At 42.3% G+C, this 72,089-nt stretch overlaps 3 protein-coding genes across 5 annotated transcripts; 1 reads left to right on the top strand and 2 right to left on the bottom strand.

The window, feature by feature from the left end:
- Window positions 1-16,940: 16,940 nt before the first annotated feature.
- Window positions 16,941-21,464, bottom strand: LOC123491685 (ATP synthase subunit d, mitochondrial-like). The gene is made up of 6 exons (XM_045223336.1): window positions 21,325-21,464; window positions 18,864-18,920; window positions 18,683-18,749; window positions 18,035-18,079; window positions 17,774-17,880; window positions 16,941-16,944 (listed from the first exon to the last, which is right to left on the bottom strand). Exons 1-6 carry the CDS (start codon window positions 21,462-21,464, stop codon window positions 16,941-16,943), a joined length of 420 nt encoding a protein of 139 aa, XP_045079271.1.
- Window positions 21,465-21,967: 503 nt separating this feature from the next.
- LOC121578132 lies at window positions 21,968-27,299 on the top strand. 3 transcript variants are annotated; one of them, XM_045223149.1, is made up of 6 exons: window positions 21,974-22,170; window positions 23,110-23,196; window positions 23,542-23,682; window positions 23,762-23,847; window positions 24,128-24,255; window positions 24,413-27,299. In XM_045223149.1, exon 6 carries the CDS (start codon window positions 25,508-25,510, stop codon window positions 26,699-26,701), a length of 1,194 nt encoding a protein of 397 aa, XP_045079084.1. In that variant the 5' UTR covers window positions 21,974-22,170; window positions 23,110-23,196; window positions 23,542-23,682; window positions 23,762-23,847; window positions 24,128-24,255; window positions 24,413-25,507; the 3' UTR covers window positions 26,702-27,299. The 3 variants fall into 3 exon arrangements, with proteins under 3 accessions (XP_045079086.1, XP_045079084.1, XP_045079085.1); XM_045223150.1 differs by lacking the exon at window positions 23,110-23,196 and having other exon boundaries at window positions 21,975-22,170; XM_045223151.1 differs by lacking the exons at window positions 23,110-23,196; window positions 23,542-23,682 and having other exon boundaries at window positions 21,968-22,170; window positions 23,740-23,847.
- Window positions 27,300-32,011: 4,712 nt separating this feature from the next.
- LOC121553981 (homeobox protein MSH-C) lies at window positions 32,012-35,345 on the bottom strand. Its single transcript, XM_041867399.2, has 2 exons — window positions 34,797-35,345; window positions 32,012-34,148 (listed from the first exon to the last, which is right to left on the bottom strand). The coding sequence occupies exons 1-2, from the start codon at window positions 35,230-35,232 to the stop codon at window positions 33,733-33,735; spliced, it is 852 nt and encodes a 283-aa protein (XP_041723333.1). The 5' UTR covers window positions 35,233-35,345; the 3' UTR covers window positions 32,012-33,732.
- Window positions 35,346-72,089: the final 36,744 nt, after the last annotated feature.

Here is a 72,089-nt window from a genome sequence, read left to right as displayed (position 1 = left end):
TTCTCCACAAATTTGTCCCTGACCTTCATGGTGCCGCTTGCTTGGTGGTGGTCCTTGCTTAGTGGTGTTGCAGACTCTGGGGCCTTTCAGAACAGGTGTATATATACTGAGATCATGTGACAGATCATGTGACACTTAGATTGCACACAGGTGACTTTATTTAACTAATTATGTGACTTCTGAAGGTAATTGGTTGCACCAGATCTTATTTAGGGGCTTCATAGCAAAAGGGGTGAATACATGTGCACGCACCACTTTTCCGTTATTTCTTTTTAATACTTTTTTGAAACAAGTTATTTTTTTCATTTCACTTCACCAATTTGGACTATTTTGTGTATGTCCATTACATGAAATCCAAATAAAAATCAATTTAAATTACAGGTTGTAATGCAACAAAATAGGAAAAACGCCAAGGGGGCTGAATACTTTTGCAAGGCACTGTAGCATTCTCCTGGCATCCGATCAGATTTGTCCGTCAGACTGCCAGATGGTGAAGCGTGATTTATCACTCCAGAGAACACGTTTCCACTGCTCCAGATTCCAATGGAGTCGAGATTTACACGACTCCAGCTGACGCTTGGTATTACACATGGTGATCTTAGGCTTGTGTGCAGCTGCTCGGCCATGGAAAACCATTTAATGAAGCTCCCGACGAACAGTTATTGTGCTGATGTTGCTTCCAGAGGCAGTTTGGAACTCGGTAGTGATTGTCGGAACAGAAGACAGACAATTTTTACGCGCTATGTGCTTCAGCACTCGGCGGTCCCGTTCTGTGAGCTTGTGTGGCCTACCACTTCACGGCTGAGCCGTTGTTGCTCCTATAAGTTTCCACTTCACAATAACACCACTTACAGTTGACCGGGGCAGCTGTAGCAGTGCAGAAATGTTACGAACGGACTTGTTGGAAAGTTGGCATCCTATGACGGTGCCACGTTCAAAGTCACTGAGCTCTTCAGTACGGGCCATTCTACTGCCAATGTTTGTCTACGGAGATTGCATGGCTGTGTGCTGGATTTTATACACCTGTCAGCAATGGGTGTGGCTGAAATAGCGGAATCCACTAATTTGAAGGGGTGTCCATATACCTTTGGCCATATAGTGTATATGGAAAAATACACAAATAACAGTTGACCTATCGACAACTCTTGGTCGACCAATTTGTTGTTGGGGACAGCCCTAGAAAGTGCATAGGTGTAAGTGAAGGGTAATCGCTAGTGAAACTGAAACTAGCATTTATTTCATTTTATAGTTATCGGAGAAAACTAATTGGAGAGAGAATGTGACACGTACTTCTGAGCTGGATCCTCCGCAGCATGAAGAAGATGAGGATGGCGATGAGGATGATGGCAATGCCCGCACCAATCACCATCCCCATCATCTAGACAGGAACAGAGAGACAGAGAGAGAGAGAGACGGACAGAGGGAGAGAGATGTGGAGAGAGACAGAAAGAGAGAGGGGTGCAGCCGGTTGTTAGAGCATAATTATAACGATTTCATGGAATGAAACACCGCACACCAGACCACAACAGCACAACATACAAACTAACCATGCTCGTCTGTAGCTCTTCTTCCACTAACGCCTTGATGTTGTTAAACCCTTCCTGTTGGTAGACAAAAAAAGAGAAGTGAACAACCATGTGAAATAGCCTATATACTACGTACACAGGGAGCTTTTTCCAGTCACTGAGTTAAGTAACTGATGTGTAAAGGAATTCAGGGCTTGGGATTTGCCATGCCTGGGGAAAGGAATGTCAGAGGAGGAGGAATGATGACGTAATCTGGGTTGAATCAGGCGTGGATGACAATTTCCAGAGAGGGGCTTTTAAAACACATCCAGTCACCCAATGTGTTGAGTTTGGCCTAACTATCATCAACAACAACATCCTCTTCTGTTAGCACCCCACCCTACTCATTTTATTTCTATTGTTCATCCCTCCTTCTGTCATTCCCTTCTTTACCCAGCTTAATGCAAAAAGCTCCATATAAATACATGGGACAACAGATCTCACTAACAATATTTTTGATGATGATCATTAGAATAAAGTAAGCCTAATTGCCTTCTGTCCATGTTGATTTAGTTGCCTTGTGCCCATGTCAGCCTGGCCCTGAGACCAATAATAGGAAGAGTGACTGCTGCTGCACCAAACAGCAGCACAGAGCCCATTGAGACATGACACAATCTGATTTGGCTGTGATCAGCTGTCTGTACTGTGTCCAGCTGTGTGTGTATGAGAGAGAGTGAGTGAGTGAGGGAGTGAGAGAAAGAGAGAACAGGAAACAGAGCAAACTAGAGAGGAAACAAGAGAGCGCGAAGGAACGAGTGAGAGAGAGCCAAGAGTTATCGTAGAACTTGAGTGATGTCCTGCCAAAAAGACCTTCCCTGTTCTAATCGCTTCGCTGATTAAGACTAGGCCCTATGTGACTCATTGAAGGAGTGGAGATAAGCTTATTTACAGTGTTGCTGCAATAGAAAGTGTGTGTGTGTGAGTGAAGGAAATGGCTGAGTTGACCACTGGTCACGTGACCAATCAGATAGTGTATAACTATGGGGCAAGACCAATGGGCTTTTAGTACTCTGGCTCTCAGCCAATCAGTGATTGAGCTGTAGGGGGAGGGCGGTCAGTGATTATTGATCAGGAGTAGAGACAAAAGAAAAAAGAACTCAGCTGCAGTTATTGATGAGAAGTAGGCTATGGTCTGACAGATGGTGGACACATACTGCTGAAGACACATTTCAGTTGAATTCATACAGTTGTGCAACTGACTGGGTAGCCTCTTTCCCCTCACTCGCTCTATGAGAGTGGTACAGTAGTAGTTGGTGAGGTCAATGGGGCCAGAGTAAATGCTAGAGGACCGGATTGTGCGTTCTCACCTCCAGAAGGACATCTGCATGTTCTTGGACCTCTTGTTCCGAGGTGCTCTGTCCCATTCTAACCCCGCCTCTTTACCAGGCTGGTCCATCAACGGCCTCTAAGGAGACAAAACAGGATGTTGGCATTAGACATGCAGGCTACTGTTGACATATCACACGCGCACACACACACACCGCACACAGACACACGTCAGTAGTAATGCTAATTGCTTTCAAGTAGCATGGAAGATAAAACCAAACCACAAGCGAAACCTGGATTTTACAAAGAGGAATGACTAACAGAATCATACTAAATACTATTTAGCATGCATTTATGACTCATTGCTCTTTGTAAAGAAACCTGGATAGGGTTGCAAAATTCTGGTTACTTTCCTAAAATGTCCAGGTTTTCCAGAAATCCCAGTTGGAAAATTCCCTGAATCAGGAAGCGATAAGCAGGAATTTCAGAATACTCCAACCAGGATTCCATGAAAACCTGGGAACTTTGGGAAAGTCACCAGAATTGTTCAACCCTATCCAGGTTTCTGAGAGGTACTGCTGTTTATAGATAAACACTACCAGTCAAAAGTTTTAGAACACCTACTCATTCAAGGGTTTTTCTTTATTTTTACTATTTTCTACATTGTAGAACAATAGTGAAGACATCAAAACTATGAAATGACACATATGGAATCATGTAGTAACCCCCAAAAAAGTGTTAAGCAAATCAAAATATATTTTATATTTGAGATTCTTCAAAGTAGCCACCATTTGCCTTGATGACATCTTTGCACACTCTTGGCATTCTCTCAACCAGCTTCACCTGGAATGCTTTTCCAACAGTCTTGAAGGAGTTCCCACATATGCTGAGCACTTGATGGCTGCTTTTCCTTCATTCTGCGGTCCGACTCATCCCAAACCATCTCAATTTGGTTGAGGTCGGGGGATTGTGGAGGCCTGGTCATCTGATGCAGCACTCCATCACTCTCCTTCTTTGTAAAATAGCCCTTACACAGCCTGGAGGTGTTTTGGGTCATTGTCTTGTTGAAAAACAAATGATAGTCCCACTAAGCCCAAACCAGATGGGATGGCTTATCGCTGCAGAATGCTGTGGTAGCCATGCTGGTTAAGTGTGCTTTGAATTCTAAATAAACCACATACAGTGTCACCAGCAAAGCACCCCCACACCATAACACCTCCTCCTCCTCCATGCTTTACGGTGGGAAATACACATGCGGAGATCATCCGTTCACCCACACCGCGTTCACAAAGAAAACCAAAAATCTCAAATTTGGACTCCAGACCAAAGGACAGATTTCCACCAGTCTAATGTCCATTGCTCGTGTTTCTTGGTCCAAGTAAGTCTCTTCTTCTTATTGGTGTCCTTTAGTAATGGTTTCTTTGCAGGAATTTGACCATTAAGGTCTGATTCACACAGTCTCCTCTGAACAGCTGATGTTGAGATGTGTCTGTTACTTGAACTCCGTGAAGCATTTATTTGGGCTGCAATTTCTGAGGCTGGTAACTCTGCTGCAGAGGATAAGTTCATTAGAGGTAAGTCTGGGTCTTCTATTCCTGTGGTGGTCCTCATGAGAGCCAGTTTCATCATAGCGCTTGATGGTTTTTGCGACTGCATTTGAAGAAACTTTCAAAGTTCTTGACATTTTCCGTATCGACTGACGTTCATGTCTTAAAGTAATGATGGACTGTCGTTTCTCTTTGCTTATTTGAGCTGTTCTTGGCAAAATATGGACTTGATCTTTTACCAAATAGGGCTATCTTCTGTATACCCCCCCCACACCTTGTCACGACACAACTGATTGGCACAAACGCATTAAGAAGAAAATAAATTCCACAAATTACCTTTTAAGAAGGCACACCTGTTAATTGAAATGCATTCCAGGTGACTACCTCATGAAGTTGGTTGAGAGAATGCCAAGAGTGTGCAAAGCTGTCATCAAGGCAAAGGGTGGCTATTTGAAGAATCTCAAATATAAAATATATTTTGATATGTTTAACACTTTTTTGGTTACTACATGATTCCATATGTGTTATTTCATAGTTTTGATGTCTTCACTATTATTCTACAATGTAGAAAATAGTAAAAATAAAGAAAAACCCTTGAATGAGTAGGTGTTCTAAAACTTTATGCATAAACAGCAGAGCATCTTAGCCAAGCATCCATTACAGTCAATGTAGGATGATGTCATCCCCAATCCACATCCATACCCCTCCCCCACTGAAACTGGCAACATTATAATCTCCCAGTCCAAAACCTAGTTAGAGATAATAACAATGCTCCAATGACACACAGGCTACGTCCCAAATGGCAGCCTATTCCCTAGACAGTGCACTACTTTCGACCAGAGCCCTATGAGCTTTGGTCAAAAGTAGTGCACTATATAGGGAATAGGGTGGCATTTGGAACAGCCACAGTGACTGACAGGTCATTCAGATGATGATCCAGAGACCGACACAATCCTACTGTGCCCAGATGGCATGGCATGATACTACCCCGCCATCCCTTTTCCCATGACCATCTCCCTGAAGGCTGGTCCTCGAAGAGGGTTTACTCCCCCAGCACTATTTGGGTTATTACTCCTGGGATTTAGGCCTAGCACTGACCAATGAAACTCCACCCCCATCTGTTCCCTTCATCATCTCTACTGGATCTCTCTCCTCTTTACTTTTCTTCCTCCCACTCCATACATGTATCACTACATCACAGCAGACATTCCAGCTAGCTTAGCATTCAAACCTCCATTAACTCTCACTGAAACTGAACAAACATACCCTAGCTAGGCTAACAAAAACATACTTAGCAATACAAGCTAATATGATATGGTTTAGGACTACTATGTACTTTCAACCCGGCTCAAGGGCTAATCCATGACATCATGGTCTAAGAGCCAGAGACAAAGTGCTGCATTGGGTGAAATCAAATCAGAGAGAGTGACAGACAGTGGAGTGTCATATTGCATAGCCCATCACAAACAGACCTGAAACAGGATGTGTAGTGTTAAGGTCTAGTCTCTCTACCACTCTCTCATCCTCCACCCTTCATTCGTGTCTGACTCATGAAACAAAACTGTAAGTACCCAAAGTACTGAACAACATCTATATTTTTCACAGCTGTCTATTTAAACACCACAAACCGATGCTGGCACTAAGACCACACTCATCAAGCTGTATAAGGCCATAAGCAAACAAGAAAATGCAGGTAGCCTGGTGGGTAGGAGCGTTGAGTCAGTAACCGAAAGGTTGTTGTAAAAAATGTAAAATGTAAAAATGTAAAAATGTTGTTGGATCGAGCTGACAAGGCAAATATCTGTCATTCTGCACCTGAGCAAGGCAGTTCACCCACTGTTCCCCGGGCACCGATGACGTGGATGTTGATTAAGGCAGTCCCCCGCACCTCTCTGATTCAGAGGGGTTGGTTAAATGAGGAAGACACATTCCAGTTGAATGCATTCAGTTGTCTGACTAGGTATCCCCCGGCACTCCTAGTGGCCGGGGACTTTAATGGAGGGAAACTTAAATCCGTTTTACCTAATTTCTACCAGCATGTCACATGTGCAACCAGAGGAAGAATTTTTTTTATAAAACAACCTTTACTCCACACACAGAGACACGTACAAAAGCTCTCCCTTGCCCTCTATTTGGCAAATCTGACCATAATTCTATCCTCCTGAATCTTGCTTACAGGTTTTTAGATTTAAAAAAAAATGTATTACAAATAATAAACTGAAATATCACATTTACATAAGTATTCAGACCCTTTACTTGGTACATTGTTGAAGAACCTTAGGCAGCGATTACAGCCTCGAGTCTTCTTCGGTATGACGATACAAGCTTGGCACACCTGTATTTGGGGAGTTTCTTCCATTCTTCTCTGCAGATCCTCTCAAGCTCTGTCAGTTTGGATGGGGAGCGTCTGTCCAGAGATGTTCGATCAGGTTCAAGTCCAGGCTCTGGCTGGGCCACTCAAGGACATTCAGAGACTTGTCCCGGAGCCACTCCTGCATTGTCTTGGCTGTGTGCTTAGGGTCGTAGGTGAATCTTCGTTACAGTCTGAGGTCCTGAGTGCTCTGGAGCAGATTTTCATCAAGGATCTCACTGTACCTTGCTCCGTTCATCTTTCCCTCGATCCTGACCTGTCTCCTTGTCCCTGCCGCTGAAAAACATCCCCACAGCATGATGCGGTTACCACCATGCTTCACCGTAGGGAAGCTGCCAGGTTTCCTCCAGACGTGACGCTTGGCATTCAGGCCAAAGAGTTCAATCTTGGTTTCATCAGACCAGAGAATCTTGTTTCTCATGGTCTGAGAGTCTTTAGGTGCCTTTTGGCAAACTCCAAGTGGGCTGTCATGTGCCTTTTACTGAAGAGTGGCTTCCATCTGGCTACTCTACCATAAAGGCCTGATTGGTGGAGTGCTGCAGAGATGGTTGTCCTTCTGGAAGGTTCTCCCATCTCCAGAGAGTAACTCTGGAGCTCTGTCAGAGTGACCATCGGGTTCATGGTCACCTCCCTGACCAAGGCCCTTCTCCCCCGATTGCTCAGTTTGGCCGGGCGGCCAGCTCTCGGAAGAGTCTTGGTGGTTCCAAACTTCTTCCATTTAAGAATGATGAGGCCACTGTGTTCTTGGGGACCTTCAATGCTGCAGAATTATTTTTTTGACTAACCTGTACCCCCGCACATTGACTCGGTACTGGCACCCCTGTATATAGCCTCGTAATTGTTCTTTTATTGATACTTTAGTTTATTTAGTAAGTATTTTCTTAACTCTTATTTTTCTTAAAACTGAATTGTTGGTTAAGGGGTTGTAAGTAAGCATTTCACTGTAAGGTCTACACCTGTTGTATTCGGCGCATGTGACAAATAAAATGTGATTTGATTCCTATGTTCACAAATTCCCAATTCAATGAAATACCATGGTAAACTAGGCCTAATCATGATTTTATCCAGCCAAGCAGTACTGTCTGGCTCTGGCAACATCACATGCTCTGTTGGTGTGTGCTGTATAGACAACAAGGAGGCCCAGGGTTATTATAATGAAAGGAAAACATTCACGTTTCTATTTGCTCATCGTGATATTTTCCCTGCCCCTCACTCACAGTTGAAGTGCTAGGCTTTGTGTAACTTATGGGTGGTGGTCGTGGAAAGAATTTGCTCTCGAAGGATAAAAGACAATTAAATCAATCAGGCAAACATACAGTACTGAGTGTCCAATGATCCCAAGAGCGAGTTGCCGTGTCCCTTCATGCCATTTCAGTGAACGTTAACAGTGTTTTCACAGTGTATTTCCTATACTAACTCTAATGCATTCATTGCACAGTACTAGTACAAGGCTTAGGCTAGCTGTTATGTGCCAGAATTATTACAGAATAATAAAGATGACGGTTAGTGAAAAGTGTAAAATGTTACCGAAATCTCCTCTAGCAGAAGCAGAGTAGGCCTGTCTCTCTCTCTCCCACCCTCCAGTAATGCCTCCATATAGGTTGTTGGCGATTCCCATTGTTCTCATAAAACAATGCTGCCAGTGTTGATGTTCCTAGGCCCAGGCATGCAATGGACAAACTCTCGCTTTCCCTCTCCCCCTCTATTCCTCTCTCCCTTCATTCCTCCTTATCTCCCTCTCACACCAGTAGCAATAATAACACAACCAGGCCTGTTTTATTTACGTACACTGCACATTCTGGGCCAAGGACTACCAACATCAACAACAGCCTATAGCACAGGGGTGTCAAACTCATTTTAGCTCAGGGGCCACATGGAGGAAAATCTATTCCCAAGTGGGCCGGACGGGAAAAATCATGGTATATATAACTTAAAAACAACAACTTCAGATTGTTTTCTTTGTTTTAATACGATCAACATACAACATAAAGCTGGAGCCTGAGGACAGTGTGTCCAAAATAGTACAAGCACAACATCACTATTAATCATAAAACACTTCAAGTTTATTTGAAAATTCTAAAGAAAAAGAACACACAAACACACAATGCCTCAGTGATTAACAGAACTGTTTCACAGATCACAGAACTATATCAGGGTGTCATTTCTCAGGCAGAAATGTAGATAAAAATAATGAAATCCTGTTCCCCAAACAAGTGCAAGAACCACAGAGTCAAGAATAGGTTAAATATACAAATAAAATAAAATCAATTAAAAACAATAGCACATCAACATAAAAACATATAAACATAAATCTGAAAGCGTTGCTCAAACTCCCGTAACAGACCCGTTATTTTATCTTTGAACCGCTTCATGTCTGCCACATGTTGGGTCGCGCACACATTTTTCAGACAGGGGAAGTGAGCTGCATCACCACCGGCAAGTTTCGTCTCCCTCAATGACAGCTTCAACTTGAAAGAACGTATGCTGTCATAATACTGCGTGACAACTTTGTTGCGCCCTTGCAGCTGTTTGTTCAAGTTATTCAGGTGCTCTGTAACATCCACCATAAATGCAAGGTCCGGCATCCATTCTGCGGAATGAAATTCTAACACTGGTTTGCCCTTTTCTTCCATGAGCTGTTCAATTTCTTCTCGTAAATCAAAGAAACGCCTCAGCACAGCACCTCGGCTTAACCATCTTACCTCAGTGTGGTATGGCAGGCCATAGATGTGGTCTTTCTCTCTGAGAAGGCTGTCAAACTGACGGTGATTCAGGCTTCTGGATCGGATGAAATTAACAGTTTGGATGACCACCTTCATGACGTTATCCATCTTTAATGACTTGCAACACAAAGCCTCCTGGTGCAAAATACAGTGAAAAGTCCAAAAATCACATCCTCCATTTGCAGATTGCACTTTCTCTCTGAACTTTGTCACAACGCCTGCTTTTTCCCGATCATTGAGGGCGCACCATCTGTAGCCAGGCTGACAGCGGGACCAGTCCACTCCGACCCTGTCCAGCGCGCCGACGAGTGCGGTAAAAATATCAGCTGCTGTCGTTGTATCTGTCATCGGCATCAACTCCACGAACTCCTCGGTGACGGTCAATGTGTCATCAACTCCGCGGATGAAAAAATGGCCAGTTGTGCAACATCTGTAATGTCCGTGCTTTCATCAATTGCAACCGAAAACGCAATAAATGACTTTACTTTTGCTTCAACTGGCTGTCCAAATCCACTGAAAGATCGGAAATCCTGTCTGCAACTGTGTTTCTTGTCAGGCTGATATTTGCAAAAGCCTGCCGCTTTTCAGGGCACACAATCTCCGCTGCCTTCATCATGCATGTTTTTACAAATTCACCCTCACTAAATGGTTTTGAAGCCACTGCGATTTCATTAGCAACGAGGTAGCTAGCTTTCACTGCAGCGTCACTGATGTCTCGGCTGTGAGTAAACACAGACTGCTGTTTCTTCAGACCCGCCAACAGTTCATTCACCTTCTCTCATCTCCGCTGTCCTTGAAAGTTGTCATATTTGTCGGCATGAAGACTCACATAGTGGCGACGAAGGTTATATTCTTTCAGCACTGCAACATGCTCTGAACACACCAAACATACAGCTTTCCCATTCAATTCCGTGATTAAATAGGATGACCATTTTTCTTGGAACACTCTGCGTCCACTTTTCTCTTTTTTGACAGAGACATATTGGGGCAATGAGGGTGCTAAAGCACATAATGTTAAAAGTAGAAGCCGTAATAAATATCGCGGGCAAAACAAAGTAGCTCATTGGCTGCACGTGCTTGACCTACTTGCTCTTCCCCGGTATAAACAGTTTGCTTGCTTAACACAATTGCTATTGCGCCATCCAGTGGACGCAATTGGAACAGCAGTTTATTTTATTGAAAAATTGCAGCGCATTTTTATACTTTACAAAAAAAAATTTTTTTTTTTTTTTTTTTATCATCTCGCGGGCCGGATTAAACCCGTTTGCGGGCCGTACGTTTGACACCCCTGCTATAGCATGTTGTTTATACTGTGTCAGCCTGTCAGACCCTAGAGAACAGACAAACTACTGTGGGGACTATGGACTGGAACATAGGCTAGGCCTACTAGCTTGCTCAAATGAATTGGTCTTGCCCTTTTGATTCGTTTCAGATAAGTGTACAACTAATTAATTTGGCTTGGAAATGTTTTATTGCAAATAAGGATGGCATCGTTACTATGGCATGGTAGTTGTGCAATACAGCAATGACAGAAAGGACATGAACTCTGTGACTTAGCCCACACTCTATGATGTGCAATAACTAGGGCCAGAGAGAACAGAAACCAGACATAAGCATATGGCCCAACTTGACCTTTGCTCCCTAAAAAGTCTAACCATTAGCACTTGGCTTGAACCATACTACCGTTTTCAAATGTGTAGGTTAAAAACACATTATAGCTTTTGTGACATGAATTAGTAGCTCATGAGTCGTGTGAAGTTGTGAACAGTAGCAGGACAGTGTGGCAATAGTAGGACAGCTCAGGTTTCTATGTCAAAATAGTTTTTGCATAATTCGCAACCCTGGCGTGTGGTGTTGCATTACTAGCCCTCATTAATCATCTGGTCGGCCCTTTAGTAGCCCTAGCTATAAAGAGCCATTTGTAAACAGAGAACGCGGGACATTTTTAAGGCCCTGTCCGATGAATTGATAGTGAAAGAGAGGGTTGTCTTTCTCCACATCGAATCGATCGTGCCTGACTCGTTCATTTGAATCTAATGTAGCCGCATTCTAGTTCGGACCTGCGGTACTGAAACTGGTGAAATGATGCTAATTTCGTGTATAGCCACTGTTATCTACCTAAGCAGTACAGGGCCAAACATGTTCTGGAAAGCCCATTAGAAATTTGAACTCAATGAAGTAATCTCAGTATTTTGTAGCTAGTTAGCTAGGTACATAGCTAACAGTTACAATGTGTGCCTCTAGTACACCACGACATTCAGTAGACTAGCTACAGTAGCTAGCTAAGTTCACGCGCTTTGAAACAGCAGGTAAGCATAATTCACCTCCCTAACTAGCCGTTAACTATGGCCCCCTCTAGTTAGCGTTGGCATATGACGACCGATGATGCCAACACAAAACAGCTAACGTTAGCTCGTTGTTTACGAAGAGACTAACCAGCCGTAGCAAATACCTCAAATGTAGAAATACAGTCGCTTTCGAATTTCACCAAGTCGGCTCATGCAGAAATCCCACCAGAATCTGGTTAATACAAAGATGCTGTCTTTTGACCTCAGCAGGGACAACGCATATTGATTGACATGCTCCGCACAGCTCGAGCGCTATCTGGACATTGGTGACACAATCGCTACCACAAAGACGCATGCATATGTCAATTTATGCAGCTAGACAGACCTCTCACTAGCAATTTCATGATATTTATCGACCTGTTAAGTGATTAAAATGTGAATAAAACGATAACCGCCCTTACCTGAACTGAGTGTTTCTCGTCAATCGTTACAGTACTGTCAAATAACACATATAGCGGAAATTATATGTAAAAATAACTCCTCCTATTTTTATTCCACATGAGCCGCAGGCCAATCAAAATCTGAAATTGTAGATCTCTAATCCAATCTGCATCCAGGGATGAAATGTTGCAACATAGCCCGCCTACTTTTATCTAGATATGAGAGAAGTAGCCAATCGCACTGCAAGGTGGAGAAGGAGACGCTACAAATAGACCTGTGATTGGCAAGGTGTATTCATGACTGACGATTACACTAACCAGTAACAAGAGACAACAAACCAAAACTGTATTGTACAAAGTTTATTATCGTGCATGATTTTAGTAAATTAATCTTGATAACTGAACACTCACTTTAGTTGATAATAAAATATTTATGTTGGATCCTTGAACCTGACTTGAAACTAAAGGCAATACATATTGATCAACTGGGTATGTAGTCCATGACATTGCCCACTTTCTACAGGTGCCATCATTATAAATTAAAAATAACATTATTTTGTGTAATTTTTTTAAATCTTCAGACATCTACCAATATGTATATTAGATAGGTATTATTAGGAAATATAAGGCAGCGCTTTATAAAATATAATGGTATCCTTCCATTATTAATTCCTCAGTGCACATCAGTATTTAGTATTGAATGAGGGATAGATTGATTCAATCACTATTGTGATGGTTTAAATACCCTATTATTAGGGTAACGCAACATCCATAACGCTAGGCCCTCTCCTCTTTTCTCTGTACACCAAGTCACTCGGCTCTGTCATATACTCACATCGTCTCTCCTATCATTGCTTTGCGGATAACACTCAACTTCTAGTCTCCTTCTCCCCTTCTGACACCCAGGTGGCGACACGCACCTCTGTGTGCCTGGCAGACATCTCAGCTTGGATGTCGGCCCACCAGCTCAAGCTCAACCTCGTCAAACCTGAGCTGCTCTTCCTCCCGGGAAAGGCCTGCCCGCTCCAAGACCTCTCCATCACCGTTGACAACTCCACGGTGTTCCCCTTCCAGAGTGCAAACATCAAAGCAGTTACTCGTTCCTGCAAGTTCATGCTCTACAACATCCGTAGAGTACGACCTTTCCTCACAGAGGAAGCGGCGCAGGTTTTACACTGCTGCTACTTGCTGTTTATTATCTATGCATAGTCCCTTACCCCTACCTACATGTACAAATTACCTCGACTAACCTGTACCCCCGCTCTTTGACTCGGTACCGGTACCCCCTGTATATAGCCTCGGTATTGTTATTTTATTGTGTTACTTTTTATTTTATTTTTTACTTTATTTTATATAGTAAATATTTTCCTAAATATTTCTTGAACTGCATTGTTGGTTTAGGCTTGTAAGTAAGCATTTCACGGTAAAGTCTACACCTGTTGTATTCGGCGCATGTGACAAATACAATGTTATTTTATTTTATTTTATTTGAGATCCTAATCCAGGCATTTGTCATCTCTCATCTAGACTACTGCAACTCTGTTTTGGCTGGGTTCCCCGATTGTGCCATCAAACCCCTGCAATTTATCCAGAATGCCGCAGTCCACCTGGTGTTCAACCTACCTAAATTCTGCCATGACACACAGCTCCTCCGCATACTCCACTGGCTTCCAGTCGAAGCTCACATCATCTTCAAGACCCTGGTGCTTGCCTACGGAGCAACAAGGGGAACTGCACCTCCTTACCTTCAGGCTATGCTCAAACCCTACACCCCAACCTGAGCCCTCCGTCCTGCCACCTCTGGTCTCTTGGCCCTCCTACCCCTACAGGAGGGCAGCTCCCGCTCAGCCCAGTCAAAGCTCTTCTCTGTCCTGGCACCCCAATGGTGGAACAAGCGTCCCCCTAAAGTCAGAACAGTGAAGTCTCTGCCCATCTTTCGAAAACGTCTGAAACTCCCCCACCCCTCCCCCAAAAGGAACGTATCTTTTCCCGCTAGCACTGACTTTGCTAATAAATACTTTGTTGAGGGAAAACGTACATCATACGATTGTGATGTGTTGTTGTCTCACCTACAGGGAGGGAAAAAAGTATTTGATCCCCTGCTGATTTTGTAAGTTTGCCCACTGACAAAGACATGATCAGTCTATAATTTTAATGGTAGGTTTATTTGAACAGTGAGAGACAGAATAACAACAAAAAAATCCAGAAAAACGCATGTCAAAAATGTTATAAATTGATTTGCATTTTAATGAGGGAAATAAGAATTTGACCCCTCTGCAAAACATGACTTAGTACTTGGTGGCAAAACCCTTGTTGGCAATCACAGAGGTCAGACGTTTCTTGTAGTTGGCCACCAGGTTTGCACACATCTCAGGAGGGATTTTGTTCCACTCCTCTTTGCAGATCTTCTCCAAGTCCTTAAGGTTTCGAGGCTGACGTTTGGCAACTCGAACCTTCAGCTCCCTCCACAGATTTTCTATGGGATTAAGGTCTGGAGACTGGCTAGGCCACTCCAGGACCTTAATGTGCTTCTTCTTGAGCCACTCCTTTGTTGCCTTGGCCGTGTGTTTTGGGTCATTGTCATGCTGGAATACCCATCCACGACCCATTTTCAATAATCTGGCTGAGGGAAGGAGGTTCTCACCCAAGATTTGACGGTACATGGCCCCGTCCATCGTCCCTTTGATGCGGTGAAGTTGTCCTGTCCCCTTAGCAGAAAAACACCCCCAAAGCATAATGTTTCCACCTCCATGTTTGACGGTGGGGATGGTGTTCTTGGGGTCATAGGCAGCATTCCTCCTCCTCCTAACACGCAGAGTTGAGTTGATGCCAAAGAGCTCGATTTTGGTCTCATCTGACCACAACACTTTCACCCAGTTCTCCTCTGAATCATTCAGATGTTCATTGGCAAACTTCAGACGGCCCTGTATATGTGCTTTCTTGAGCAGGGGGACCTTGCGGGCACTGCAGGATTTCAGTCCTTCACGGCGTAGTGTGTTACCAATTGTTTTCTTGGTGACTATGGTCCCAGCTGCCTTGAGATCATTGACAAGATCCTTCTGGGCTGATTCCTCACCGTTCTCATGATCATTGCAACTCCACGAGGTGAGATCTTGCATGGAGCCCCAGGCCGAGGGAGATTGACAGTTATTTTGTGTTTCTTCCATTTGCGAATAATCGCACCAACTGTTGTCACCTTCTCACCAAGCTGCTTGGCGATAGTCTTGTAGCCCATTCCAGCCTTGTGTAGGTCTACAATCTTGTCCCTGACATCCTTGGAGAGCTCTTTGGTCTTGGCCATGGTGGAGAGTTTGGAATCTGATTGATTGATTGCTTCTGTGGACAGGTGTCTTTTATACAGGTAACAAACTGAGATTAGGAGCACTCCCTTTAAGAGAGCCAGAAATCTTTCTGATTGAGAGGAGGTCAAATACTTATTTCCCTCATTAAAATGCAAATCAATTTATAACATTTTTGACATGCGTTTTTCTGGATTTTTTTGTTGTTATTCTGTCTCTCACTGTTCAAATAAACCTACCATTAAAATTATAGACTGATCATTTATTTGTCAGTGGGCAAACGTACAAAATCAGCAGGGGAGCAAATACTTTTTTCCCTCCCCGTAGGTGAGACAACAACACATCACAATCGTATGATGTACGTTTTCCCTCAACAAAGTATTTATTAGCAAAGTCAGTGCTAGCGGGAAAAGATACGTTCCTTTTGGGGGAGGGGTGGGGGAGTTTCAGACGTTTTCGAAAGATGGGCAGAGACTTCGCTGTTCTGACTTTAGGGGGACGCTTGTTCCACCATTGGGGTGCCAGGACAGAGAAGAGCTTTGACTGGGCTGAGCGGGAGCTGCCCTCCTGTAGGAGTAGGAGGGCCAAGAGACCAGAGGTGGCAGGGCGGAGGGTTCAGGTTGGGGTGTAGGGTTTGAGCATAGCCTGAAGGTAAGGAGGTGCAGTTCCCCTTGTTGCTCCGTAGGCAAGCACCAGGGTCTTGAAGATGATGTGAGCTTCGACTGGAAGCCAGTGGAGTATGCGGAGGAGCTGTGTGTCATGGCAGAATTTAGGTAGGTTGAACACCAGGTGGACTGCGGCATTCTGGATAAATTGCAGGGGTTTGATGGCACAATCGGGGAACCCAGCCAAAACAGAGTTGCAGTAGTCTAGATGGGAGATGACAAATGCCTGGATTAGGATCTCAAATAAAATAAAATAAAATAACATTGTATTTGTCACATGCGCCGAATACAACAGGTGTAGACTTTACCGTGAAATGCTTACTTACAAGCCTAAACCAACAATGCAGTTCAATAAATAGTTAGGAAAATATTTACTATATAAAATAAAGTAAAAAATAAAATAAAAAGTAACACAATAAAATAACAATACCGAGGCTATATACAGGGGGTACCGGTACCGAGTCAAAGAGCGGGGGTACAGGTTAGTCGAGGTAATTTGTACATGTAGGTAGGGGTAAGGGAATATGCATTGATAATAAACAGTGAGTAGCAGCAGTGTAAAACCTGCGCCAAATAAACCTACCATTTAAATTATAGACTGATCATGTCTTTGTCAGTGGGCAAACGTACAAAATCAGCAGGGGATCAAATACTTTTTTCCCTCACTGTATCTATCTTAAAATGAATGCACTAATTGTTAGTCGCTCTGGATAAGAGCGTCTGCTAAATGACTAAAATGTAATCCATACAGTAATACAGCATTGACATAAATAAGTTCAGCTAACGACAAACAACACCTAAATGATTCACACTACTAATTTCCAGAGGTGTGGACTCGAGTCATGTGACTTGGACTCGAGTCAGACTCGAGTCATGAATTTGATGACTTCAGACTCGACTCGACAAAATGTACAAAGACTTGCAACTCGACTTGGACTTTAACATCAATGACTCGTGACTTGACTTGGACTTGCGCCTTATGACTCGAGAAGACTTGCTACGAGGACTTGTAATGACTTGCAAAGGCTTGCTAAGAGGACTTGAAATGACTCGAAACTAAAATGTAGGACTTTGGACTCGACTTGAGACTTGATGGCTTTGACTTTTGACTCGACTTGGGACTTGCCTCATCTTTGACTCGACTTGACTCGGGACTCGAGGGCAAAGACTTGAGACTTACTTGTGACTTGCATAACAATGACTTTGTCCCACCTCTGCTAATTTCATACATTAGCGCTAGTATGAAACGTGTGAGGTGAGCTGAGGTAATTAAGTAGGTGAGTCTAGGTGCCACATTCAATCTGGAGCCAAAGACATGCATATACTGCCCTCCAGTGGTACTAACCTGTCAGTACACCATAGCGTTTATTAAATGGGATATCCTACCAGGAACATATCATTTACAGGTGTATCGCATTAGTGGAAACTCACACTGTTCTCAAAGCAGGCTGCCGCTTTTCACTAGCAGAAGTGACGTTTCGTAACAGGTTAGGCAAATTTACGCAGCAGGTTAGGAGAATAAACGTGGCAGGTTAGGACAGGGTTTCCCAAACTCGGTCTTGGGGCCCCCCCTGGGTGCATGTTTTGGTTTTTGGGGGGGGGGCAGTACGGGTGCTTCTCCTTGTCCAGCTTGGTCTCGGGGAACGTGTCGTTGAGGTTGTCGAACGTCATCTGGTCGAACAGGATCATGTTGTGGAACTTCTCCAGCTGAGAAGACTGGGAGAGGGAGAACAGTGAGGAGGAGAACAATGTGTTGACTCTCACTCCATACTCCAGTTTGCAGTGTGTGTGTGTCAGAGAGAGTGAGAAAGTGCGTGAGTGAGAGTGTTCTACTCTATGCATGTATTGGATGCTCACCTCCGCTGAATACTAGGCGGGCCTTGGACACCTCCAAGTAGGCAACTGCATTTTTATTCTGAGGGAGAAAAAAATACCATTACCTCAGAGCAACATGACTGGACAGAGACACATTTCAGAGATAAACAGAGTCAAATTAAGTCAAATATGCCTAACATTTAGGGCCATGAGTTTTTCCTGACCATGCACCGCCCATAGAGATAGATAGAGGACTCCAGTGCCCAAAACCCTGTTTTAGCATGGGTAGCGCCATTGAGGACTTTCACCATTTTGAAGTAGTCAACTGGGTGGAAATTCCTATGGGTTAAGTAAGGATCACACAATTCCATCCGGGTCATCAGGAGGAATCAGCCCATTAATTATACTCATGAGCAAACATTCCATAACTGCAGGTTGCAGTAAATCGCCAACCATGGCTTTTTCCTGTTCAAACAACACATCCAGGTGGCAGTATTCACCCTTTCAGTTTGTTTACCAACTCAGAAAAGTAGTAGAAGAAGAACATTGACTACTTCAAAATGGAGATGGCATCAATGGCGCTGACAGTGCGCTCACAGATGCCATAATGGGACAGATACAAAGAAGAGTCCTCTATCGTTCTCTATGGTAACACCCTGCCCTGGAAAAACTCCTGACCCTACCCATTTGACTTGTAACTCACCGCTTCTTCTTCCTGAGCATCGATGGCACTGGTCTGTGTGACTACCGGCACTGGAATAGTCAAGGCACTGAACCGTAGGGGGGGAAACAGCATCTAAATGAGTACCTTTATATCCAACGAATCAATCACATTGGCACATCAGGCGTGCACATTGGCAAAACCCTATTTTCTGAAGGGTTACACCTTCTTCTCAAACTCATCCACCATCCCTGCTCTGGCCACTGCAGTCCTGTAGTAACTCCAGACAGAGAGAAATCATAGGGATCCTACAAGCCAGTCACCATTGCCCCATTGATCCAATATTGCTATTAAATCAATTAAACTCAGCAAAAAAGAAACGTCCCTTTTTCAGGACCCTGTCTTTCAAAGATAATTCGTAAAAATCCAAATAACTTCACAGATCTTCATTGTAAAGGGTTTAAACACTGTTTCCCATGCTTGTTCAATGAACCATAAACAATTAATGAACATGCACCTGTGGAACGGTCGTTAAAACACTAACAGCTTACAGACGGTAGGCAATTAAGGTCACAGTTATGAAAACTTAGGACACTAAAGAGGCCTTTCTACTGACTATGAAAAACACCAAAAGAAAGATGCCCAGGGTCCCTGCTCATCTGCGTGAACGTGCCTTAGGCATGTTGCAAGGAGGCATGAGGACTGCATGAGGGCAATTAATTGCAATGTCCGTACTGTGAGACGCCTAAGACAGCGGCACAACGTCGCCTATGGGCACAAACCCACCGTCGCTGGACCAGACAGGACTAAAAAAAGTGCTCCTCACTAACGAGTCGCGGTTTTGTCTCACCAGGGGTGATTGTCGGATTCACGTTTATCGTCGAAGGAATGAGCGTTACACCGAGGCCTGTACTTTGGAGCGGGATCGATTTGGAGGTGGAGGGTCCGTCATGGTCTGGCCGGTGTGTCACGGCATCATCGGACTAAGCTTGTTGTCATTGCAGGCAATCTCAACGCTGTGCGTTACAGGGAAGACAACCTCCTCCCTCATGTGGTACCCTTCCTGCAGGCTCATCCTGACATGACCCTCCAGTGACATGACAATGCCACCAGCCATACTGCTCGTTCTGTGTGTGATTTCCTGCAAGACAGGAATGGCAGTGTTCTACCATGGCCAGCGAAGAGCCCGGATCTCAATCACATTGAGCACGTCTGGGACCTGTTGGATCGGAGGGTGAGGGCTAGGGCCATTCCCCCCAGAAATGTCCGGGAACTTGCAGGTGCCTTGGTGGAAGAGTGGAGTAACATCTCACAGCAAGAACGGCCAAATCTGGTCCATGAGGAGGAGATGCACTGCAGTACCTAATGCAGCTGGTGGCCACACCAGATACTGACTGTTATTTGGACCCCCCCTTTGTTCTGGGTCACATTATTCAATTTATATTAGTCACATGTCTGTGGAACTTGTTCAGTTTATGTCTCAGTTGTTGAATCTTGTTATGTTCATACAAATATTTACACATGTTAAGTTTGCTGAAAATAAACGCAGTTGACAGTGAGAGGACGTTTATTTTTTTGCTGAGTTTATATTGCTATTAGATAATGTATCAAGTTTATCATTGTGGGAGTTGATATTCTTCGCCAAAGATTGTATTTGAAAGTATTTGCTAAATGAGTGCCACTGATTTGGCAGAGATGGCATCGCTATGCGTCTTCAGGTCATTGAACATGCCTCTCTGGTTGAGTGGTACCCTCTCAGCGAATGCCGGGCCAGTCAATGGCCTTCTGGGCAACGCGGCGGCCTGCTCCCATCCTGTAGATCTGTTGGGCAGGAGAGAGGATACACTTAATCCTAAAAGGAATGAATAAATTCAACTCACATTAGACATTACAGAGAAGTATTAGAACTCAATATTCTCAATCTCAACTACACAATCTTCAAAGGAGGGTAAATCCATTTGACTTTTTGACAGCACCCCTTTTGATTTGAACGAAACATTCCATACATATTTTCCCATTGTAGAATTATTCTTTTTCCATTTGATTTGATTTATTTGACCATTTTAAAACACAATACAACCACACATGTAGATACAGTACCATGCCATTAAAATCATCGAGGATGACACAAAAAGTTGAAAATACATGAAAACAAAATATACACAAGATTATAACAGATTATAACATGAAAATAATCTCATCAATAGGGAGGAAATAGATGACCATGTAACGTTAATTGAAAACAATTATACTTTCTTTAAGCCTGTGCAGTTTTAAAGCATTTTGCCCATAAACTATTTCTTAACGTTTATCTTAAAACTCCCTAGCATAGGGATGGATTTTGTATGGTTTGGTACACCATTCCATTCCTTGGCACCAGTGTTAAGGAAATAGCTTTTTCCAGCCATGCTCCTATAGCGCAGAGGTCTGATATTGGCAACACTGGCTCTGGTGTGATGAAATTAAAATAACCAGACAGGTAACTGGGGGCAAGGTCATGTATAACTTTAAAAACCATCAACAGTTTGATCTGCATCACCCAGAGATCAACTGGAAGCCAGTTCAGTTTCCTGAAATGACAAGGACCAATGTGTGTCCTAGTGCTGAGCTTGAGTATCAATATCATTAGTTTGTTTTGGGCCATTTGAAGTTTGTATTTAAGATTTTTTGTTATGCCACTGAACCATAAGATACAAGCATAGTCATAGTCGCACTGGATCAGAGATGTTGTCAGGGTCCTCATCGTCTCTATATCCAGGAACTTGGCTACTCTTGCCAAGAACTTTGTCCTGGAGTAAACTTTCCCAATGACCTTCAGAACCATGAGTTCACCTGTCATGTGTTGGTCCAGTTCACATCCCAAGCATGTAACAGAGCTTCTTTCCTTCACTGCTAGACCATTACACTTGACCGAGAAGTTGGAAGAGTTTCTCACTTTGTGTTTGGAACCAAAAAGTATACATTCTCTCTTGACTAAATGCAGAGACAGTTTGTTGTCAGATAACCACTTACTGACTTTAGTCAGTTCACTGCTTAGGGTCTTTTCAACAGTCTCCTTATTCTAATGTGAAGCCAAGAGGGCAGAATCATCCGCATACAGGAAAATAGGGCATGAACAGGCAGAGTCTGTGTCATTTACATTGCATTCGGTATGTATTCAGACCCCTTCACTTTTTCCACATTTTGTTACGTTACAGCCTTATTCTAAAATTGATCAACTTTATTTTTCCCCTCATCAATTGGGGGAGAAGGGCCTTGGTCAGGGAGGTGACCAAGAACCCAATGGTCACTCTGACAGAGCTCCACACAGTAAATTCCATAGTGTTAAATATGCAGTGTCAAAGTACATTGACTCTTACAGAGTTATTACTACAACAGTTGGAGTAAGATACCGCCCAGTGTTGGTGAAAAAGTACGTTGTTAAAAGACGCAGTGTCAGACGTACTCTGGAAAGCTCCGCCCACCTACGACTCGTCTCAAACGGACCACACATTTTCACGGCGCCATTTTCTTCATGTGGAATGACTGCGGTAAGTTTCTCCTAAGCGACTATACACACATTATTTGTCATTTTAACAGAAGCAGCATTTAAGAATTACTTTATATCGTTGCTAACAGTGCACTCTAGTTGGTTTTAGGTCTTAAAATGTCGAATTTTAAAAAAGGCTAACGTTAACATGTTGTGACTGACTTCTGTCCAGTCCATGTGCCAGCAGTATTAAGCTAACGTTAATTAACATTAACTGACGAACATAACGTTCAAACTAGACAATGTCAGCCCGATTTATTGTAAGTTATGTTAATACAACGTGGAGGGGGATTGTGTACTTCTTGTTAACGTTCAGATATTACAGGAACATAGCAAAGACTAAGGGGAGTTGGCTAAACTAGCTACAGTTAGCTACGTTAGCTTGACTGGCTAACTATGTGCGGGTGGCATGGATTTATTATGTTAACGGCGGGTAGACATTAACCTTGGACACTGCTTAAGCGGTGTGCCTTTATTTTTTTCTGGATATTATACAAAATGACTTTCGGGTTTCAAAGCAGCAGCAGTACTGTTAAAATACTTAAGCACTATCTTAGCACACACTTATGGTGTAACGTTTAGCTAACATTATTCAATTCAATGTTATTTATATTGTCAAATCATAACAAGAGTTATCTCAAGACACTTTACAGACAGAGTAGGTCTAGACCACACTCTATAATATACCAAGACCCAACAATTGCAGTAATTGTGCGGGCAAGGCGGTAACATTAATGTTACAAGGATGAAAATCAGACGTTATCCTTTTTAATGTGTTTGACAGTAACTTCAATTTAACTGGCCATTTCTGCAAAAGTGCTGATCATTTCTCAGCACTTTGGTGGCTTGAAACAATATTTTTCTTATATTTGAGGAAATACTGCTAAAATAAGACCATCAACTTTTTAACTGTGAGAAATTGTACTGATACTATTTGCAGGGAGCATGCTGCTTAAAGCTAAACTTGGAGATGTCCAAAAATTTGTCAGAATAACTGAGCCAAATCTGAAAGACTTTTTGATTGCAGGTAAGAATTTGACAATGTTAGTAATAACTGTCTGAATTTAGCTGTTTAAAATTGATATACTGGAATATTCCTAAAATGATGGGACATGTTAAGTTCTCAGGTTTTTGGAACTGGTCCATTTTTGTACGTCTAAATTTCTTCTGTTTTGCCCTTGGTAACTACACTTTAATTGTGGATGCATTGCTTAAGGTATAGTTATGATGCTACAAAAAAAAACATTTTAATCACTTAATAGTGTTTGTTTAAAACCTATTTTATAGGGTAAGGTAGGTGTACACAGTGAAATTATTATATAAATAATGATTTACTTTTGTTTACACAAGCTTTTATCCCTGTTTTTTCTAGCATTTGCAAAGTTTGGTGTCCCAGCTGTAACAGAAGGTGTGAAAATTGTTGACAGTTCAGGGACTGAATTGGATGATGATGTTTTTGAGGATATTATAAAGGATCCCTCAACTGGGGTGCTAACCATCAAATATGACTCAGGTTTGTTTCAGTTAATTAGACTAATTAATGAATACGTTATTTCTTTGTTTTATGAAGTTCATGGTGTCTATTATTGCAGAAAGCTTCCATCCACAAGTGAGCTTGAAGAACTCTTGCTGGCAGCTGATCCTCCTGAGGATGGCACTGAATTGGATGTTGACTTTGGTAAGATGCTTGTAAGCCTACCTTTTGTGTTGTATTGCAATATCAACATTATGTGTAAACATTTAAATATCAACATAATACTAAGAAGCTGGATCTGTGAAAGATTTACGAGTACGTTCTGTAGCAGTATATTGAACAAAACTTTTGAGATTTGACTCAGCCCTGTGGATGTTTTAGTTAGAGAACTTCTTGTGATGTAGAACTGCTGTCTGTCTGGGGGTCTTTTGTAAAGAAAACAACGTAACTGAAGTGTGTTAACATTGAACTTGTGTTGTTACAGGTTGGGACAGTGATCTGTCATCGGTTTTACTGCTTATACACCTGATTCCACCCTCCGCTCAGGGTCGGAAGAGACCAGGAAAGGTTTCCGCATCCCAAGCAGAGAAACATCTTGTGGTATTCAAGAAGGTTTGTATTTTTTCTAATTTGTGGTATGAACACCTAATATTAGGCTACAAGTATTCATTCAATATTCATATTCAATAAGAGTAGTGTATTGGCTCTTTCTGCATATTCTACAACTACTTGGCCATTAACTACAGTTTTCCCTCATTTGTCTTCGCAGACCGGAACAAACATTCAAGAGCATCTCGATGCCATCACTACTAGCGCTCAGCCCTATCTCCTAGCTGTTGGAGTTAAGAAGAATGCAATCCACCAGTTCTTCATCATTATCGACAAGAATGCCATACCTTGCAGGTCAACCTCTTCTCTTGTTGCTTTTGACGAACTATTTAAGTTACATTTTGTGTTTGGCACATCCTACAACACCATGCTCCACAACATGTACACTTTCATCCAAACTACAGTGTACAGCATCGATGCTGGCAAGGTCAAAGAGAGCCCTCGTGTTGCTGAAATCAGGGCGAGGTTACTTCATTAGTGCTTGAAGTTTCTCCTCGAACATGAAGTGTTTTGTTTGTCAGGCTGAGTTATCGAGTTCAAATATGCTTGTTAGGCATTTACGATTAGTTCACGGTTACTTGCCTGGAAAAAATCTCCGGCTTAAATGTGCTCAGACTGGATGTGGCTGTGCGTTTGGTACGTTTTCTGGTTTTAGGAAACATTTAAACACAAAACACACTGAGTATATTGACCAACAGGTTGACCCTGATGTTTATTTAAGCAGCATTGGAGAGGCAGTGACCACTAATGTAGAGGAGACAGCTACAACGTCACGGACAGTTAATGAACACGAGGTAGCCACATCTACTCTGTTGAAAAAGTCCAACAGGAGCACTCTAGATATGTGTGCCTCTGCTGTTACACAACTAAAAGCAGCTGGATTAAGTCAATCTACTGTAAATAGTTTTGTTTCCTCCATGGAAGAAGTGTTTTTGAGATTCAAAGTCAAGCTACAGATGCAGCTTTGCAGTGCTTATCTCCACAGGAAACTGAAAATAAGAACAGAATAGAACAATCTTTGCAAAAGTTGGAAAACCCTTTCACACCCTTAAATTCAGAAGCTAAACGAAATAAACACTTCAAAGAGAAATGGGGAATCGTAGAACCTGTTGAAAAGGTGCTTGGCACAAGATTTGACAGCAGAAGAAACAAAACAACTGGGACATACGATCAGGTCGTTGTAACTGACAAGTTTGCATATATTCCTATTTTAGAAACACTAAAGGCCATTTTTCAAAACCCAGAACTTGCAGACATGTTCAAGCCCAGGCACATGCCCAAGGAAGGTGTGTATGCAGACTTGAGAGATGCCGCCTATTTTAAAAAAAGTCCCTTATTCTCTATAGAAAAAGATGCCATACAGATCCAGCTATTTTATGACGACTTTGAAACAGCAAACCCCTTGGGGTCTAAAAAGGGTATACACAAATTAGGTGCTATATACTTTACATTAAGGAATTTTCCCCCAATCTTTAATTCATCATTGATAAATATTCATTTGGGTGCTCTTTTCCATGCGCAGGACATCAAGCGTTATGGTTTTAATTTGATACTTGAGCCACTTGTCAGTGATCTTAAAGTACTCGAGACAGAGGGACTTAAAGTTCCCAGATTGAAAGATGTGATTCACGGTACCATAGTTCAGGTCACTGGTGATAATCTTGGGTTGCATGGTTTATTTGGCTTTGTGGAGTCATTTGGGGCAAGGTATTGTTGTCGTTTCTGTCTCCTTGAGAAAGATTGTTTTCAAACTGTGTTCTGTGAAGATGATCCAAAAGTTGTACTACGAACTATCGAGATGCACAAACTGCACTGTCAAACTTTACAAACAGATCCTACACTACCTCATATCTATGGTGTCAAACGCATTTGTCTGCTGAATTCACTACAGTATTTTAATACAGCCAACAATTTTTCTGTAGATATAATGCACGATATTTTAGAAGGAGTTGCTCAGTTTGAAGTCAAACTTGTCCTGCAGTACATTAAGGAAAACTTCCTAAATGCTGAACAACTGGCTGGTAGAATACATGCTTTTGACTATGGATACAATCAGCAGCGAAACCGTCCACCTAGAGTAAAGTTGTTTGATGGAAGTAATGATTTGGGGTTGAATGCTATACAGTCTTGGTGCTTATTACGTAATATGCCTTTGCTATTTGGTGATTTAATACAGTCAGATGACCAGCACTGGCATCTTCTACTTTTGCTTCTACACATTGTTAACATTGTATTTTCCCCAGTCCTTACAGAAGGCATGACCATTTACCTCAAACATTTAATCATTGATCATCATCAGCTCTTCAAGCAGTTGTTTCCTGCAATCAATCTCTTACCAAAGCATCACTTCATGATTCATTACCCTCGTAATATAAAAAACATCGGCCCAGTTCTGCACATGTGGTGCATGCGTTATGAAGCTAAACATAATTTTTTAAGAAGCAATTAAAAAGCTTTAAAAATGTAACAAAAACATTAGCCAAAAAGCACCAAAGTTGTATGGCAATGTATCGAGAGTCCTTTAGCAAGGAAAGATTAACTTTAGGTTCGGGGAAGATGGTAACACTTAGTGAGCTCAAAGAAGGTCCCGAGATTGCTTTAAAATGTGGGTCTGTATTGTCTACCAGTGTGTTTTCTGCCAAGTGGATCAAACATCATGGTACAGAGTACCGCCGTGACTTCATTATCTGTACTGAGGTAGCATTTGAGATGCCTGTATTTTGTAAAATCAAAATTATTGCTGTGAAAGATGACTGTGTATTGCTCTGTGGAAAACTGATGGAAACAGTGTGTTTTGATTACCATTACTATGCCTTTAAGGTCAGGATGCATCCAGACAGGGTTCAAAAGGTGATCAACATTACTGAACTGTGTTACTTTAAACCTTTTGATGTTCAAATGAAGTATGGAACGACAGATTCCTCCTTGTATGTTGTTCCCTATTGCCATTTTATGGAAACCTAAGGTCAATGTTTTAAAAAGGGATTTGTATTCTTAATATATTTTAGCCTGACATAGTTGAGCTGTTAATAAAAATTTGAAATGCATTATTTTGTGGTAAGTTGTGATTTTTACTCACTTAATGGAGTATTTGGTGTAATTTGACACTAAAAAAGTGTAAAATGAATAATGCTGAGATTTATTTCCGTGACACTATACGGTGTTAGAATTTGACTCTATTTGAGCTTGTTTTTCACTGCAAGATAGTCAATTATCAACACAATAGTGTGTAACATCAACACTTATCAGAGTTATTTTAACCTTGAGTGTCAACTCCATGCAGTGTTAAACTGGACTGGAATCAAACTCAATCAGAGTTGATTTGTTATTTTAGAAGAGTAAATGATTAACTCTTCCAAGGGTAATATTTACACTCTCCAGTGTTATTTAACCTTTAGTGTAAAATTAAAATAACACTATTCAGTGTAAGCGAGTGTTAAATTTTTACTCTATTTAGAGTTAATTTAACTCTAAAATGTTAACACTATGAAAAGAGTCAAATTAACACTATTTCAGGGTGGGACCATATACACTCAGAAATAGTGTTAAATTTAACTCTTTAAGTGTTACTTTAACACTTCAAAATTTACTGTGCAGAGTTCCTCTGGGGAGATGGGAGAACATTCCAGAAGGACAATCATCTCTGCAGCACTCCACCAATCAGGCCTTTATGGTAGAGTGGCCAAACGGAAACCACTCCTCAGTAAAAGGCACATGACAGCCCGCTTGGAGTTTGCCAAAAGGCACCTAAAGAACTCTCAGACCATGAGAAACAAGATTCTCTGGTCTGATGAAACCAAGATTGAACTCTTTGGCCTGAATGCCAAGCATCACGTTGGGAGGAAACCTTGCACCATCCCTACGGTGAAGCATGGTGGTGGCAGCATCATGCTGTGGGGATGTTTTTCAGCAGCAGGGACTGGGAGACTAGTCAGGATCGAGGGAAAGTTGAACGGAGCAAAGTACAGAGAGATCCTTGATGAAAACCTGCTCCAGAGCGCTCAAGACCTCAGACTTAGGTGAAGGTTCACCTTCCAACAGGACAACGACCCTAAGCACACAGCCAAGACAACACAGGAGTGGCTTTGGGACAAGTCTGAATGTCCTTGAGTGGCCCAGCCAGAGCCCGGACTTGAACTTGATCTAACATCTCTGGAGAGACCTGAAAATAGCTGTGCAGCGACGCTCCCCATCCAACCTGACAGAGCTTGAGAGGATCTGCAGAGAAGAATGGGAGAAACTCCCCAAATACAGGTGTGCCAAGCTTGTAGCGTCATACCCAAGAAGATTCAAGGTAGTAATCGCTGCCAAAGGTGCTTCAACAAAGTACTGAGTAAAGGGTCTGAATACTTATGTAAATGTGATATTTCCGGTTTTTATTTGTAATATATTTGCAAAAATTTATAAAAAAATGTTTTTGCTTTGTCATTATGGGGTATTGTGTGTAGATTGATGAGGGGGGAAAACAATTTAATCAATTTTAGAATAAGGCTGTAACGTAACAAAATGTGGAAAAAGTAGAGGGGTCTGAATACTTTCCGAATGCACTGTATGCATAAATATATGTAGAAAGGGACTTTTTGGACCTGAATGCCAAAACATTCAAGAGATAAAGATGCTCAAATCGACCTATTTTGCCTACCCCACCATACCATGAGACATCCATGTCTTCATCACTGGAAAAGATAAACGGTTGAGATTGATATCATTTAAAAGCTTACAAACAGGGTAGTCAAACTTTAATGCGGCAATCAGCAGTAGAAACATTAACAAAGCGGCCTCCCCGTTCCTGGTTCGGTAAAAAGCTGAGGGATGGGGCTGGAGAAATGTTATCACTCTCAAATTCATAGACAGAGCTACGGATGCAAGGATTTACCCTCCATGATATCAAAATTATAGTTTTAACCAGGAAACCCTGGTGTAAAGGGATACAGTGGGGGAAAAAAGTATTTAGTCAGCCACCAATTGTGCAAGTTCTCCCACTTAAAAAGATGAGAGAGGCCTATAATTTTCATCATAGGTACACGTCAACTATGACAGACAAATTGAGAAAAAATTTTCCAGAAAATCACATTGTAGGATTTTTAATGAATTTATTTGCAAATTATGGTGGAAAATAAGTATTTGGTCACCTACAAACAAGCAAGATTTCTGGCTCTCACAGACCTGTAACTTCTTCTTTAAGAGGCTCCTCTGTCCTCCACTCGTTACCTGTATTAATGGCACCTGTTTGAACTTGTTATCAGTATAAAAGACACCTGCCCACAACCTCAAACAGTCACACTCCAAACTCCACTATGGCCAAGACCAAAGAGCTGTCAAAGGACACCAGAAACAAAATTGTAGACCAAAGTAACAAAGCCTACCATCAGACACACTACGCCGCCAGGGACTCAAATCCTGCAGTGCAAGACGTGTCCCCCTGCTTAAGCCAGTACATGTCCAGGCCCGTCTGAAGTTTGCTAGAGTGCATTTGGATGATCCAGAAGAGGATTGGGAGAATGTCATATGGTCAGATGAAACCAAAATAGAACTTTTTGGTAAAAACTCAACTCGTCGTGTTTGGAGGACAAAGAATGCTGAGTTGCATCCAAAGAACACCATACCTACTGTGAAACATGGGGGTGGAAACATCATGCTTTGGGGCTGTTTTTCTGAAAAGGGACCAGGACGACTGATCCGTGTAAAGGAAAGAATGAATGGTGCCATGTATTGTGAGATTTTGAGTGAAAACCTCCTTCCATCAGCAAGGGCATTGAAGATGAAACGTGGCTGGGTCTTTCAGCATGACAATGATCCCAAACACACCACCCGGGCAACGAAGGAGTGGCTTCGTAAGAAGCATTTCAAGGTCCTGGAGTGGCCTAGCCAGTCTCCAGAGCTCAACCCCATAGAAAATCTTTGGAGGGAGTTGAAAGTCTGTGTTGCCCAGCGACAGCCCCAAAACATCACTGCTCTAGAGGAGATCTGCATGGAGGAATGGGCCAAAATACCAGCAACAGTGTGTGAAAACCTTGTGAAGACTTACAGAAAACGTTTGACCTGTGTCATTGCCAACAAAGGGTATATAACAAAGTATTGAGAAACTTTTGTTATTGACCAAATACTTATTTTCCACCATAATTTGCAAATAAATTCATTAAAAATCCTACAATGTGATTTTCTGGATTATTTTTTCTCATTTTGTCTGTCATAGTTGACGTGTACCTATGATGAAAATTACAGGCCTCTCTCATCTTTTTAAGTGGGAGAACTTGCACAATTGGTGGCTGACTAAATACTTTTTTCCCCCACTGTAGGTCCATTCTATGAATTATATTTATATGATTGAAATGACACCCACCCTGTATTCAAGAGCATGTTGTGTCTCAAACGATGGTGGGCACAACACAAAAACCTCAGATGATGTAAAGTAGGGTCTAAACTACAACATATGGGAATATGAAAAATATCAGAGTTCATGAGTTTTTAGATAATTGACGTTAAAAGTTAAAATATGTCAATTGTTATTAAATAACATTTTGACAACCCTGTTTGCAAGCTTTTAAATGATATTAAACGCACCCGTTTATCTTGTCTAGTGATGAAGACATGGATGTCTCATGGTATGGTGGGGTATGCAAAATGAGTAAACTTTGAGCACCTTAATCTCCTGAATGTTTTGGCATTCAGGTCCAAAAAGTCACTTTCTGACCAATTCTTCCATGGACAAACATGTATGGAAAGTTTTGTTTAAATCAAGGGATGCTGTCAAAAAGTGATTGAATTCAAATAGATTTACCCAGGAGAAACGTGTCATGCCAAGACACATGATGGATTCAGTTGGGTATTGCTATTGGGTTTGCTCAGCTACCATTTCAGCACTGCTGTCAAGAAACAATGTGGTGACACTTGAAACAATAGTCACGTTTTGAATTATGCAAGCATGCCAACGCTTGTACTTTTCTTCTGCAGATGAGCAAAACGCTGTTTATTCATTGCAAGCACTAATGTAAAACGTAACTGCATGTTTTATGCTAACTCTGCAAACTAAATGTTTGACAACATTGCAAGTTGTTCGCACCAATACTACAGCCAAGGTCGGAATGCAAATACATGAGATTTCAGACGAACGCCGACGTGTAGGAAAGGTAACAGTAATGATTATATGCCGTGCATGTGCAGAACAAGCACACGTTGCATAAACTAATATTTCCACAAATGACATAGCTACTAAAACGTTTTATTTACAATACTTTAATTTTAAAAAATACCTCACACGTCCAGGCGTTTACCCATACTGCGCAACTGTGGAAGTGCTTCTATTTCCTTGGTACATCCAATGGTCGGGAAACAAAATAATGAGTGTATATCGCCCACTACCGTGTTGGAGTGTGAAGTGGTTCCAAACACGAGGACCCTTGCGCACTAAGCGCACCACTCCAAAATCAGGACGGGTTTCTTGGAGATTGTCATATTTCAAAAATACTGAACCTCCTCCCAATTTCGCTAATGCTCCCTAGTATACTTAGTGGTGAAAAATGCCATATCATTCCAAAACTGTAGCCTAAACAACCATGGGAGAAATGAAGACACATCATCACTTGTTGAGTAGGCCTATACGAAAAGCTTGGTGATGGATGATAAAACGGTTCATGGGCAATTAAGAAATGACATGATAGATGTAATAATACTAGTTGAAATCTACTGTTTTTGTGTTTAATATGACAGAGATTAATAAAACAAAATCATAGCATCCAAACGTCATTGGTCGTTCCAACTACCGTTTAGCTTAACAAATGGCAACAAGACACAGTTAAAACAATATATCAAGGAAAATCTTATGAAAGCGTATGATTATAATTATTATTAACACAATTTTATTAAATTATGATCATAGGAGTAGGGCTATTAGTGGTAGTGATGGGCATATTACAACAGCCGCACAAGTCTAGTCTTGTGAAGGTAGCCTATAAATTCCGTTATTCTTGACAAAGTAGGCCTAATTCGCACAACAATTAAATTGTTTTAGAAACATATATAGCCTAAGGATATTGTTCGTTTAAACATGGAAAGTATCAAGAACACTTTTGCTGTTTTTGTTGCAGCAATTTACCATTTCAGTCGTCATAGATGAACGAATTATACAAATATTATTCAGAATAGTTGGAGGCTAAATACTGAACCTTGAAATGAGAAATTGTTGTTACATTTCTAATAAGAGAAAATGAGGAGATAATGTAGGCCTACATTGGTTCCTGTAAAGTCAATTTCTCCTTTCAGTCTTGATGTTCACCGTGTGACGTAATACGTGTAATCAGTGTTCATTGACCGAGACAAAAGCATTCCAACAGAAGTTTAAATTATAATGTTTATTTACTGAGCTCAGTTTTTACAGATATAACTGAATAATTAAAATAAGACCATGTATGTACACAGTACAGATACAGAGATATTTTATAAATACCAATATTCCTGCGTGTTCTTCCATCAGAGTTGCAGGACACGTGAACACTATAATTTACAATGATTTATTTATATTTCTTGAAAATAAAATCAATTTTATATCATACAAATATCCCATTTGTAATTGGTCTTAAGGTCTCTACTCTCTAATAGTAAAAAAGTACAAATTGTTTATGCACATTTGTTTTCTACAGTAATATTTCACTCCATGAAAAGAAACACCGGATTTACAGAGTTTGCAACTGGAAATAAATGCGGCAAATGTACACATTCATAATGTTCCATAATTGTATGCACGGACAATTGAATATGAAAAATCGTCAATATTGAACAAATTAAACAAATGACAGACATTTTACAGTTCAAGTAAGCTTTCCGAGAGCTCAAGATAGGCCTAGTTGGTATTTTAAGGCACTTTCAATAAGGCTGTTTTAAGTACTTTTTCGTTGCATGGCGCACAGGGCTATATTTTACGCACCATGATATTGACGTTGTCTAGGCCTGTTAAAATTACATAAACTTAATGTTAATGCCCCCCTTTGTGTATAATCGAAATGGATACAAAAATATATAGGTCTAGTGATCAATTACACACATGCTGTTAGTTGCAAGTGGCAAACGGGTTGTGTTTTAAGGCCTCACGAGCATTACCAACTTGGCTATTGATAATTGCTCAACTATCAGAAATCGCTATCAGAAATATACAAAATAAGGCCTATAGGCCTTTGTTATAAAATGATCTTGCAATCACCTTTTCCAAAACGAATGTGGCCAACATTAGGCTAAGAATATCTAGGCGTGAGAACATGTCCCACAAGTATTGGCCTATTTGACTTTAATGAGCTTATACAACATATATCTTTAAATGATCTCTGTCGCTTAGACAAATATAGGCCTATGGGCTTTCTGGGAAATGATGGCTTTCTTGAAAAATATATCCACGTTTCAGACAGGGGGTAAAGTTAAGTGTTGCAACCATATTTGAAGACATAAATGACATATAATTTTCTCTCAAATGTAAATACACAATCTAAGTCAAGACAAATAATACATTCCATAGGTGACAGGTCCACCGAAGAGTCCCGGAACAGGTAAAGTGTGCCTGGGGTAGGCGTTAGAATGTCCGTAGAGAGATGGAGAGCCCATGTGCGCTCCCAGGGGGAATGGCAGAGCAAAGGCAGGTAGCATGGGTTTCGACGCCAGTTTGTATTTTTCCAACTCGGCCTCCTGAAGTCTCTTGGCTTTAGCCCTCCTGTTTTGGAACCAGATTTTGACCTGGGTCTCGGTCAAATTGAGGGAGTTGGAGAATTCGGCTCGCTCCGCAATGGAGAGGTACTGCTTTTGTCGGAACTTCCTTTCCAGAGCGAGCAGCTGGGAGGTAGTGAAGGGCGTTCGAGGTTTTCGGTTGTTTTTATGTTTCCTTAAAGGACATGGAGGTGGACTTAAGCTTCCTGGAGGGACAAATAAATGAAAAGGTATTGTTATTAAATGGAAAACTCGAGAACGGCTGACCCTTTAATACAACACATTTCACTGCACCTATGTGACAATAAAACATGATTTTTTCATCATAATTAGTCTCACCAAACAACGTACGCATTTAAGGACTTTGACATAAGGTTTATACCTGCACCATGGATTTTAATGGGTAGGCCTACCAATTTCCCAATTCCAAAATAGGCCTATGACAAACTTCGGAACAGACAGGAACTTTGTCTAATGGTGCACAGTTTAGACCTATCAGGCTACTCTGAAATAACATTGTAATATGTAGACTGTTATAGGGACATTTCGAGGCAAATTCTATTGATTTATGGATAGACAGGCACGACCACAGTGATGACAACAGATGTGAAGTAGGCTTATAACGATCTAATATGTGAGGTAATAAAGATCTAATAAATAGGACAACATCAATAATAGACTAATAATAGAAAAACTATGAATAATACTACTGCTAATAATATGGCTACTACTACTACTACTACTATATTATTATTATTATTATTATTATTATTATAGACAAACAATAGGGAATAGTTGGCCTAATTAGTTGACCAAAGCATTGACAGCCAATAACTCTGGAAGGAGGGACTTACGAGGGGGAGTCGAGAAAGATGAAGTCTGGAACCAAGTGCTCTGGTCTTTCTCACAAAAATCTGGATTGTCCTCATTCTGACAGTCCGACACGCTCTGCGAACTTTCCGGGGAAACTTTCCTCTCTGCGTAAAAAGTCCTTGGAGAAAACTGTTCGGTGCTCTGCACCGCCGCCGTCACAGGCTTCCGTTGAAGTAGACCCGATTCCGAGGAGGGAGAAGAATAGTAATTCCTGCAGGTTGTCTTCTTGGAAATCAATGATTCGACGCTGAATGGAAGACTGCTCGTCTTCATTTTGTATCCTTTGTCGGTTGTCATGTCTTTGGGTTGAAGCTCCTCACCCTCCATATCCGACTCTTCTTTCTGGTGGAGTTTAATCTCGTGGGACGGAGACCCCGGTAGGCCAACGGGATTCATCTCAAAGGGATACGGGGCCATACACCTTCGCCTGGCCAGCTCAGGGGAATCGGATCGCGTGCGAGAGTATGGTGTCCGGTGCTGTCCTCGCGCTGTCAGAATATTGCCCAGTAGCTAAACTCACTAGATGGGGTCGTCTATAAAAGCGCAGTAAGTGTTCACCTCTCCGCGCCGTCCAATCATCGTCTCAACTTGGCCTCGTGACGTTCCCAGCTCTCCTTTCCTCCTTCCCCATTGGCCCGCTGCCTTCCAAGAGACATCAAGAGGCCGGTTGAAAGCGACAAGAAGTTTTAATCATACAGACCCCGTGCGGAGCTGGTGCATTGATAGCTCAAGGGTTTTTTGTCTCCGCGGAACACAAAGTAGACCAATTTTAGCGCAATTAACCAGTGGGGAGGCCTCATGAGTATTTACATCCATTAGTTGAGCACTCATTGGAACCTTTCAATTAATTAATTTCGCACCTGAGAACGTTTTGATAAGATGCAGAAGAATGCGTAAAAGTAAATGTGGGTAAAGTTTGCTCAAAGTGTCAAAATTCTTTGTAAGGTTATGAAGGAATCCTTTTAAATTATTATATAGGCTAAAATAAAAAAATATGAGACAGGACAAAAAATATGGGAATACACAAATACACAAAGAAATTGATACTCATTAGAATATTAAAAGTCATCTAAACATTTATGAACAGACATAATGAAGAAATAAATCGATTTGCTATGACTGTTGGTCACACAGCATTATGCCAATTTAAAGGCCGTCATGGACTTTTTAAAGTTTACAATAGGCTCGGTTGAGAAGCAACAGGCGTTTTTTCTTCAGGTCAAACTATTTAATAAGCCAGACAAGTTGTGTTTTGGAAGGCGCCAGCCTCTGCGGGATCAAAAAGGAAGCTACTTCGGGGAGAAAAGGGAACGGTTAACTCCACTTAACCAATTGTCCTCGAAATATTTAATAGTCCAGTGCATAGCTGCAGGAATGAGGCACAACCACGGACATTAAAGACGGTTAGCCTGTTTCACTTCTTGGAAGAAGAGAACAAACATGATCAGGTGATAAGAGGGGCAGTATTTCAAAAATGTTTTTGAAATGGAAATAGTCAAATGAACAATCAGGAATAAAAACAAAAATACAAAAGATCAGGAAAAAAAGACAATGCAATGAATATTGATTTTGATTTTTTAAATAAAGCCTGTTAATTCATAATTATAACAAATATGGAATATTTGGCATTTGCCATCAAATACTTTCCACAAAGTAAAGTAAAAAAAAAAGAAGACATTTTAAAGGGACAATTAACTGCCTTTAAAAAAATCCTTTCAATATTAGGAAAAATAAAATAATAACTTGACAGTTTGTATATCTGTGGTGTCCTGGCCTGATTTCATATGTGTAGACCAAGTTGTCTCTTATCACAAAACATTATTTTGTAGCACTTTAGAGTGGCAGCATAGGCCTTATGTGACCACATATTATTTCCACATTAATGCCAACGGGATTCATCTCAAAGGGATACGGGGCCATACACCTTCGCCTGGTGTATGGCCCCGTATCCCAGATTGCAGTGCCTCCAGTCCACAAAATAAGCTCCTAAAGTTTAGTCTCATTTCCTTCAGGGGCTTTGTAACATAATGATTCTCTCAGACGTTCTCCTTCACTAAAAGCATCACTTCGCCCTAGTGTCATTGATGTCAACTATCTTTCATGACGTGTATCATCCCAAACCGTCACCCTTCTGCACTCCCAACATGATACCACATTAAATAACATCATATAATCCAAGATGGCCTCCCTGGCATGGCCAACCCCACCTATCTCAGGACCCCACCGAAAGCCTGCTTGACTTCCAACAGTCATCAGCAGGATCAAATACACAATTAAGATTTGGTAAAGTGCAAAATGGCCGCCTAGTAGGCCACAAGCGGGGGGTTTGTGTTAATTGAATTGCCCCATCGCTCTTAGGTTAATATTCTGGCAAGGAAGACACTTAGAGAGACAGAGAGAGTGCATGGTCACTCCAAAACACTGGAGACCCACTCAGCCCTCTTTGGATAGTCTTTGTTACTCTTCACACTTCAATTTACAGCTTAGTTGGATTAAAGGGTGAATAATTCATTATTTGAATCTGGCTCTTCATGAGGAGGCACGTGTGATTGGTTCACATCACTTGACTGCCAGCCAGTCATTTTTGGTTTATGACCTTATGTGAACTTAATAAAGATGCACTCTCAAACTTTTGTTTAATTTCAGCCACTAGTTTTGAAAGTGGTGCTCACGAACCAAAAGTGGTCCCCGTTTTTTGTGTGCTAAGTCATCCAATCGTGTACTACCTCATCCATTTCGTGTGATATGTTACGAATTTGGAAATTGTTATGATATCATCCGATTTTTGCAATTCGTGTGATATGTTACGAATTCAATTAGTGCAATATGATACGAATTTGTTGTGCTTAAGATCCCCTAGTGCATCTTTAAGTCACAATATGAATGAACTTGTGTCACACATTAAGTGTAATTGGTCCACGTCACTTCATAATAAGTCATATTTGGTTTATGACTTTATATGATTTATGTCACACCATATGACTGTCATGTTTGGCCAACTTCCCAAACTGATATAGTTCTGTGGGCAATCAGGCTTTTTCTCAAAGCAACATAAGGACAGGAAAGATTGATTGATTGGTTTACTCTGCGAAATGACGTTGCCACGAGCAGCACCGCAGATATTGCGATGAGTGAGATGCACGACTTCACTTTCACACAAGGGTTCTTTGTAAGGCAAAGTGTTCTACCTAGAACCGTTAACATCCTAAGGAAGAAAATATTATTTGATGATTCTTTGGAAGGCAAGAAGGGTTCTACATAGAACCATATATAATATTTCCCAGCATGCTCTATTGCAGGGAGATTTTCAGAATTGTTTGTTTTACTGTAATATCTGTGTTTTTGCATGTACATTGATTGGTTGATTAATTTTATGCTACACAAAGATAAATAACATACAGTTTCCTAAACATCCAATCTGTTGGAGTTATTGCACCCGTTACTGAGATGGTTGTTCCAGTTTCGATGATTGAGGTAGTCTCAGTATTCAATCTTCCCTACCCTGGCAGTCATTCTGAATGCAGGTTGCGGGTGATTAACAATTCCACTTGTTGGATATCCTAACTCTGGCTGGATTCCCATAGGAATTACACATAACTTTGCAAGCCAGCATAATGTGACTTGCAGGCCTGATGTGGCCTGTAAACCAGGAGATTCCTAACAACACTGTGTTTGGGTATAACTAGGCCCTCAAAGAAAGGCCTTATGATACATACATTGTCATAAATAATACAATTTTAAAGGCTAATAAGGCCGTTGGAACCATTCATAGAGGGTTCTAGGAATAACCGTCCAAAGATAAAAGGGTTCTCGGTAGAACCTTTCATAGACGGTTCTAGGAAGAACCTTTCAATGATAAAGTGGTTCTTGGTAGAACCCTTCATAGAAGGTTCTAGGCAGAACCCTTCATAGAGGGTTCTAGGTAGAAGCGTATACAGGGGGTTCTTTGAAGAACCCTACATAGAGGGTTCTAGATAGAATCCTCTGCACAGGGTTCTACCCAGCACCAAAAAGGGTTCCCCTATGGGGACAAACCGAAAAAAAAAACCTGTATGGTTCTACTTAGCACCTTTTTTTAGAAGAGTGTAGGTCATATCACTGAGTCTACCTTTAACTGTAAATTCAAGGTTTCCACTTTTTCCCAGGATCAGATTTAGCCTAGTCCTGGACTATAATGCACTTTCAATGGAAATTCTCCATTGAGAATGTTATTTAGTCCAGGACTAGGCTTAATCTAAGTCCGGGAAAACGACCCTAAGACTTGGCTCCAAATCTCACATATCATTCAAATACATTTCCAAATATCTGAATGAATAGTTACAATAATTTACACCCCCCCCCCCAAATGAGTCAGTCATTATCAATATTCGAACCGCTGTGACAGTTTGTCATAGATGTTTTTTCAAGCCCTAATTTGGGAGTCTACCCCTGCATTTTCATGTCTAACTATCTGCCTCTCTGTCTCCTCTCTCTCTGACTCAACAGGCACTCTCCACAATCTCCTAGCCCAGCTGTTTTAGGTTGGAGATCCCAGCAACCATGTACCCTTCAGTCAATCTAATCTCCCAACTGTCGTGCGAGACGAGGATGAGAGCCGAATCATAGAGCAACACAAATCCATGCAGAGATTTACCCGATACAGGTACTACCCGTAAATACATCTACATGTGAATTTACAAGAAGTTACAGTAAAACGTTCCCCCCTGATGTTCGGCCGGGGTCTTCGGTTTCAGACTTTCAGACCCCTTCTCTCCTAGACCCTGAAAATGCATTTCTGTAACAGCATGCAGGCGAGTGAACTGTGTCAGATGTCATTACCGAGTTTGAAAGCAGATCTGTCCCCCAAGGTCGACCCGTTCGATGGGAAACACTTTCCTTCGGCACCCGAAATAAAAACTTTGTCTGTGTCACAAATGGCACCCTATTCCCTATGCAGTGCTCTACTTCTACATAGGGAATAGGGTGCCATTTTGGACACAGCCTTTCTCTCTCGTATGGGGACATTTCCAATATTCTCATGCTTCGATGGAACCACTCAGCCAGTTCGTAAAAGCAGGGGCCAAGTTTGGGCAGAGAATTTAGACAATGTGAGAAAAATAACTAAGTTAGATCATCTTTATAAGGTTCAAAATGAGTGGTATGGAAACTGTGACGTCACGAGAGGCTATACAGCTTTCAGCGGGATTGCTCAAGTAGTGCAAGGAGACAAGGTTCAAACAAAACAAGGATTTTATTATAGGTCTTGGGAAATTAACGAAAATATAACAAAATTCTGTTATCTTGTGGCTCTTTAAGGGTTAACAGTTCAGGGATGTCTCTTCCACATCCAAAATCATAATTCTCACTCGCTCAGATAACTTTTCCCCCGCCTTACTGTAGTCCACGTTGCAGCTAGTGGCCAACCCAGCAAAAAGTCCTTCCAAATGTCTCTCACGTATTTCCACAGGTGCATATATCCAAAGGTGAGTATTTCCCAAAGGTAAGTATCTCCAAATCCTTATATTCCTCATGGAAGTGGACGTGCAGCACTCTTGTCCTCCAGAGAGCCCAGGTTGGAGACTGTGTCTCTTCCCTTCCCAAACCTTCAGCTCATCAGCTCCTCATTTGTTTCAGCTGCGTGGGAAGATTGGCCATAGAGGGGTGGAGTTCCCGACCATACCAGCAGATGGAGCCATAGCTGTCTGGGTTTGCAGCCACCTCAGGGGGATGTAACGTCCCTCCAGGACACAGCCTCTCGTGACATCACACATCCCCCTCCTCGGGACCGACGTCCTCGTCGGGGTAAAGGCAGCGAAGAAGGCATCACGCCGGGAGAGGGCGTCCGCATTGCCGTGGTGCTTGCCAGACTGCTCTCTCTTCAACTCCTCCAACTCTAGGACCAGGGACTCAGCCTCCTGTTGTCTCTCCTTGAGTTTCTTACTGAACGCATCAGCCTTGGTTTTAGCAGAGTTTAGCTTCTGTTGAGCAGCTTTCAGTTCCTTCTCTCTCTCTGCCTCCGCATTCTTCATCTTGTTCTCCAACCCCTTGTACTTCTCCTCTGCCTTCTTCTGGACCTCCTTACTACTGCTCAGGGTCTCCTCACACTCCTCGATGGTCCTGCGCAGCCTCTCCAGCTCCTCCTGTTGCTTATGGAAGGAGCTCTGTTGGAGTTTAGCCTGGAGGATATCTAACTCTTCTGTCTTCATGTCTAACTGTTGCTTTAACAAACGATACCTCTCAGCGGTCCCCTTCAGACCAGACAGTTCTTTGTCCAGATTCTGTAGCTCCGTCTCTGTGTCGGTCTGGGCACCTGCCATCCCTATCAGAGCCCGGGCGGGAGTGAGTAACTCGGAGGATTGCACCGGAGCCTTCCCAGGATGAGTCTTGCCTCTCCGTTTCCGAGGTACTCGGGTTATCCTCTCCTGAGACTCTCTCCAGAGTGGGTAAAAGGCTGGGCAGTCTCGTCCAATTAGGACAGGGACGGGGAGGGAATCAACCACCCCGCCGTCGTGTGTATGGTTCCCCGTGTGCTGGTCATTGTAAGTTCAGTAATGGGGTATTCTCTGGTGTCCCCATGGACACAGGAAACTGGGAGGACTTTCCCCGGGGTCAGACACGTGGGGCCCACCAAATCCTTACGCACCAGGGTGGCCCGGCTACCAGAATCCAGTAAGGCCTCCACATCATGGTGATTCACAGTTACCGGGCAGGTGGGGGGTCGATCTGGGCCGCCATCTACGACTCCCAAGAGCGAGGCAAAACGGTGTGTGGGTGCTGAGCTGGAGGACTCCGCAGTGGGCATAGGTTCATCGGCTGGTTTCCCACACTGCCAGGAGATATGTCCCATCTCCCCACACCGGTAACACTGTCGAGTTTCCCCCTCCTGGTGTACTCTTCTTGGACCCGCCTGGTTTCTGGCTCCCCCTGGAGCCGGGATAAGTCCTGACGTGGCTGGGTTCGAGACCTTGGGGTCCTTTGGACGGGTTCTTCCCATTTGTGGTGGGGCCGCACTCCTGGGGTCTTTTCGGGAAGCATTCAGCATCTCCGCTGTGGCCTGGTACTTTTCCACAGCTTCCACGGTCAGATCAGCCGTGGTCAAGGCCTGTTGACTGATGAACCGTTTTGCCTCATAAGGCAGGGCGCGTAGGTAACGATCCACCACAACGGCCTCCACCACCGCCGCTGCTGTATTCCTCTGCGGATCCAGCCATTTCCTTGCGATTCGGACAAGTTCATGCATCTGCGCCCGAGGAGGTTGGTCTAGTTGGAAGGTCCAGCTGTGAAAGCGCTGGGCCATACCAAACTTTGTGAGTCCATATCTGCTGAGGATCTCAGACTTCAGGGCATCATAGTCAGTAACCTGGTCAGGGCCCAGGTCCCGGACAGCATTCAGCGATTCCCCGGTTAGAAAGGGGGCTAACAGACCAACCCACTGTTGCTTGGGCCAGGCTTCCCTAGTGGCCGTGGCCTCAAATGCATGCAGGTATGCCTCAATGTCATCGGTAGCTCCCATCTTAGATATAAAGTCACTTGCCTTTATTGGGCGGGTATTTTGGACCACCCTCTGTCTCTGCAACTGCAATTCCTCTGCCTTCCGAAGGTTGGCTTTCTTTGCTCCTCCAAGAGAGCCACGTTTGCTTGCATCTGGGCTTGCTGGCCAGCAACAAGGGCTTTCAATATGTCCTCCATTTCAGTCGGGCGGGGAGCCTACGGCCAACTTGGAAAACTGGGTGATCAAACCTTCGGTATCCTCCTCTGACATGCACTATTAACGCTTGAGCGTGCCTGTATTCTCCACCATCTGTGACGTCACGAGAGGCTATACAGCTTTCAGCGGGATTGCTCAAGTAGTGCAAGGAGACAAGGTTCAAACAAAACAAGGATTTTATTATAGGTCTTGGGAAATTAACGAAAATATAACAAAATTCTGTTATCTTGTGGCTCTTTAAGGGTTAACAGTTCAGGGATGTCTCTTCCACATCCAAAATCATAATTCTCACTCGCTCAGATAACTTTTCCCCCGCCTTACTGTAGTCCACGTTGCAGCTAGTGGCCAACCCAGCAAAAAGTCCTTCCAAATGTCTCTCACGTATTTCCACAGGTGCATATATCCAAAGGTGAGTATTTCCCAAAGGTAAGTATCTCCAAATCCTTATATTCCTCATGGAAGTGGACGTGCAGCACTCTTGTCCTCCAGAGAGCCCAGGTTGGAGACTGTGTCTCTTCCCTTCCCAAACCTTCAGCTCATCAGCTCCTCATTTGTTTCAGCTGCGTGGGAAGATTGGCCATAGAGGGGTGGAGTTCCCGACCATACCAGCAGATGGAGCCATAGCTGTCTGGGTTTGCAGCCACCTCAGGGGGATGTAACGTCCCTCCAGGACACAGCCTCTCGTGACATCACAAAACCTATATAGTAGATGACCCCTAATCTAACTCCTAGCTCAAGTAATACGTTTTTACAGCTGAATGAAAGCGTGACTTAGGCCTATTTATCTCACAGTTGGAATGGCCCCTGACACTAAATAAGGACTAAGGAAACTCGTAAAAGTAATCAAACACAATCTAAATGAAATTAGATTTCATACACAATTGGATTTGTGTGTGACACAAGGAAGGTACTGTAGCTGTATAGCTTGGAACCAGACTGAGAATTTCAATCTAATACAGTGCACTCTGCAGACAGTGATTACATCCTTAGATGACTATATGATCACTAAGCAGTTGATCACTACAACCGCATTCACTGTAAGCGTTGTGCACTGTACAGCAAAGCTGAATTCTCAGTCAGAAGGAACCCGGGGTGAAAGGTGCAGAGCTGAGCTGTCCACCAGTGAACTGTGAATTCCCTAATGTAGTGATGTCGGTGCCTTGGTGAGGCCCTGTACAGTGACAAACAAACCGATCATTTAGAAAGTGAGGAAGAACTGGAACCCAATACGGGTGAGATGGGCTTGACAGACAGAAACACAATGGCTGATGGGTAGTGAAACAGAGTGAGAAGGACACACTTGCTGACACCACACATGAGGATGGGGTGAGGGGACACATTCGTTGGCCATCGCCATCCAAACACGCCACTCTCTCACCACTCTGCTCTCACATGAGTCTGTATGAGGAGAGAAGTGGAGAATCAGCGGCCCAGAATGGTGTGGATTTTGTTAATGAAAATGAAATACATACTAGAGAGGGATTTTGGGGGTGGACCTGCCAAAGTCAATTACTTAGTCTTCAGTTTGATCAATTCCTATTATGTGTCAGAGATAGAGACCGAGAACTGCATGGCTTAAACGGTACGTGAACAAAATTGAGAGGCATCCCCATACATTTCACATGAGAAAATAGTTTGAGTGTATTTTATCTTGAAAGTTCCTTGCCTTGCTTCATTTGCATCCATCTTCATTTAACTCAAACATCAGGAAGCCAGGCAAGAGTTCTCTCCCATTTAAATTAAAATGGTTTAAATAGCATTGCCTTGGGTTGCAGGGTGTCCGTGGAAAATCTCTTGACCTTTCATTTGACTTAACAAGTCGAATCTATCCACATCAGACCAGCTTCAAGCCTGCAGTTAAATGCTGGTTAACATTTTTATGCCAAAGCCACTTCCCTCCTTGTGGCAACAGTGGCATCAGTCAGTGAGCACTGGTCCTGGTCGTTGAATGCATGCTGGGTAATAAGAGAAGTGTTGTCGCAGAATGCACAAGAGTGAAATGAATCCCCAGCTACTGTATTTGATGAACACTACTGTACCTTTTCTACCGTTACTTCAAATAAAGGTGCTTTGTGGTTCTGTTACATTTTTGAGGGCCATAAATGAAATGAGCCATTGAATCGTTTTTGGTTCTTTACTGCACCATTTGATCTAGCCGTGTACAATAACAATGAAAACAGTTAGCCTACTACTGCTACTCCCACTACAATTGAACTATAATGAATAACATCACTATAATAACTGAAATATATATGCTGATGATGATGATGAGTCTTTATTGTGATGAATTACTTTCATCCTATCTGCTCTTTACACAAAACAAGACAGATTCTCTAGCGGGCCTTGAGCGAGAGGGAGGGAATTACATATAGTTGCCAGCAGAAAGCCTTTAAGGTAGTGGTACACCGCAAGAGGTGACAATGCAATTAACCATTTTCATTTGACCTCCGCCTTCGTCGGCCATAGAAATCAGCATTCTTGAGGAAAGTCTCGAGACAATGCGAGTGGGCGAGCGAGGTTTGGGAATACAGGGGACAAGGAACTTAGTGTGACTACTTTGAGGTCGCAAAGGCAACCAAAGAATGTCACCACAAACTCCTACTATCTTCTCAGCCAAAATTGTGATGCATTATATTTGAGAAAACCCTAGGCAGCAGCCTCAATTTTCTCTTCACTCTTGGCCGGCATTTCAAACTGGGGCCAAACCAGAAACTATTGCATGAATTACAGCAATTTAGTATATATTATATAAAAACGCTCTTTTCACATAATAAAAACAGATTGGCTGAAATATGGGCTGTGAGTGAGAAAAGGGTAGAATCAACCGTCCTTCTGGGGTTTTTGTAGTCAAAATATCAAATATTTAAAAAAGGTGTGTGTTTGCGCGAGTGTGTGTTTTGATCAAAAGTGTGTATGTGTGTGTGTGTTTGGGTGATATAAGTAGTTATCAAAGCAGCATTTGTTTTATCCTGATCCGGAAGCCTTGCTATGTGTGTGTCGTCACACTTTGTCAGACCAAACTTGTGACAGCATATCCAACCCATCTGGTTCCACTGAAAATCAAATGGATATCCATGGCTATTTACAGCCTCATAGAGATTGTTTTTATCATTGAAAACCAAAATATACTCTAAATCGTTATTATGTTATATGAATAAAAAGATACACACACCATTCAAACTTACTATCAAATCAACGAATAATCACAATTAAAAAATAGTGTGATTTGTATCAAAAACGTTCAAAAAGGGCATTTTTGTCATTTTCTTATTGAACGTCTCATGCCCTGACACCAAATTAGTTTCGCGATAACCCTTGTCACGAGAAAGATAGTAGACACTGTTGAGTAATGTTCCCATAGGTCATATTGTGACCTCAGAGAAATGTGACACTATTTATAATATGATGCTACAGTGGCTTGAAACAAATGCCCCTTTTGTAATGTTTTGAGCAAAATAGCGATAAGCTCATTCAGAGTCAAAGGGAATGAGACTTTATACCGATACGTGATAAAACTTCATGCCAGCTAGGTCATCAATATTACTAAACCCATCCTTTTCACCTTTTGCAATACTAGTCGGTCGTTTTAATCAATTTTTAAACTTTGAAGTAAGTATCTATAGTAGAGATATTTAGATCAGATAAATGTCATGTTTTACCCTAGGGTCATCTGTATCTTTCACATAGGGTCATGTGTATTTTTCACAGTGTCATTGTGACTTTTCAAAAACCACACTCTATCTCCATTTTAAAGAGATCCCAATTGGTTCTTCACTATAGCCCTTGATCCTGCCGAATTGCACTTGTTTGATACTATAGTACTAATAATGTTATTACAAGCAGTAAAGGTCAGGACAAATAGTGTGCTCTTGAGCCGTCTTGAGATTACAATTTCAAAGTCCTCCCCATGAAAAAGCCCCAACAATGGAATGGGCTGGCAGAGTTAAAATGCCCTTTCAATAAACAATCACGGGTTGCTTTTCAATGGGACTCACTGGAACCAAGTGAGCAGTGGGATTGGCTTTGAAAAGATGGAGTGATGGAGAGAGGGAGGGGGGAATTGTAGGTTGTGACGGAGGAGTTGAGAATTTAAGAAGATGCCTCCCGAGTGCCTAGCTAATACAAACAATCTGATACAGGCGCACACATTTAATTTAGTAGGTCACTTAGTAGTTCTCCCTCCCCCTCTCTCTCTTTCTGTCTCTCTTTATCTCTTTCTCTTTCTTCGTTTTCTCCCTCCCTCCCTCCCTCCCTCCCTCCCTCCCTCCCTCCCTCCCTCCCTCCCTCCCTCCCTCCCTCCCTCCCTCCCTCCCTCCCTCCCTCCCTCCCTCCCTCCCTCCCTCCCTCCCTCTGAACAGAGGGTGGACAGGAAAGTAGATGGGGGGTCTTCTTTTTGTGCTATTGCTTAATGAGCTGGAAAATACAATTGCACTTTTCTGACTGTGAAGAAGATGGCCTGGAGGCCCTTCTAAATTAGCCGTGGTAGGAAGGAGGAGGAAGCCTGGAGGGGATAGAGGCTTGCTGAGCGGCCCGAATAGGGAGATGCCGAGGGGGGGCAATCCTGTTAGGGAGAGGGGGGGATATGGAGGATGGAGGAATCGCTGTTGCATATTTTGGATTACTGGAGCGGCTTGATAGAACAACAGACTTGTTGCAGCGTCAAGCGCTCTTCGAGACTCATACAGTTATAGCAATACATGCTACAGGTAGCTATGCAATAATTAGCTACTGTATGTGTTAATATGTAAGGAAAAGTGCCATATTAGGTATGCGATAATATGTCATATCAGAATTGGATGGATCAACCCCCACATGCAGAGCAAACTGATAACGTATTATAACCTTTATATAACCTATAGCTTTTATTGACTCACTATTTCACTCATCATTCCATTGAATTTCCTATTCTTCCTCAGTTCTATAATGTCAATAGAGGGAAAAGTCCTCACAGTGCATATGCCTCCTCTATACCATTATACTATAGGCCCCTGGGTGCTCTTCTGACCGCTACGCTAGGCATCTGCTGCCTATCGGGACCCCTATGGTCCTGCATGCCTATATCTGCATTCTAATGCCTCTGTGTCCTGCTGGGTTGGTAGCTTTAGCTATGTAATTGATGGCTTCCACACTTCGGGACCCGGGCCCTTAGCCTCTCTCTCTCTCTTTCCTCTCTCTCTCTCCTCTTTTCTCTCCCTCTCTCTCTCTCTCTCTCTCTCTCTCTCTCTCTCTCTCTCTCTCTCTCTCTCTCTCTCTCTCTCTCTCTCTCTCTCTCTCTCTCTCTCTCTCTCTCTCTCTCTCTCTCTCTCTCTCTCGTTGTTGCTATATCTCTGCTGTTTTGGTTGGGGGTCTTTGACTGAATTGACTTCATTCATTGTCCTTCTATTCATAGAGAAATTATGAGAGCGAGAGAGACAGAGAGAGAGTATGTGTGTGTGTGTGGGGGGGGGTGACTTCACGTTGACGACAAAGAAAGAGAGTGTCCGCCACTGGCGATATTTAGTGAACTCCAAAGGGAACGTTTTCATTCTCCTCATTCTCATTCTGCAAGTTTGGCACATGCCTTCTGTTACTAAGTGGCGAGGGCCATTGAAAGGGGGCCTACATTAGTCTATTCTCCTCTCCCACTAGGTGCCATGGACTTACAGCCCTGGCAGCTGCTAAGCCTCTTTATACGACCATAGAGCCCTCTCTGCAGGTGAGCTAACCCTGCCAAAGAAGCAGCCTCACAGCCTCTCCAGTCCGCAAAATATGGGGCTCAATGGGACTTTTCATTTGGGAGGGGGGGCTGAGTTGACTTCATATGTGCTGCTATGGTATATTGGGACATTCGGAATGCCTTCAGTTCATAATAGCGGTGCCGCTGCTCTAGAAACATATAACTCATGGAGGTGGAGTTACAAAGCCATGCCTGAATTTGTTTTGTTTTGCCTTTTGACAAGCACCAAACGCTGGCACCATCCTCCTGTGTTCCGTCTTCCCTTCTTCAGTTTTTTCTATTATTTTCTTCTCTCAGTCAGTGGCATTACTTTTTTTCTTCTTCTTCTTCTTCTTCTTCTTCTTCTTCTTCTTCTTCTTCTTCTTCTTCTTCTTCTTCTTCTTCTTCTTCTTCTCACTCCCTGTGATGTGAGCTGGGAGCTGTTGCACATTACTCCAGAGGTGAGGTGCCTCTCTCTCTTCTTCTTCCCCTCAAAGGGCTTCACTGTTTCCCCCAAACTGCCTCCAAGCTGGGCTATCTATTCATTTAGTTACTTAAGTATAATTGCTCCCCTTTGAAGCCTCAGAGAGGCAAATAATTCGCTGTGCCCTGGGGCCAGAAATGGTCAGTGATCCTTGGACCCCTCCCTCAGCCCCCCCATTGGGCCCCGCCGGCCCGAGAGCGTCGGATACACACACACACACACACACACACACACACACACACACACACAAACACACCGCGAGAGGCCGGCTCCCATACGGTGAAGGAATAACACGGCCAGGGCCCGCTCAATTTCACCTCTCCTTTTCATCCTCTTTTCACTCTTTTGAAACCCTTTTTTATTAACAACAGCTTTTCTCCTCTCCTCTCTCATACTGCGGCGCCGCCGGGAGGAGGAGGAGGGGGGGATGAGAAGGAGGGGTGAGAGGATGTCGGCCGGAGGTGTCCCTGAAGATGTTTGTATGTGGTGCGGAGCAGAGTCACAGCTAGATTCCCCCCCCACCCCTCACCCCCCCCTCTCATCAATAGCAACAGGTCAAGGAGGCATTGAGAAAACAGCCCCCACACTCGTCTCCCTCCCAGCCCCCCGCGGTTCACATTGCTATAGAGTGGACTCATGTTTCTTATGACAGGCCAGCTAGACCTCAGGGCACACAGTGAGAGAAAAGGATTCTTTGGACCGGATTGGTCGATTATCAGGCAGCAGCAGCAACTTTTCCACTAGTGGTTTCTATCTACCGGTATCAATGAGTATTGGCAGAGCGGGGATAATGCATTTGATTTGAGGTAAAATGCCCTTCCTTTGGTCTATAGTGTAAACAGGATATAGGTGAAATAATATAGAACTGGAAAACTACACAAAGAGGCCATTTAAAACTACAAAATTCTCACAGTAATTGTCTACACTAACTACACTGTCGTTGTAATCTCATAATAAGGTAATAACCTGAGTAAAACTGTGTACTGCAAACTATTACCAGGGTGGAGTCCCTAAAATCCCTAAAAAGTGACAGGCAGAGACAGGAGCAGACATTTTCTTATACAAACAGAATAGCCTACAACGACTAGACTACACGCCATATTTCCAATGAAGACTGCTGATAAGTAAAAAATAAAATAATAATCCAAATTGAAAATTGCGCAGTTCCTTTCCGAGGAAAAGTTTTGGTATGAAGAAAAATAAAACTTCAAAAAAGCGTAGTTCCCCTTTAAGGTTGCCATTGCGAAGGGGAGCCAAATCAATGTGGACGGCCGGCCGTTAAAGCCAACCTGGTTATGAATGCTGCATTTTAACTTGTATCATTTTGACTTTGAGGTTTTTAAGAGAGAAGCATTCCCCGCAGTCACGCCAGCTGGTAACAATTCTTAGACATATTACGTGCTGCTGTCTGCCAAACGACATACCTTTGGGCTATGTTTTCAGTGGGCTATAAAAGCCAATAATGTAATTTTGATCTAGTTTATCAGATATCACTCAGTCCGGTCCTACACAGTTTACATAGGACGCCGTTTAAGGTTTAAAGTGCTGGGACAGGAGTTTTTCAGGTTTTCTTAGGAGAGCACTATTTTATTTTCAATATCGACGGTCGACATGGCGCTCGCTCACATTACTTGTTTGACTTCTATATTGGGACTCAGTCGTATAAGCCTAAGCAGCCAAGATGGTTGAGCTGTGGAGTTTAGCTCCCACATTGTATCTACATATGGTTTGAGGTACTTCAAAATACACATTACTATAAGTATGTGGTAGTCCACAGAGAAAGACAGAGGCTGCGTCCCAAATGGCACCCTATTCCCTACATAGTGCACTACTTTTGACCAGGGCCTGTATAGGGAATCGGGAGCGGGGTAAAGAAGACACAGTAGCAGACTTACCCCAGCGACGCCACAGTACCTCCCTAGTGGTCTGACCGGAAGTTCTGCCGACTCATTGGTGACCTTGAACTAGAATGGAACCTTCCAGGTCTAAAGGTTTGCCCATTTAGGAAACCTTAGGGGATGGTTGGTATGTTTCATATACAGATGTCTAATGTTTGTGTCAGATGACATTATGGTTGATATGCACAGACACATGCATGTATCGTATGTATGTGCAAGTGTACACACACACACACACACACACACACACACACACACACACACACACACACACACACACACACACACACACACACACACACACACACACACACACACCCTCTAGTGTATGCCATCTGTTGTATTTCTGTTGTATTTCTCTCCCATAATGATCAAAGAATGTAAGTGGAGTAAAACACAACCACAACAAGGTAAGATGACCGAGGAGGATATTAACTAAGGTTTTCCACTTGCGTGTGTGTGTGTGTGTGTGTGTTGTGTGTACGCGTGTGTCCGTGCACGAGTGCGTTTCTACCAGATCACATGTATGCCCAAATGGAGGCCTGCTGTGCGAAATTACTCGCACTAACGGCACTACACACTTTTGTTGCAGGAAATCGGACAGCTGCACTGTAACTGCTAAAACGGCGATAAAAACAAACCCAAATTGTATCATGATGTCGGGGGCAATTTAACCCTTCATCAGAGCAAACCAACACTCTCAAATAAAGCAAATGGATTTATTGACTAGTTATGAGACACTTAAGAGTCTACACCTATTCCTCTCAGTGCTACGTGGGCTTGTCTGTTCTGTTCTACGTCTATGGAAGAAGACGCTAAAAATAAAACAACTCAAACCCGACCAGGGGTGTCTAATAAAGTCTAATTAAAGAACGTTATATTACCATGGTAATGTGCTCGTCTAAAGAGATCATTAAGTGGTCTTGTTTTTTTATGAGTTTAATTGAGAAACAAACTGTATGTAATGAGACTAGAGCTATGTCTGGCTGAGAATGGCCTGTTAACTAGCTCTTAAGGTGTGATGATACGTCAATAAGTCCTTTGAGACGTATATTGTAGATGAGGTAGACATGTTAGGACATCAACACTTGCGGGTCTAAAACGGGTTTTGTCCGTTGTGGCAGGGAACGTGAGCGTTATTTTCTGTGATCAAGTTGCCGGTGATTCCTCTCTCTTTATTTGTCTCAATCATTTCAGAGAGGAAGGCTGCAAAGATGGACCCACCGTGCATTACATCTGTTTAACATGCTCATATTCAATTACACATCCATGATATTCATGTCATTCTGTGGTGTGCTATGTCGTTGACTTGTGTGTATGGTCTGTAGCCACTAATGAATGAGACAGGGGGTCCCACTCCAGAGATCCATATCTTCCCTAGGGGTGTTGCCGGGCTGTACACGGCCACTTATAACAAGTCTCTGGACACTGACGAGTGTCAACTGTCTGTGTGTGTGTGTATATCTGTCTGTGTGTGTGTTTGTGTATGCGTGTGTGTGTTTCTCACTTATAACAAGTCTCCAGACACGGCCGGGTGTCAGCAGCAGAAACACGCGGCCTGGCTCCGGATGGCCCGACAGTATGCAAAACGGCACCCTGGGAGAATCAGCTCTTTCAAGTCCAATTACCCAGTGGAGCCAGTTATTTCAAAGGCCATCAGTAGAAGATGTTGGTTCCGATAAGGACCCGGACACATGTGTTCCATCACACTAATTCAAACAGGGTTTCCCAACCCCAACTCTAACTCCAAAACCCAAACAAAACCTTTAACCAGCCTCGAGCAATATGACAAAAACTAACTGATTTAGCAAGGGACATAACAACTGTATTAAAAATAATAGAATAAAAAATATATATGTAATGGTGCATACAAATAATTGTATGGAATATATTTCCTTTAAAAAATATATGATTATAGCTCGCACAGCAGGATATGAGTTTGAGAAAGTGTCTCAATATTGTTAAACTGGAATTCATTGTGCCTTATAGGACGAACTGGTGAAGTGAAATCTTTAAAGAATTATCCTGGCGATGGCTTTCCAAAACCTCCAGAAATCTGATTACAGGTCTGTGAGAGCCACAAACAATGGCGTGGCAAGCCTGTCTCTGAACGGTATGTCTCGGGCCAACTCCTGCTCTCTGCTCTGTTTTCTTCCGCTCAGATCTAAAGGGAAGGAGAAGAGCATAATTCATGTTGTTTTTACTGGAAACATACTGTACAAATTTACAGTCAAAAAGAGAGAGGGAAAAAGGAAAGTAAAAAGTGGGAAACCCCTACTAACACTACTGTGGTTTGGGCCAATGTAAACAATTTGTTTTATAGAATCCTTTTTACTAAAGACCAGGGAAAAGCAAGAGTCAGTGAAACATTGAGTCCAGCTTTTACAGGGAACTCCTGTTCATCATGCTTGATGGGAAAACTATAAAGACGATCTTAGAAATATGGCCCTTTGTAAGTCATTTCAAAAGGTTTTTGTACGGAGGTGAGTATATATCAAAAATAAAAAAAATGACCAGTTCAGATTAACATTATTGATAATGACATTTCTCTTCACATCCTATGACAGGTATATGACTCCATATTTTAGGTCTAAAACCATAGACAGCCTAAGTTACTGTAATGCACTGAAGTTGCTCTGGATGTTCTTTACTGATCTGTAAGATGTATTTAGCGTTTACAATGTATTTTTAGGGAGTATTATTAGCTCCCTGGCAGTGAGCCCTCTTCTCAATCCTATCCCTTTAATGTTAAATCATCTGGACATTAAAATATTTCGGTGAGTTACAAGACATGACATCTCGGGAAACATACAACCAAGGTCAGAGATGGAGCTCGTTAAAGGGATTGCACACAGCCACAAATTCAGCGGGATCAAAAAAATGTTTAGTTAACTTAAACTTCAGTCCTGGGGAAATTCAGCTTTGTAAGTAACCCGCCCCCGAGGAGACAAAGAGAGTCCTGTGGTAGACTGAGTGGTAGTGCTCCCCTGTCTCTTTGTGTTCATCACGGCGGGGACGTTTTGTTTGTTATCCACAAAGGTTTAACAAGCATCACAAGCAATGTCTGGATCACACAAGCTTAGAAGAGGATATATGAATATAGAGACAAAACATCAAAATAACCACATACTGTAATGTCCTTTTAACATCTTTGTGATGTTAGATCAAGACCATATTTCGGTAAAGGTCAGATATCATTAAAAAGTATTGCGTGCAATGGTTTAGTCATGGGACAAAGGTTCCTTCTATGGTACTGTCCTTGAAATGTGGAATATTTAATATTCTAAAAAGGCATGTAAAAGAAAACACATATCTTATGGTCTTTGATCATCATAATCATCCACTTTTGAATCTGAATTAGTTTCTGAATGTCTAAAAGATTGCAGATTTAGAGATACCTGTACACTCTTAGAAAAAAGGGTTCCAAAAGGGATCTTTGACTGTCCCCATAGGAGAACCATTTTTGGTTCCAGGTAAAACCGTTTTGGTTCCAGGTAGAACTCTTCTTGGTTCCAGGTAAAACCATTTTGGTTCCAGGTAGAACTCCTCTGTGCAAAGGGTTCTACATGGAACTCAAAAGGGTTGTTCCTGGAACCAAAAAGGGTTCTCAAAGGGATTTACTATGGGGACAGCCGAAGAACCCTTTAAGGTTCTAGACAGCACCTTTCTTTCTAAGAGTGTAGTCATCAAACTGTAAGACACACACACACACGCACACACCATATGATCCAGGTGTGCTGTTCTGAACTACTGATCTCCAGAGCTCTAAGCTCTCTCCCTCTCAGGTTGAATCTCCATTGTGGAGTTATGGTTATTGTTATGCTCCGTTTGCGTAACGTCACAGCAAAACAACAATTTGCAACTCCGACCGAGAACAAAAGAGCTCATAATAAAAGCTTGCGACTTAAAACAATGAACACATTTTTTTCCTCAGAGGGATTTTCACTCAAGAGCAAAGAAGAAAGTGAATATAATGAAACCAAGCAACTTTGTTTCGTCAAAGCGGAATTTGTTGTCGTAGTTATAGAGCTGAAACAAAAAACCAGAATGATAATAGGACAGTGGTTTAAGCATATGGCACAGTGACGATTTAAACAAATACAAATAATAATTTGATGAAAATAGTTCAAAACGGAAATCAAATTTATGCTTACACAATCATTTTTTGTGTGCATATTTTCTAAATTCACCTCAATTAACAGTATAGATTTGTTCCCATCCAATTATCATCATCATGCCAAGTCTCAAAATATAAAATACCGTTTTACCATCACACACAGTGTAGAGGTGCTGTGATCTGGAAATAACTACAGCTAACCCCAACCAGGAAGTCAACAGGAAGAGCCCTAAACCATGACTGGGAACTCAGAGATTTAATTGGCCAGCCTGTCTGCAGGAATTTTGGTGTGGCAAATTAATTGACTTAAAATTCCCTGGTGCTTTATCAACACAGGGAAGTGTGTGTGTGTGTTGGGGGGGATCTCTGTGTGTGTGCGTGTGTCTGTGTGTGAAATGCCACTGGGCCGATAACTAGCCACCTCTAGTAAACGGATCTATTACAAACGGGCAATTTGAAACACATGTTATTAGCTATTTTACGACAGGTTCCCCCCTTTAAGTGATATATTCCTGTGTGTACCAAAGGATTTGGAGTCGTCTCGGTGCCAAATTACTCACTTTTTGATTGATTATTTGTTATGTATTAAAGGAATAGTTCACCGAAATTATATATATTATATTTCTTTGCTTACCTTGAAAGCAGTTTATGGAGTGACTGGAATCCAAGACAAGGAAACAAATATCTAAATATGTCATATTGCTGAACTACAGCAGTAGTAGTAGAGTCTCTTTGGTTATAGACTAAGTAGAGGGAGTGTGTATTAATTCATTGCCCTCTTAACAGTTATATGATTTTAACTGCAACTCATATGTGAGAAAAAGAAGACATTTGTCAAATTAAATGATTGAATTCGATTTTCAGGTGAGATTGAAGCTTCCAAATAATCAAAACCAGCTGGCAATTAACCTAATGACGGAATATATCACATCCAATTAGAGAGCCTCCTGCTTGTCAATCACGCCTTCTGTGCACTCGTTAAACAGAAAAACACAGTCAGATAATGATCGTTTTAAGAGACATACTTCTTTCTTCCTCGGCAGCTTATCTGATGGACTGCTACTCATTTCAGCCAGTCAGGCAATGACAGGTCCTGTGGATAGAAAAACCCCTTTAACTCTTTAAGGCAAAGGGCCAGGGTCACCCTTAACCTTTGGAATCTATTGCCGCCTGATTCCCTGACTCTCTCTTTTGCAACTGACTGACAAATGGTTTCCAATGGAATGGCAGATTCTGGTTGGGAACGTCAGACTTCAGAGGGTTTTTCCCATGTAGGACACCCCGCAGAAAGATCGAGACCATTTACACACACAAGCACGCTCAACCCCCCCCCCCACACACACACACCCCAAAGACCCTTCTACTGTAATCCCCTAGAGAAGGTTATCTCCTCTCTCCGCTCTCCACTCCATCAGAAAAACTGCAGCCCAGCCAGCAGCTCTCTCCTCTGCTCTGTGGTCAGTGTCTTTAACCCCAGATGATAACACTTAGGCTGGCCGTAAAGAATAGGCCTCCCTAAAGTGATCCATTAGCGATCCTATTCCCCCAGAGTGGGGCCTGGGCCCGGTGTCTACTGAAACAAACCAGGAAGCCTTGAAGGAAAACAGCATGGCAGACAAGTACCGAGATCAAAGACTCCAAAGACTAAGGCTACCTCCCCCCACCTCCTCCACCCTCCTCCTTTCCCTCCCTCTCTCTCACGTCAGTCTCCTCAGACATAATCCTGTCTTCCTCCCCAATGTTTTCAATTAAGGCCCTCCTCTGAAAATGTTTCAGATTGTAACGTTATCAATTAGTCAGTGACTCCAGCGAGGTTATTTAATGGGCCCGGGAGCTGGGAGTTTTGATTTAGAGACTGTCAGGGAGATGTAAGGGAAAGATGTCCTGCTCTTAGCTCCAGTCAGTCTGATTAAGCTATGGGTTTGAAGTTCCATAGGAATGTACTGTAGCTGGAGGCCATACCTTGTGGATTCCACGTTCTGTGGTTTGGTCCCATATACTAATGAGGAGACCGATAAATTTAAACGCAAAGGTTTGCAAGCATTTTTTTCAAAATACTTTAACCCGTTACACTCGTGGGAATTGGCCTATATGGATGGGGCTAAATTGAAATGCTTCTTACAGAAGACAAATGCATAACCATGGTAACAATTGAAAGGTAACAGTTTGGAGATTATGGGAAAATTATTAGACCAAATGTGAGCACACAACATTTCACCTGACACAAGACTGAATCCAAACATTACACTGTTGATTTTATATGCATTTTACGTTTACTGTACTTTTTGCCGCATTTGTTGATAACAAAATATGAAAATACTCTGAATACATTCAACAACATGATAACAATATTCCTGGAAAATGTGGAGTAAGTGCAACATAAGACAAACAAATGAAAAGTGTTTGAGTGAGAGGACTAACTGGTGTCTCCATGTTGCCACACACCTCTCCAAAGTGTGCACAGTTCCTAAGCAATTTCAATGCACTTTTATGACTCAAAGAAGTCTTCAACTACAAGGTGCTTTTTTTTTGCTCTCCTAGTTGTGCCATTGAGGAACTAGAGCAAGCACACTTGTAGATGTTTTGTTTGGAACACAATACTGCATCACTGCCATCACACAATTACTGTTGTTGTTTACGCAATCCAAAAACGGTATAAATCGCAATCTGGGTCAGGTGGGCATCATCTGAAAGCTTGTTCTATTGCCAACATTACTATCTAAGTTCTAGAATACAATCTTAGGCTTTCACAGGGCAATTCAGAAAAACTGATCGTAATTTTGGTGAGCATAGAAACTGAGTCATGTTTACATTCAGGTGCGTGTCCCGAGGCTAATGTTCTTCACAATAGACAAACATAGGCTCATTCTGTTCAGAACAACCCAGGGTATGATGCCACGTCATCTTGTAACTGTACATCAAACATAGTGATCATAAATGACACTGCATATGACTGAGTTTTATGATATGGAAATGTGAAGTGCAAAAGCGGTATTTATTATAATCGTCAACATCTCATCTTTCAAAATACATCGAGTCCTCTTAACTTACAGCATTTCCCTCACTCAGACAACAAAACATTTCAAAAGTTGTCCAACTAGAAGGAGGGATGGGGGCAACTTCTTGTCGCGCGTGATGCTCAAGTTCAGAACGGCTGTCAGTCAAAACCCATACAGCGCTGTGAAGCACAGAGCCTGAGCTCTGACGTCATTTACAGCATATTACTGTACAGCCATGACGTTCCAATGTAGGCACTTATCAGTGTCCAAATCTGCCATTTTCAACACGTACAGTGGGGAAAAAAAGTATTTAGTCAGCCACCAATTGTGCAAGTTCTCCCACTTAAAAAGATGAGAGAGGCCTGTAATTTTCATCATAGGTACACGTCAACTATGACAGACAAAATGAGGAAAAAAAATCCAGAAAATCACATTGTAGGATTTTTAATGAATTTATTTGCAAATTATGGTGGAAAATAAGTATTTGGTCAATAACAAAAGTTTCTCAATACTTTGTTATATACCCTTTGTTGGCAATGACACAGGTCAAATGTTTTCTGTAAGTCTTCACAAGGTTTTCACACACTGTTGCTGGTATTTTGGCCCATTCCTCCATGCAGATCTCCTCTAGAGCAGTGATGTTTTGGGGCAACACGGACTTTCAACTCCCTCCAAAGATTTTCTATGGGGTTGAGATCTGGAGACTGGCTAGGCCACTCCAGGACCTTGAAATGCTTCTTACGAAGCCACTCCTTCGTTGCCCGGGTGGTGTGTTTGGGATCATTGTCATGCTTAAAGACTCAGCCACGTTTCATCTTCAATACCCTTGCTGATGGAAGGAGGTTTTCACTCAAAATCTCACGATACATGGCCCCATTCATTCTTTCCTTTACACGGATCAGTCGTCCTGGTCCCTTTGCAGAAAAACAGCCCCAAAGCATGATGTTTCCACCCCCATGCTTCACAGTAGGCATGGTGTTCTTTGGATGCAACTCAGCATTCTTTGTCCTCCAAACACGACGAGTTGAGTTTTTACCAAAAAGTTATATTTTGGTTTCATCTGACCATATGACATTCTCCCAATCCTCTTCTGGATCATCCAAATGCACTCTAGCAAACTTCAGACGGGCCTGGACATGTACTGGCTTAAGCAGGGGGACACGTCTTGCACTGCAGGATTTGAGTCCCTGGCGGCGTAGTGTGTTACTGATGGTAGGCTTTGTTACTTTGGTCCCAGCTCTCTGCAGGTCATTCACTAGGTCCCCCCGTGTGGTTCTGGGATTTTTGCTCACCGTTCTTGTGATCATTTTGACCCCACGGGGTGAGATCTTGCGTGGAGCCCCAGATCGAGGGAGATTATCAGTGGTCTTGTATGTCTTCCATTTCCTAATAATTGCTCCCACAGTTGATTTCTTCAAACCAAGCTGCTTACCTATTGCAGATTCAGTCTTCCCAGCCTGGTGCAGGTCTACAATTTTGTTTCTGGTGTCCTTTGACAGCTCTTTGGTCTTGGCCATAGTGGAGTTTGGAGTGTGACTGTTTGAGGTTGTGGACAGGTGTCTTTTATACTGATAACAAGTTCAAACAGGTGCCATTAATACAGGTAACGAGTGGAGGACAGAGGAGCCTCTTAAAGAAGAAGTTACAGGTCTGTGATAGCCAGAAATCTTGCTTGTTTGTAGGTGACCAAATACTTATTTTCCACCATAATTTGCAAATAAATTCATTAAAAATCCTACAATGTGATTTTCTGGATTTTTTTTCCTCAATTTGTCTGTCATAGTTGACATGTACCTATGATGAAAATTAGAGGCCTCTCTCATCTTTTTAAGTGGGAGAACTTGCACAATTGGTGGCTGACTAAATACTTTTTTCCCCCACTGTATATGGGTACAAGTGTATAGGGCTACAAGTCCAATGCAGCCATTTTTTTCTCATTTCTGTGGTTGTTTTAAATTAAAATGGTAAAAAATAAACAAAAATAGCTTCTTAGCAAAGGGCAAAGTCACATTTTAAAGATTTAAGTCCTTTAAATATGCACCTTATGATGACAGCATAGGTAGGCCCTCACACGATATGTCACACACAACTGATTTGTGGGTAGAAACAAGAAAACTAAAAAGGTTAAGATTGAATGTGCATTTCTACAACAGCGCAGGCTCTCACAGGATATATATATATTTTCTAAGGTTAAAACGTGTGAATTCTTTGAAAGAACTCATCCACCTGGTCAATTCATGTCGGCATTACAAAACATTGAGGTGTTTTTATTTATGTGTTTTTCATAGGTGAAGGTAGGAAACACAATTATTGGTATTTTCTTTGGAAATATTTGGGATTATGGGAGTATCATTGAACAATTATGTTTGTTGAAAAGCAGAGCTATATTTCAAACCTATTTCTGAGTGGTAACTAGCATCTTAATTAGCTTTGGGCGGGTTGTCACATACGTTTTACATTTTAGTCATTTAGCAGACACTATTATCCAGAGTGACTTACAATAGTGAGTTCATACATTTTCATGCTTTTTTGTACTGGTCCCCCATTGGAATCGAACCCACAACACTGCAAGCGCCTTGCTCTACCAACTGAGCCGCACAGGACCACATGGAATGTTTGGTTGGTTGTCACTATCAACTCCATTATAAAATTGCCACTGCCAGTATACAATAAATCCCAAGCTCTTTTGTGCTTGTGCTATAAAGAGCTCCCTTCCCAGCTAACACATTTGGTTCCTTGGAAGTTGTGGGAACGCACATTTTTTTGGTTTCCCATTGGTCCTGGGAATAATTTTCCTGACCGGTAAAACTTAACGTTTTTTAAATGTTCCATAACAGTGAAAATGTTGCCTGTTCTGGGAACGTACATTTTTAGGTTGCTGGGAGGTTTTGAGAACGTTTTACTATGGTTCCCTGAAAGATTATTTGGGAGGTTTCATGAACGTTCTAAGAACGGAAATCATAGGTTATTTGAAGGTAATTAAATATCTTTCTGAGAACATGTTTCAATAAGGCTTTTAATAACACTGCTAGCTTAACTGTTTTGAATTTCAAGCACAGAAAGGACACATGGAAATTAATTTGCTTAGGCATTAACCATGCAAACACATTTCTTTTTAATTGTGGCACATGTCAGTGAGATTCAAACCTTTGGTCTTCTGTTGTTTATCCATGGAATTAGTCCATTGCGCCACAAGGATAGAGCTGGCATGCCACGTTCTTTTAACTCATACAAAGCTGTTAATTTTTGTCTATGAAAATCAGGTGTGGCCAATTAGTGGGCACGGCCAACACACCTGGACACACTTATTAGCAAGATAGAGGATATAGAGAGTTTTGTTGACGCTGAGAATGGAATGTAAATGTTTTTAAATAACATTCTTAGAACGTTCTTTGAACATTACTAAATGCAGCATTACCGCAAAAATGGAAGAGGCAAGTTGGAGGGGGAGAAAGTAAGGAACTTGCCTGTCGGCCCTGCATTAAAGACCAACATTGGCTAAAGAAAAGTGTCATGAATAAAAAAGTATACCAGTTTCATTTAAGGACCAAAACATTTACAGCTGTGCCATATTGCAAAATAGTTGGGAAGAGATTTTTGATGTACCGGTTCCATGACACATGGTTTATGAACTGATATTCAAACAACGCTGGATTAAAAACTTAAGAGTTTTTCAATTTAAATTATTCAAAATTCTTGCAACCAATATAATGTTATATATATGGGGGATACAACCATCCCAGTTCTGCAGATTTTGCTGCGAAGAGACAGAATCATTAGATAATTTGTTTTGGTACTGTCCATATGTACAGTGCATTCGGAAAGTATTCAGACCCCTTGACTTTTCCGACATTTTGTTACGTTACAGCCTTATTCTAAAATAGATTTTTTTTTATGTCCTCATCAATCTACACACAATACCCCATAATAACAAAGGGAAAACAGGTTTTTAGACATTTTTGCAAATGTATATATATATAAAAACCGGAAATACCTTATTTACATAAGTATTCAGGCCATTTGCTATGAGACTCGAAATTGAGCTCTGGTGCATCCTGTTTCCATTGAACATCCTTGAGATTTTTCTACAACTTGATTGGAGTCCACCTATGGTAAATTAAATTGCTTGGACATGATTTGGAAATGCACACACCTGTCTATATAAGATCCCACAGTTGACAGTGCATGTCAGAGCAAAAACAAAGCCATGAGGTCGAAGGAATTGTCCGTAGAGCTCCGAGACAGAATTTTGTCGAGGCACAGATCTGGGGAAGGGTACCAAAAAATGTCTGCAGCATTGAAGGTCCCCAAGAACACGGTGGACTCCATCATTCTTAAATGGAAGAAGTTTGGAACCACCAAGACTCAAGAGCAATCGGGAGAGAAGGACCTTGGTCAGGGAGGTGACCAAGAACCCGATGGTCACTCTGACAGAGCTCCAGAGTTCCTCTGTGGAGATGGGAGAACCTTCCAGAAGGACAACCATCTCTGCAGCACTCCACCAATGAGGCCTTTATGGTAGAGTGGCCAGACGGAAGCCACTCCTCACTAAAAGACACATGACAGCCAACTTGGAGTTTGCCAAAAGGCACCTAAAGGACTCTCAGACCATGAGAAACAAGATTATCCGGTCTGATGAAACCAAAATTGAACTCTTTGGCCTGAATGCCAAGCATCACGTCTGGAGGAAACCTGGCACCATCCCTATGGTGAAGCATGGTGGTGGCAGCATCATGCTGTGGGGATGTTTTTCAGCGGCAGGGATTGGGAGACTAGTCAGGATCGAGGGAAAGATTAACAGAGCAAAGTACAGAGAGATCCTTGATGAAAACCTGCTCCAGAGCAGTCGGGACCTCAGACTGGGGCGAAGTTTCAACTTCCAGCAGGACAATGACCCTAAGCACACAGCCAAGACAACACAGGAGTGGTTTCGGGACAAGAGCCCAGACTTGAACCCGATCGAACATCTCTAGAGAGACCTGAAAATAGCTGTGCAGCGACGCTCCCCATCCAAGCTGAAAGAGCTTGAGAGGATCTGCAGAGAAGAATGGGAGAAACTCCCCAAATACAGGTGTGCCAAGCTTGTAGTGTCATACACAAGAAGACTCTGTAATCGCTGCTAAAGGTGCTTCAACAAAGTACTGAGTAAAGGGTCTGAATACTTATGTAAATGTGATATTTCAGTTTTAAAAAACAACCTGTTTTTGCGTTGTCATTATGGGGTGTTGTGTGTAGATTGATGAGGGAAAAAAACAATTTAATCAATTTTAGAATAAAGCTGTAACGTAACAAAATGTGGAAAAAGTCAAGGGGTCTGAATACTTTCCGAATGCACTGTAGCTTGTTTTTGGTCGCAGGTTCAGCTAACTCTGAAAATAGCACAATCCCGGTCTCCCCTAATGACATGCTATGGAACACACAACTACAGTACTTGTCCCTGTCCCCCCCATCAACAGCAACCCCCACCGCTCCAACTGAACCAACATCCAGCTACCATTGAGCCCTACTCAAAGGCCCTTGTTTGCGCTTGTCCGCCAGGCTTGTTTTAGCCGGGGATGAGGGAGACAGACAGGGAAAGGAGAGGAGACAGAGAAGCGCCGAACCGGAGAGGCTAGGGCCCCCCTACTAACTCACAAACAGCCAATCACCTGACTCGCCTGTCATCGAGCCGCTCCGAGCCTCTGTGGTGTCTCTCACTGTCTTCCTCTTAATTACCCATCATCCACCTCTCCGGCGAGGCCCTCACAAATTACAGCGCATTGTCCCCCGCCGATCGGCCTGTCATCGCGCGGCCCGGGTTTCAGAGACGCCGGCCATTGTCGGCTGCTGTGCCCCGGCCCGGGCCGAGAGGCGAGGGCCCCCCGTAACAAACCTTCCCCATTAGCTCTGGTGCCAGCTGACTTTGTAACCCAGACAGCTTTCTGCCGAGTCAGGCCAAATGACAGGAGCCGTGGCTGATATACCCACACACACAATGGAGGGAGAGATGGAGGGGGGTGGGGGGGGAGATGGAGGATAGAGAGGATAGAGAGGGAGGGAGAGAGAGAGAGAGAGAGAGAGAGGGGAGAGAGAGGAGAGAGAGAGAGAGAGAGAGAGAGAGAGAGAGAGAGAGAGAGAGAGAGAGAGAGAGAGAGAGAGAGAGAGAGAGAGAGAGAGAGAGAGAGAGAGAGAGAGAGAGAGAGAGAGAGAGAGAGAGAGAGAGAGAGAGAGAGAGAGAGAGAGAGAGGAACAAAACAAAAGAGCACCCTTCCTTGACATGAGCTAGTGGTCATATTAAGTTAATCCTCCTGGCCCACTCTTTTCTTTTCTTTCTTTCTTTTTTCTTTTCTTTTCTTCCCCCTTTCCGTTTATTTTTTTGTGTTCGTCTGCAGTGAGGATCTCTATGGAGAATTGGCCTCGTCCATCAGACTAAACGACTCCACTGCCCGGGAGTTGAGAGAAGAATTGACCCCTTTTTATGATGTCAGATGAGCTGAGAGATGGAAGCAACAGGAGCACTGTTCTAGTCCGAGACTGCAGGAGAGATGGAGTAGATTCAGCATTCATATTTGTTCAGCCATTGAAATGCACTGCATTGAATTGTATTTAATACATGGTGAATGCACTCTGTGGAAGTAAAGTAGGGCCAGACGTTTTTTACCTGGTCAGATCACATTTAATTCATGAGAGTCAATGGTCCGGTAGAATATGATGAAAACTATAACAAGGGAAAATCATGAGTTTATCAGTTTTCTCCAGACAAAAAGGCTGTTTCAGTTTGACTGTATTCCCAGTTACCGTGCCTGTGTGATTTACTTCCTCACAAAAATATGCAGACGCAGATGTGCTCAAGAAACTGATCATCCGATGTCCCAAAAAATCCAGCAATCAAACCTAGAATGTTTTCTTCTTCTTCTTCTTCAAATTATAGACCATGAAACGTTGTTTATCTTGCAGTCAAATTAAATCAGCTTCGTGCCCTGGTTTCATCGTGCCAACAGATTGCATCAGCCAAAACTAAAAACCTATTGAAAACAAACACATGGTAAATTTTAATTGTACAGCCTTGGGTATCGAACCTAAAAGTTTTTACTGTTCTCCTTTCTCTGCTATTACCTAAATGGCGGCAACAAAATACACTAATTAATAATAACTAGCATATGCTGGGTTAAGTGTGGAATTCTTTTACTGTGTTATTAGGTGTAAATTAGAGATTAAAGGTACAGCAGAGGGCGTTCAGTTCAAAAGCTCACACAAACACCTTACCAGTCGACCAGGGTTTCCAAGGGCCAAATAAACTTTTGAGTAATTATTATGAACTTGGAATATATACTGTATATTTTTGTCTTTTTTGAATCCTCATAATGTCAACAAAGGTCCTTATAATAAAACGGAATATCCCTAAGAATGTCAAAATGCATTTCCCTTCCAAAGGGCCAAAGATCTCTTGAGTCTTTTTTTTAGAGTGAATACACATTGATAGTCATTTGAATACATGATAAAAAAAAAAAAAAATCTTTAAAATGTCTAATTGCATTTCTGACCCTGTCATTTGTTTGATCTAGTATCTAGTCTATTACACCTCATTCACTTTGGAGATCCTAATCTGTCACAAAGTCATACAGGAAGTGCACATCCATAACCTATTGTGAGGACCCCCCACCACTGCTCCCCCCAAACAAATACCTCTTCATTATAAGCAATTGCCCCCTTTCCCCGCAGTCTGTGGTACATGAAAGCGCTAGTAATTGTATGAGTTTGTTTGTGGGGGATAAAATGTGACGCGGGTTGTAATAAACTGAGAATGGAAGGCTCTCATTGAAAAACAATGACTTCCTTCCTCTCCCTCTCGCTCTCGCTCTCGCTCTCTCTCTCTTGCTGGAAAACGCTGGAAAAAGTGCCATTTGGCATCGATTAAAAAATAGGCTAAATTAGGGAGGTGGGGAGGGTGGGGGGAAGAGGAGAGGAAGACCACAGGGTAACAACATGTATCTGTAGCCGCGACATTCTCTACCCCCTCTAATTTGGATGTCTAAGAATTTGCTGTATTTGTTCCCACATACCAGTAGGTCTCAATCAGACTGTAAATGAATGGCATAGTGCAGTGTGTGTGTGTGTGCTTGTGTGTGTCTGTGTGTGCATTTGTGTGTGCATGTGTGTTGGTGTGTGTGTCTATGGGCACAATCCCCATTTGTAAGTCATTAAAATATTTTCTCTGTGATATTAATTAAAGTACTTGCATGCAGTCACAGTCCCGCCGGTTGCACAAGTTGAGGATAATGAAGAGATTCAGTGTGCTAACTGTCTGGTGGTCCTCTCAGTTCAGTGTGTTAACTGTCTGGTGGTCCTCTCAGTTCAGTGTGTTAACTGTCTGGTGGTCCTCTCAGTTCAGTGTGTTAACTGTCTGGTGGTCCTCTCAGTTCAGTGTGTTAACTGTCTGGTGGTCCTCTCAGTTCAGTGTGCTAACTGGCTGGTGGTCCTCTCAGTTCAGTGTGTTAACTGTCTGGTGGTCCTCTCAGTTCAGTGTGCTAACTGTCTGGTAGTCCTCTCAGTTCAGTGTGTTAACTGTCTGGTGGTCCTCTCAGTTCAGTGTGTTAACTGTCTGGTGGTCCTCTCAGTTCAGTGTGTTAACTGTCTGGTGGTCCTCTCAGTTCAGTGTGTTAACTGTCTGGTGGCCCTCTCAGTTCAGTGTGTTAACTGTCTGGTGGTCCTCTCAGTTTAGTGTGTTAACTGTCTGGTGGTCCTCTCAGTTCAGTGTGCTAACTGTCTGGTGTTCCTCTCAGTTCAGTGTGCTAACTGTCTGGTGGTCCTCTCAGTTCAGTGTGTTAACTGTCTGGTGGTCCTCTCAGTTCAGTGTGTTAACTGTCTGGTGGTCCTCTCAGTTTAGTGTGTTAACTGTCTGGTGGACCTCTCAGTTCAGTGTGCTAACTGTCTGGTGGTCCTCTCAGTTCAGTGTGTTAACTGTCTGGTGGTCCTCTCAGTTCAGTGTGTTAACTGTCTGGTGGTCCTCTCAGTTTAGTGTGTTAACTGTCTGGTGGACCTCTCAGTTCAGTGTGTTAACTGTCTGGTGGTCCTCTCAGCAGATTATAAGTATGATACAATATGAATATGAATATAATATTAACACAATATTTAACAATATAGACATGATCGTCTTTCAATGAGATTATCTTTACAAAATAAGTTATAATAGTGGGCCCAATATGGATATTAGATTTTCAAGGAATACATTTGACTGCGTGATGCATTTTATAGTTGTGATGTGCTAGTATGTCTGTACACAGAGTAAACGAAACAAGACACTATAGAACAGTTACATCATCCCAACGGAAAAACTAACGAACAAACAACCAAAGAATTAGTCGTGCATTAGGTTATGATGAAAACTGATTAGTTAATTAAATAGTCCATTCCACTCATTAAAGTTAATTTACACACAGAACAAAACTGTAGTGTATCCTCCTTGTCTTAATATTTAATATCTATACGGATCAAATCATTATCCTGGCCCTGAGGGAGCATACTGGCTGTAATAACTTTCATTCCGAGCCCTGTAGCATTTATAAAAATGTTTACTGTGAGAACACTGAGGTTCATGGTTCAAACCAGCTAAAGGCAGCATTCGTAACAGGCCTTTGAGTCAATTGTATAAATGTATAAATATATCCATTTCATTATGGAACACAGTCAAATATTTGTTTCAGCGGTTTTCTCCCCATATAATGTGAAATTGCTGCAAGCTGTTGCACTTGGAAAATGTTTGCTCATAATACTATTCTTCTACACATAAATCACAGCTAAATGTTGAATTTAAATGACTACAGACAGACAATTTATTCTTGGCTTCCTTCCTCAACACCGAAAAGCCGAACTTACGGCCAGTGGGGTCGCTTCGCAGTTTTATGGACGACTGTCATTATTTGTTGACAGTTGTTCATCATTTAGATGTTTTATTGTCCTCACTTAGTCTCTCTCTCTTTATTTCTCTCTCTCTCTCTCTCTCTCTCTCTCTCTCTCTCTCTCTCTCTCTCTCTCTCTCTCTCTCTCTCTCTCTCTCTCTCTTTTTTCTCTTGGGTTGTGACCACCATCAAATTAGTTTAGGGGTGAAAACTTGTCACCAAGAATGAAAGGCTACTATTGGACAATCAGTCCTTTATTTTGTGTGTGGGTGTGCGTGGAGGTCTGTCTGTCTGCGCAATTCTTATGACCATCCATCTATTGCCATAGCTTCCAGCGTCAGATACACCCATAAATAACTATAGGAAAAAAAATGTATGTGATACTATACATTTTACGGCTCTCGCTACTCTAAGAATTGTATTATTCGACTCTAGCATTCCAGCGCATTATCTTATAACCAAAACCAGAAACCTGGGAATACCAATCCAAATCCATAGTGACATTTTCATCATCTTCAGTCAATGTTGGGAGAATTCCTTATGATCTACTGTGAGCATCATCCATGGAATAGATGAGGGAGGCAAGCAGTGAAATTCAAGTTTCCCCCAATAAGCAAAAGGCACGGACTTTGCACTCCTGAGTCCTGAGCTATTCAGTGCTACCGCGTTGTAGCTTCTTCTCGTCAGTTCTAACCCAATCCTGGTAGGGTTCTGTGGCAGTATACAGTCCGGTCCGCTCGGCCGGTAAACACGCAGTGCCGGACCCCTCCGTGGCCCCTCCATGGCCCCCTCCTGGGGTCCCACGCCACGGTGTCTGTCTGGCGGTCCCAGCAGGGACTTACCGGGCAGGGCCCGCCGCTCACGGAGGGATGCTCTGCCGACTCAAAGAGCCTTAGGACCCCTCCGAAGTCCTCGGGGGTCCTCGGAGATGACTTTCATTTAGGGTAAATAGAGGCCCCTTGTATTGCCTGACTGGAGACTGTGTTTGTTTATACAGAGCAGATCAGACAGCTTGTTTTAATGTGGATAGTAAGCCTACCTAAAGCCTGAACATAAACCTGGGGTTTGATGTCGAAGATCTAGACAGCCTAAAGAGCTCCATTAAATATGCTCTGTTTGATGTGGTAGATATATAACATAGATCTACGTCTATGAAATATGGTTGCTGTGGTTGATGTTATCTGTCTATAGGGCTACATTGAAATAGTTTGTTCTGTTTATCTATAGCTTATAGAGCTGTCTTGCTATATTAAATATGTTTCCTGTGTTTGATTGTATAGATCAAGAGGTCCTAAAGAGCTCCATTAAATGTGTCTGGTTTATTTGATGTCATAGTTCTAGATAGCCTATCAAGCTATTTTATATTCACTTTCTGAGTTTTATGATATAGTCTAAAGAGAAATATTACATATGATTGATGATAGATATAGACAGCCTGCAGAGCTACAGTATATTAAATACTTTTGCTCTGTTTGAGGTTATAGATCTCTATAACCTACTGAGCAACACACATCATATTATATATGTTTATTTATAATATGTTACAGTGGAGGTTGTCTTTACCTGAGGAGGGTTGATAATAGTCTAATAGCCCTATCGAATTTCTGCTGCATCACACTTTTATTGTTCACTGACAAGTAAAAGGTCTGCTGGGATGTAAGTCGATAATTTATCCCGTATTACCGCTAAACCTTGCCACGTCATGGAATCAATAGATCAACATTAATCATGTCATGACCTTCCCCTCAACCAAACTATCCAAACCCCATTGAAGCCCCATTCATCCCCATTTGCCATGCAGCTCCGCGGGTCGATAATGGGCAAAGCAAAACACAGATTAAAGCCAATTTGGATGGTTGGGGCTTGAAGCTTTGCAGACGCAGGCAGGCAGCCCATGGTTGGTCTGACCTAACTTAGGGTTCATTCTGCTCTTCTCTCTCTCTCTCTCTCTCTCTCTCTCGCTCTCTCTCTCTCTCTCTCTCTCTCTCTCTCTCTCTCTCTCTCTCTCTCTCTCTCTCTCTCTCTCTCTCTCTCTCTCTCTCATCTGAGAGAGAGTCTGTGGCTTCACCGAGCGGGTGAAGACCGCAGAGCCTAAATCAAACCAGCCTGTGTGTATGTGTATGAGAGAAAGAAAGAGTGTGTGTGTGTGCGTGTGTGTGTGTTTCAAACCAGCATGTGTGTGTGTCTCACCCTCTCCCTGAGATGCCATTGGTAATGGGAACCAACTCCTCTCCATTCAACCTCCATTTGTCTCATTAGCCTATTAGTCCAAAGTTTAATCACAGGATGTCGTAAAATGATTTGGTCTATGACTAATGATAATATTTCTACTCCAAAATGAACGGAACAAAAGCAAAACGTGGGTTTTTGTTGTTGTCTTTGATGCTTTGATGCCATGTATGGGCCGCAGCTTTGGGCCTAGCAAGCTACCTCTCCGTAGGTCTAGATAATTGCTTACACGCTAGACGTCGTGGCATTAGGGTATCTCACGGCAGGATAACAAACTAATGAGTAATTTCATGGCTGTTGAGTCATTTTAAAAGGCAGCCATCTTGTTGATCTGACTGCGAGTTAGAGGACTGAAACGAATCCATTCTCTGTCATTGTAGCTACTGACTGTAAACAACCATGTAAAAAGGAGCGAGTTGTTAAAACAACACACAGAGTCTCTGGCCATGTCTGAAATCTGTCCTGCTAATTACTAAAATGACATACTTATCGTACTACATACTATTTAGAACCTACTGTTTAGTAAACATTTATTCAGTAAGGAACAAATATCCCCATACTAGGTTCACCTATACTGATTCGCAATTGCGACAGCAGCATTATCTCATTATCAGATGATTATCAGCTGCTGTCAAACACACGTGGGTCTGAAAAGACGATTCTCTTCCTTCATTAGCGTGCAGTGAATTCTACCAGATGAAAAGCCTAAATTAGTATGACATCCTGGCATTTAAAGCATACAACATTTAAAAAAATTCACATACTATAAAACGTTCTATTTTCACATACCCAAAAAGCGTGATTATGGGTATTGGGACACGACCAATGACATCAAGGCACTTTCAAATGTACCATATAACACAATTAGTTAAATCAAATGTCATCATAAAAACATGTCTGTAATGAAATGCTGGGGTACCGAGAACACTGTCTGTCGCTATAGGTCAAAGGTCAAATTTGATGTAGCAGGGAAGAGAATGCAGCCAGAGAACTCTGGGTCATCTCTAGTTACCACAGCCACAAATTGCTAAACCTCGCCTATTTCGAACATTTTTTAACATTTTAGTCATTTAGCAGACGCTCTTATCCAGAGCAACTTACAGGAGCAATTAGGGTTAAGTGCCTTGCTCAAGGGCACATCAACAGATTTTCACCTAGTCGGCTCAGGGATTAGAACCAGCGACCTTTCGGTTACTGGCACAACGCTCTTAACCACTAAGCTACCTGCCGCCCTACACTTTCTCATCTTAAATTTTTTATTTTAAACCTAACCCTGACCTTAGCCATAACCACATTGCTAACTTTATGCCTAACCCTAACCTTAAATTAAGTCCAAAAAGCTAATTTATGATTTCATTAATTTTTATGATATCGCCAATCAGTGGCGGCTCCTGAAAAAATTCTCAGGAGGGGCAATCTTTCTGATGATTTAGGTGACCTACACACATTTAAAAAAAGATATGTCCAGCAACAACATGAAGACAGGGGCAGCATATAAGTCAATACCAGAAGCATTTATTGACTGATCTCAAAAGTGTTGGCTTACCAGGGTTGGTGGAGCCCTCAGTTTCATCTTTGCCTCGCAAAGCTAACTCAAACACTCCAAAAACTTCACACACTGGATTAGCCGGCTGAGGATGTGGCGGTTCTTGCTAATGTCGTAGTAAATATATTTGTTATAGTGAATATGGAATATGATATGTTGAGTAAAATGTTGTGCTAAGATCTATTTAGGTCAGGAGCTGGTTATAAGTTATGTTCCTATCCAATAACAATGGACAAAAGGGTCCTATCTTGTCAGCCTTGTCAGCAGGTGGCCAAGGACAACACCCACGCCATAGGCCTCTCCAGTTCTTCCAACTCACGAGTTCTTGCTCTGAGGACACACACACACACAAACACACACACACACACACATCATCACTGTTAAACACACACACACACACACACATCATCACTGTTAAACACACACACACACACACACAAAAATCCCTCTCTTAGGCTGAACATTTGAAGACAGAGAACCCGACTCAGAGCCAATGCAACAGTGACAGTAGCCTGGAGGGGACCTCGCCCAACTCATCAGGACCAATCAGAAGATCAGAACTACTAGATTGAACCTACTTCATTTATTGCATAAAATGTCTGCACACAATGTTTCGGGCTCTCTTCAGATAATAATAATAATAATAATAATAATATGCCATTTAGCAGACGCTTTTATCCAAAGCGACTTACAGTCATGCGTGCATACATTTTTGTGTATGGGTGGTCCCGGGGATCGAAC

The sequence above is a fragment of the Coregonus clupeaformis genome, chromosome 10 (genome assembly GCF_020615455.1).
Source record: "Coregonus clupeaformis isolate EN_2021a chromosome 10, ASM2061545v1, whole genome shotgun sequence".
NCBI classification, from domain to species: Eukaryota; Metazoa; Chordata; class Actinopteri; order Salmoniformes; family Salmonidae; genus Coregonus; species Coregonus clupeaformis.
This window is presented reverse-complemented; position numbering and strand designations above follow the sequence as displayed.

What these genes read in the sequence shown, in the direction of transcription:
- LOC123491685 (XM_045223336.1), bottom strand. Translation starts at nt 21,464, where the DNA reads ATGGTTCTGAAGGTCATTGGGAAAGTTTACTCCAGGACAAAGTTCTTG. An exon ending in GACTATGCTTGTATCTTATG is followed by an intron (nt 18,921 to 21,324) that starts GTTCAGTGGCAT and finishes CTCTGTCTGGAG; the next exon opens with TTACTACAGGACTGCAGTGG. An exon ending in AGGTGTCCAAGGCCCGCCTA is followed by an intron (nt 17,881 to 18,034) that starts GTATTCAGCGGA and finishes TCCCTCTCCCAG; the next exon opens with TCTTCTCAGCTGGAGAAGTT.
- LOC121578132 (XM_045223149.1), top strand. Translation starts at nt 25,508, where the DNA reads ATGTTCAAGCCCAGGCACATGCCCAAGGAAGGTGTGTATGCAGACTTG.
- LOC121553981 (XM_041867399.2), bottom strand. Translation starts at nt 35,232, where the DNA reads ATGGCCCCGTATCCCTTTGAGATGAATCCCGTTGGCCTACCGGGGTCT. An exon ending in ATCTTTCTCGACTCCCCCTC is followed by an intron (nt 34,149 to 34,796) that starts GTAAGTCCCTCC and finishes TTGTCCCTCCAG; the next exon opens with GAAGCTTAAGTCCACCTCCA.